The sequence below is a fragment of the Mustela nigripes genome, chromosome 9, assembly GCF_022355385.1.
Source record: "Mustela nigripes isolate SB6536 chromosome 9, MUSNIG.SB6536, whole genome shotgun sequence".
Lineage (NCBI taxonomy): Eukaryota > Metazoa > Chordata > Mammalia > Carnivora > Mustelidae > Mustela > Mustela nigripes.
In genome coordinates this window covers 18,059,300-18,131,388 of record NC_081565.1, presented here as the reverse complement: position 1 = coordinate 18,131,388, position 72,089 = coordinate 18,059,300, and positions in this window count along the sequence as shown.

Below are 72,089 nucleotides of genomic sequence, written 5' to 3'. Positions count from 1 at the left end.
AATGTCTATGATGCCATCACTTCATTAAGGCACCGTACCCCTTTATTATCCTAACGACAGCAATAACAATGATAACCTCTGTGCAGTCCCAGTGTTTTCAAAGCATGCCTCTCGCAATTACTTTATTTATCACACCTAAATTAACGGGCTCAGGGTTATTTACTCCATCTTATAGAGGAGCAACTGAGCTCAAGAGAGTGAGTGCCTAGAACCTCCAAGATATTTTAGTAAAACGCTGGAACTTGAACCAGAGATTTCTGATCATAAGTGTCACACTCACGTCACTACATGAGATTAAAAAAACCTGTAGTGCCTTCTAAACAACAAATTTATGAGAATTCCTCTACTATTCTTCCTTTTCTTTTCTGATTGTCTCTGAGTTTCACCTCTCCCTTAAATCCAGTGCCCCCAGGGGGAGAAAACAACCCTCCGTCTCTTCCTTTTTTTCCTTTCCTCCCTCCCTCTCTGGCCCCCTCCCATCTTCCATTCTAGTGCCCAGACCAACAGTAAATGTTGTGGTAGGCAACAGAGAAGGCACTGTCTGTGTTCCATGCACAGAACACCAGAGCTGGAAGGGATCATTGGCATTATCTCATCTAACCACCCCCTTTATATGTAAGAAAAACAAGCCAGGAAGGAGGAGAAATATTCCTATATATGGTGCCATCGGATTATCTCAAGTGACCTACTTTTCATTAAAGCTGGTCTACACCTTGGTAGCCATTAGCTTGGAAACTATGTTCATGCCAACTGCATTATTCTTTAAAATAGGGTCTAATTTTAAATTTCCACTAAAGCGGCTGCCTCCCTACGCACATATGAACAATAACCAAATAAATTTGTACTGTGAAATCTCACCAGAGTTGAAATCTTTATGTCATCACTTTCTTACATTAGGGTCTAAATTAAAGCAAGTTCCCCCAGAAATCTGAGCTGTAATCGGCCTTTTTATTTCCTATTTGTCTCATACCCTTTCTTCTTGCACACAGTTCTGTTATTGAACAAATCTCAATATATCACAGTTGCCTTTCTCTTTGCCAGATTCTCCCTCGGAGCAGAATATCCTTGAGGACAAGGATTAAATCTTAGAAATGTTGGTTAACTCCAGATGCTAGTATAGTTATAGTTTTTGCCAAAGAAAGGATGATCAATAATTAATTGAGGAATTGAACTACAGTGCATTAAACTAGACCTACACATTACAAACCACCTCCCTGGACATACACCATCAGGATTTTAAAATCTAGGTGGGCGTAGAAAAGAAATCTATTAATAGATATTTAAGGTTTAAGATTCATTGGGACATTTAAGGGCTTAACAAGCACTCTCTTTATTTTTCCCCCCAAATCCTTACTGTCTCACTGGTCAGGTGAAGGCAGATGCATTGAAGATCAAGCTACACAAATCTGGTAGCCTAGTAAATATTTACCAAGCTCCTTCCATGTGGAAAAGTAAGTAACCAAGAGTTGTAAAGAATGTAAGATTCCTGGGGCACCTGGGTGGCTCAGTCAGTAAGTGTCTGCCTTTAGCTTGGGACATGATCCCGGGATCAATCCCTGGGATCAAGCCCCTCATGGGGATCCCTGCTTTGTGGGGAGCCCCGTGCTTGTTCCCTCTCTCACTGTGTCTCTCTCTGTCAAAAAACAAATGAAATATTTTAAAAAAAAATTTTATTTAAAAATATAAATAAAATCTTAAAAAAAAAAAGTAGAATTTCTATCGCAGCGATGGATTAGGGAACACCACCGGTAAGCGGATGGGTAGAGCCAGGCTTTGAATGGAGGGCTGGATTTGGAGTCATGGAGTAATTCCTTCCTGCAGGAACAAGTACTGTGTGCTGGAGGAGCCACAGTGATAGGAAAGCTAGCCTAGTGCTCAGTGAACACAGAGCTCCAACATTTTCTGAGGGAGAAAGGGCTTTAAGGTCTTCTGTTTCAGTCTTCCATGTTACAGCGACAGAGACTAAAGCCCAGAGAGGTGAGATGGCTTGGCCACAGTCTTCCCAGTGAATGAGTGACAGAGTCAGAATCAGAGCCCAGTCTCCTGACTTTCAGCCTAGCCCTCTTTTCTCATGTCTTGAAAAATCCACTGTGCACCTGGCGATGCTTTTCTTTCAGAATCCAGCCACTATTTTGATTTCTCTGCATGGCAGGCAGCCAAGAGCCTTGAACTTCTCCATGTTGCCATTTTGCCCTCTGCAGAATGGGATATTAAAGTATTCACTTGGGGGACGGGTCATGGGGTTCCGTCAATAAATGTTTGTGAATTGCTCTGAGCTATTTGGGCCCGAGGGACTCCAAAAATGGGAGACCCCAGTGGTGGTGGTACTAGTCTCTGAGCCCGTTTTGAGGTCCTGCCTTTGCTCTGCAGAATTAAAGCGATGGTTTAAGTGATAAACTATTCCTTATGAGCTGGTATTTGTGTTGAAAGCACAGCACGAGTCCCCTGAGCGCTTCCTCTCACACAACCACAGCTATGCGCCAATCCTCCTGGGCTCAGAGATGGAACTTTTGGTTAAATGCATGGAATTTATCCTTAGTCCTTTTCTTAATTATGACTTTATTTGTATTTCTCTTGCGTTCTCTAGGGGAGGGATTAGGGAGAAGAGGAAAAGGAAGCAAAAAGGCAGGGAAAAGTGTTTTACATTCAAGGGGTTTGTTGTTGTTGTTTGTGTCTGAGTTGCTCACTAGCCCGCAAAGTAGAGGGATTTAACGCCATCTCACAGAGATGCAAAACCCCATTCCAATAAGCCAGAGCCCAGAAGACAGGTAACAAATACAAGGAAAACATACCTTGAGGTGAGGGCAATCATTATTTGACTAATAAGTCCCCTAGACTAATAGGAAAAAAAAAAAAGGACATAAACTGCTATGAATTTATCATTTAATAAAGGAAGGAGGTGGACATTCAGGGTAAGAGGACTGTGTGGTCAGGCTGAGGATTTTTCAGCGAATTGCTATGTTATAACCAACTCCAATGCTACTCTAGGGGAGTCATGCTGCCTTCTCTCCTGTGTCCAATGTGGAATCCTCAAAATACAGAAAATCCCATTCCCTCTCATGCTACGCTTTCTCTCATTCACAATCCAGGTCAGAACATGTCCACTGACTGCTTGTATCTATGTCCTACCTCAGTGAGTATCCCTTAATACCCAGAGCTCCTTTAAAGTATATAACTTCTGTGTACGTACATCTTCTCTTTCTCCTCTGCTTCCTCCTCCCCCTCTCCTTCCTCCTTCTGTGTCTTCTTCTTCCCTCTGCCATTATTTATTTTCCTTTTCTGTCATGATCATTCTGCCATATGCTCTAGGGCACTTTATAGTCTACAGAAGAAGGGAGTAAAAGGGAAATGGCCTTTGGCGGGAAATATCTTACTTTAAACCCTGGCCTTGATAGGGGGTTAGCTGTGGGAAAGTGAGCAAATCCTGAAACTGCACAAGACATACTCATTTACAAACTGAAGGAAATGATCAGTTGTCCAAAGGCTTCTTATAAGGATCACCCTAGATGGTGAGTTAAAACACCACATTGCAACCTTTGGTTCAGAGTTTTGAGGACTGAGACCTCTATCCTACAAAAGCCTATTGATGGAGGATATGCATGGCCCCAGAGGAGTTGCAAGGGGATATCCCTTACATGATTCCACAAACCCCATTCTCTCTTTACCTCCTTTCTGTAATGTTGGGCAGATTCTACCTGAGCTCTGGTTTCCACAACCACAAAAACGGGGATAATACCCACCTCGTATATCTTTATGGTAAGTAGCCAGCGAGCATGAAACACTTCAAATGGTATCTGGCACATGGTAACCTTGGATCCTACTATTTTTTCAAGACTGGCCCTGAGAGGGTAGAAGTGCCATGGCCCTTCAGTGGAGTAAGCAGGAACACTGGCCTGCTGGGGGCCACACCTTCTTCCTGACTAGGCTGTGCTCCCCCTCCCTCCCTCACTTATAACTAATCAGTACTGCATATGCACTTAGGTCCAGCTCAATCGTTGCCTTCTCTATGAAGCTTTCCAATTCCTTCTTCTTCTTCCTGTCTACCTCTCGAAGTGGCCACCCCTTACTCTGAGCTGCCAGAGAACTGCATCCTTTTCTGTGTCAGCAACTACTCTCTAACTGGTGCCACAAAAAGGTACACCCAGGGTCCATTTTTCCTGGCAGGACATCAGCTCCTAGAAGGCACAGGCAGTAGCTATGATCTCTCACCTTATCTCGTGGCCCGGGTTGATTTATTCAGTGCTCATGGAAGACTGGTGAATGAATGGTTATGTTGCAACTCAAAATGTCTCGATATAGTGATTTTTGAGACTAGGTGGGATTCTTTACAAATGGGCAATGAGATGTGATGAACCACAGAAAAGTGATTTGGCCTCTTTGAAACATCCAGTAGGATATTTTAGACCGTGGTTTTGAGCTTACTCAGTTCAGTCACTCAGAGTAAAGTATGATCACTGATTTGTGTTAGCTCCTGTAGATCCTTAAATGGCAAAGGGATATACTAAGGAAACAAAAGGAGAGGCCTGCTTATATCCTGAATTAGTTATTGAAGTTGTCAAAGTAACCCAATGTGTTTGAATGCTGTCAAAGAACAGACTGAAAGAAAAACAGCTATATCTCCAATGCCCAGTGACTGAATGAGTAGAGAGGCTTCATTGTGTTGGTCATAAATAGCTTTCACAAAGTTAGAGTGCTTACTTGAACCCTACTTGAACTAGCTGGATGCGGGTGCATTCACTGTTCAGAGAATTTCTTAAAGGCTTTGGGTTGCTCCCACTTCTTGTCATGGAATGAGCCAATTTTTATGTCTGTTTATTACTCTTTAGCCCAGCTGGACCCCAGAAGGATGGGGCTGTTGTGACCATGGAAAATAACACAAATGCACAGACACCAAAATGAAGCCAGAGATCTTGTGGAGGCTTAGATAAACATTTAGTCTCATAAATAAATACATTATCAGACCACACAAAGCACTTCCTACCCAGTCTCTTCCTCAGAAGTCACCCTCCAAATAGTCCCTTTAATTCATCCAGGTTCCAGCAAGGTATTTTTTAATCACCTAGCGGGCGGCCAATCCCAAGACACATGTTTCAAGAAACACAGTGGCAGAAGACGTGGTCCCTTGCTGCTTCTACTAACTCAGAATTGTAGGTATAGAGGCAAAATGTACAAACGTAAATCAATTAGTGACCAATGCAAGCCACGATGAATACAATTTGTGATACACTGGGAAAGAGACGGTGCAAGGGGAGAGGTCTGAGTTCCAGAGCTGCTGCCGACATGCTGGGTGACTATTCATTAATTCATTTGATAAACAAACAAACGAGCACATATATGGATCAGGAACTGAGGATAACTTGAACAAATCCTTTAATTCATTTATTCATTTACTTACTCAACAAACAGTTAATGGTTATATAATAGATGAGGCATTGTCCTAGGTGCTGGGGAAGGGGGGAAGATACAGTCCCTGCCCTCTGGGGTCAGGGTCCCCATGGTTTGTGTTTGGGTGAGGAAGCGTGGTAGATTCTTCGGTCTCTAATGTCCTAATGCCAAGAATATGCTAAGCCGTGGACTGGAAGATTTTGTGGTTCATTTGCTAAGTGTCAAGTCAAGAAGATGAATGGTCACTTGTAAAAACAGAATAAACCACTGGACTTTGAACTGCAGACTTTTGGATGGGAATCCTCTGTGGGCTTCAAAGCACAGCACTAACATGCCTATGTGTTCCTTTAAGAATGCAAGTCAATCCTGTTCATCCCCTCGAACGTATACATTTCTTTATATTTTACAAGGCACTTCCATGTGGACAGTTTTATTTGCTCCACATAACAATCTAATGAAGTCAAGGGTTTAACATCTTTTTTTAAAGATAACGAAACTGAGGCCACAAGTGGTTGGATTTACTTACTAAGTTCTGTGAGCAGAGCAGGGTCCAGCGCCTAGCCCTCTGACCTCCTCGTCTGGTGCTTCTCAAAGAACAACAGTATTTATTCATTTGGTATGTGTGTTTCAAGGCCCGCTATGGCCCAGGCATTTGGCGAAGCCTGGGGAAGTCATGAAGAACCAGCCAATAATCTCAACAATTTTACAATCGGTTTTCCTCTAACTCTTGCTCACAAGTAACAAGAACTCATACTGCTCTGTAGCTTATAGTGTCGTTTTACATACCATTTGAAGTGTGGGCTACTAAGATTAAAACAGAGAGGGAGCAGGCTGTAAGAGAAGCTGAACTCTAGGAAACAAACTGAGGGTTGCTGGAGGGGTAGGGGTAGAAAGATGGGGAAACGGGGTGATGGGGATTAAGGAGGACATGTGATGTGATGAGCACGGGGTGTTATATGTAACTGAGGAATTACTAAATTCTACCCCTGAAACTAATAATACAATCCCTGTTAATGAAATTGAATTTAAGTAATTTTTTTTCCAAAGTATATAGGATAAGCAACACCTGATAAAGGATCTTTATATCTTTACATCAATTTAATTGATATTGACACTGATGTATATGACATTATGACTACTCATTGGCAATGAAGTGTGGCTTCTGAAAGACCCAAAGTTATAAACAGGGTAGTAGAAGATCTAGAATTTAATCCTAAATCATCTGTCAACAAGGATTTGTTATGTCCATTCCCTAAACAATACTCCACCCCACTGTGCCACACACAGGGCCTAGGAAAGTGCTTACTGAGAGCAGCGACTCATCATAGAATGAAGAGATAAGACATGGATTAGTTTCATCTATGAAGGGGCAACACGTTCACCCTCTAACATCTGTCAGCAAGTTTCCCTTGTAGACAGAAGAGTTCCGTGAGAGGCTGAGATATGGAGAAAGAGTGAAAAGAAAGGAAACGGCAAAAAATGAAGGAATGTTACAGAAAGACCAAAGGCTTTGGGGTCAGACGCACCTGGGTTTGATCCTAGTATTGCCACTTAACTCTTGGGTCCTGTGGGTGGTTAAGAGTGTGAGCATTTAATAAATACAGTGAGCATTTAGCACAGTGCCTTGTCTGCAATAAATACTCAGTAAGGGCTATTTCATCATTCTCGTGAGAAAACTGTAGGGGCAAATACAAAGTGTAGCGTATGTTGGGGGAGACCTTTGAGGAGGCTAAAGTACTATAGGAAATGATGAAGTTGAAAGAGTAATATGGGACCAGACCTTAAAGAGCTGTGAAAGACATTCTAAGGGTTTAGGATCTATCCTCTTTCTACCAGGAATTTATCACCAGTTGGGTCTTTTATAAACACATTGTGAGGGTAGGCAGGGAAGAGCCTAAGTAAAGATGTTGGGAAGCTACACAAAACTGGAGTAGCATTTACAAAGATTCTTTTCCCTGCTTTGCCTTTAGTTAATGGCTGATGGAAAAAGTGCCTGGTGCCCGAATGAACAAACCTGAACCAGTATGAGATTCTCTAAGACACAAATCTTTATTCACTTCATGGCTGGAAAAGAATATGTTTTCATATGTGTGTGTGTATATATATATATTTATTTATTTAATGATGGATTAGCCTTTTTGGACTGTGGCCACACCATAGAGGGCTTTCTAATCTATTTTGAGTTCTAATTGATTACAGCATTTGGAAAAATGTACAGCAAATTGCTCCGTTAATCAAGGTAAATCAAGCTGATGTCATAGATGCTAAATATATGTCTTTGCAGTAATACTATTTACACGACTGAACTAAGGCTGCTGTCAGGATTTCCACTTGACAGCCCCTGCCTTCCCAGAAGGAGCTCGTGGCTTATCTCTGAAAGTACTCTGTGGTCCATTTCTGAGGCTGGATTCCCAGGTCCTTCTTTCCACCTCTAAGGAAGGGGTCTTAGGAAAGGGCGAGACTGCCTTCTTAGGTACAAACTCAGAGGCAGTTGGGATAGAGGCCACACCACAAAGGCCAGGACGACAGGGAAGGAGATATAAAAGGCAGATGACTTCATGAAGCCAGAAGGATCCTGGCATGGCATATCCCTTGACTGATGAAGGAATTGAGGGGTATCAGAGAACTCTGCTGAGATACAGAAGATCATAGTATGGAAGAATGCTTACAGGCCATCTGGTCCTCCTGACAAAAAAGCAATTAATCAGAGATCACAAAGCAAGTTAGTTTCAGAGCAAAGATTAAACATTTGATGCTTTGACTCCTCATACAGTGCTCTTTCTAAATGAAAGAAAACACAATTGTGGTTTTTTTTCCTTTTTTCCTTCTTTCTCATCATCTTCCCTAATATTCATCATTAGCCCTGGTGCTCACTCTGTGCCAGGCTGTGTCATAAGCACTCAATATTATTACAACCATGTGAGGTTAATATTATTTCCATTCTCATTTTAAAAATGAAGAAATAGAGACTAAAAGAAGGAAGGAAACTTCATCAAGGAAACCCTGCTAATGCGTAGCTGTCACAGGGATTCACATTTGAAAATATCTAACGCACATGCTCGTGCACTTGATCATGCCGAATATCGTCAAGTTTCTATCCTGTTTGTATACCTTTTCCAACAGAGTCTTTAACATGTGCTGTTGGCTTTTCAGACAGCATTTCAAAACTTCACAGTGATGCTGAGAGTCAGAGGTGACCACGGTCCTGAAAGATGAGGTGAAGTCATTTGTTGAAAGCCACACATCTAGGAGGTTTCAGAACCAGCCACAGACCCCCATGGATATTTCTGGGAGTTTGAGAATGAAGATAAGAGACAGAAGAACAAAAAATCCAGCTGAGTCTTGAATCCTGTACCCTGATCTCGACCAAGTTCCCTTCCCTGTCTGGGCCCCAGTTAGCTCATTTGTACCATGAACATACTGAGGCTCCTTGCATGCTCTACTCTTCTAAAACCAACAGCAAGAGCAACAACAAGAAGGAAAGGGAGAAAGGAATCCAAGAATACACATCTTGTAGATCTTCTAAGACTACAAAAGATGACTGAAAGAAAGGATTTGGGGGTGAAAAGGGGGGGATCAGAAAATTTATCCTCAGGTCAGTTTTGGAAGGTCATCCATGGCCTGGGTAGAACCCCATCAGGACTAGATCAAAAGCAGAACAGTTTTGCAATCAGCTGTTTGTATACAGATGCTAGCCTCCAAATTCCCACATGGGAACATCTGTTGGGGACAACCACTTGACAAATAAGCAGGCAATTAGGTAGCAGACCCATCTGTGCCAAGAACATGGGACCACCAGCAGCGGGAGACTGCAGCAGGAAGAGAGGGCCAGGCTGGGAAAGATACTCTTATGTTCGTATGAGAGACTACTGGAGGCAGAAGAAGAAAGACAGGACCAGGATTAGAATTCAGCAGAGATCATTTACTCCTTTTTTTTTTTTAATTTATTTATTTGACAGACAGAGATCATAAGTAGGCAGAGAGGCAGGCACAGAGAGAGAGAGAGGGAAGCAGGCTCCCCACTGAGCAGAGAGCCCGACGTGGGGCTCGATCCCAGGACCCTGGGACCATGACCTGAGCTGAAGGCAGAGGCCTAACCCACTGAGCCACCCAGGTGCCCCGAGATCATTTACTTCTTATTTTGCATCATGGTTTCATGTTTCTCAGTACTGGATGTACATTATAATCACCTTCAGATTTTTAAAAACCTGATGCCCAGGCTGTGCCCCAAAACATTCAATCAGATTCTCTTGCAATGAGTCATAAGCAACAGTGTTCTTCCCTAAGGTTATCCCAATGCACAGCTAAGACTGAAATAATGATGGACTGGTAGTCTCCAAGCCTAACCACTAAGGTTGGTGACACACAGACAGTGTTCTATGTAAAGTGATCAGCTTTATTCCACAATGCTTCTCTTTGGAATATGTGTTCTGAGTTTATAAGATCCTCATTTCTAGGACTCCAGCAAAATTCATTTACTCTGTGAAACAAGTAAAAAACCACTTTTACCTCTGCTACTAGATGATCTCAGATAAGTTGGTTCTTTCTCCAATCTTTTTCCAAGATTCCATTACCTTATCTGTTTTGGAGTTGGGAAGTAAAATGTGATTATGTATACTCAAGTGTCTTAAACAAGCCTGGAACATTATTATGTTGAGTAGTATTACATTGTTACTCAATAAATGTTGGTTGAACTACAACCCAAGGTAGGCACACACACACATGCACATGCACACGCACATGTGCACACACACACACACAGAAAATTTTGTGCAAGTGAGTTTGGGCACTATTTTTTTTAAAAAAAAATATTAAGATTTTATTTATTTATCTGACGGAGAGAAAGAGAGCACAAGCAGAGGGAGTGGGGAGGGAGGGAGAGAAGCTCCCCACTGAGCAGAGAGTCCAATGTGGGGCTCCATCCCAGGACCCTGAGATCATGACCTGAGCTGAAGGCAGCCTTTTAACCAAATGAGCCACCCAGGCACTCCTGGGTATTATTCTTGATACTATTTATTCTTTCCATCAGACATAACAGCCAATTAATCATCAATATCTTGCAGATATTATGCCCACCCAAATTTTTAAGCCTGTTTTTTTCTCTCCAGTCTCTCTGCTAGAGTTCCTACTCTCATCCTCTTTCACTGGAACCACTGCAACAGATGAGATCTAAAAGCTCTATATGCCCAACCTTCTAGAGCTGGATGTGTTCTTTACACTACAGATAGAGAAATTCACAACAAATATCATTCCTGCTGAAACTTCCGTATTGACCACAGGACAAAGACCAAGCTCTTCAATGTAACATGTAAAAAGCTCCATGGCCTATTCCTGTTAATCTTCCCATACTCATATGTTTATAGAGCTCTCCTCTCCACCTTTCCTCCTCTCTCCCACCATAACCAAGTTCATATCCCAATGCTATCAGTCTCCCTCTATTTTCCTCTACAAGCACTTAGATGTTTTACACATCAAACCTTTTTCTTTTCTTTTGTTTTAAAGATTTTATTTATTTGACAGAGAGAGAGAGATCACAAGTAGGCAGAGAGGCAGGCAGGGGAGGGGGGGAGCAGGCTCCCCACTGAGCAGAGAGCCTGATGCAGGGCTCCATCCCAGGACCCTGGGATCATGACCTGAGCCCAAGGCAGAGGCTTTATCCCACTGAGCCACCCAGGCGCCAGAACACCTTTTTTCTTACACTATTTGCTTATCTCAGAACACCTTTTGACCTTCATCCTTCATCGAGCTAACATCCATTTATTTCCTAAACTCAAGTCAGGCACTCCCTTCCTTAAGAAGCCTTCCCTGAATCCCCTTGCCTTGGTTTACATTAGGTGCAGTACCTTGCATCTTCCTCTATCATAACACCTCAGATTTTGCTGGAATTTTATAACAATTTCTATATCTCATCTAGCAAACTCTTAGTTCTTCTATGACAGAGGCCTTCTCTAGTCCTCTATCATATATAGTCAGGATATAGAAGATACAGATGCTCCTTTGACCCATGGTAGATGAACAGTCATTTATACAATTTCAGCCCAGTGAACGTGAGACGCTATAGCAAGTTCTGTCCCCAGGGAAGAGGTTCTGTGCTCTTTCATGGCTCCTCTTATGCTTACCCATGGGGAAAGGCTGTTACTGGGAGATCTGTGTTCAAATTCCACTGGTCAGACAGTTTCTAACTAAGGCCAACATCCTTAAGGTGGTCCTCTGGGAATCTTTTGCAGACAGGAATGGAGCCATACAGGAATAGATCTCAGCATTATTTCTTTCCTCTGAACCAAACTGGCTCTGAGTAATGCCTTTGCGATCCTGACCACATCCTCTTCTTCCACTGCCAAAAAAAAGGGGCTAGAGATAAACCATAGCTCAAGCTCCAAGACTTCAGGGAAGGTGACTCGCTTGCTGGGTCAGGGCCATATTTTAGGAAGGCTCCTTCAACTCCCTTGGGTCTTAGATTAGTCTGTGTCCTTCCAGTCTTATAAAAAATGGGCTGTCAACAGCAAGTCAGAAAATATTAATGAGGTGGGCAAGAGTTGCCCCCCAAAGGGGGAGGATTGCAGAAATTGCTGAGAAAACACTCAGGAAGATGATATTTCTAAAGATTTTGCCCTCTACTTCTAGTGACTTTCATATAAATTTACTGCTGATTCTCCTAACTTCATCAGAAATACTTAGATTCTACATTTTGATTTCAAAAAATTAAGCATAATTTGAATTGGAAGGGATATTAGAGATAGTCTGAGCCAATCCCAGAGCTTTTGTTTTTCCAAAGGAAAGTGGGGTATTTTGTTTTCCTGGCTGCCCAACATTTAATGTCTTCTTGTTAACCAGACTTCCATTTTCCTTTGGCGGGTCTGTGGTAGACAGAATTCGAAGATGACCCCTAAGATTCCTAACATAAGCTCCTAATTATGTTCCTTATGTAAAGGACCAGCAGAATATAATGGTATATAACTCTCATAATTAGATTAGCATCAGTCAATTTGGAGTTAATCAAAAGGCAGATTATCCTTGGTATGCCTATCTAAACAGATGAGCCATTTAAGAGAGACATTCCTGCTGACCTTAAGGATAAAGACAACTGCCATAATGTGAGAGAATAGAACCATGAGGAAAGGGCCTGAAAATGGCCTCTAAGAGCTATGAGAAATCCCTGGCCAAGATCCAGCAAGACAATAGGGACTTTGGTCAGACAACCAGAGGGAACTGAGTTCTGCCAGCAGCCACAAGAGGTTGGAAGGGAGCTCGGGTCCTCAGGTGAGACCACAAGCCTGGCTGACACCTTGACTGCAGCCTGCTGAGGCCTTGAGCAGAGAATGTCATTACACCGTGCCTGGATTTTGGACGCTCCATTTCTTACTGGTTGTATGAACGGGACTATCTCACCTGCATCTTCAGGAATGGCATGTGTTCCAAACTTAAGCTAAGCACTGTGTTCCATTCTCCTGTCCACAGTGATTGGTTCAAGATAGGCATGTGAGCCAAATTGCACCTATGAGAATCAGGCCTAGGGCTTTTGTTGGATTTGTTAGGAAACAAAAGTGCTCTCTTTTCACTGAAATTGAAGCTGAGGGCATTTAGCTCTGGAGCTGATGTCAACCATATTGCCACCATGTGGAGATTGGGAACGAAGCCAGCACTGAGAAGAACAGATTTCAGCAATAGAGAAAAACAGATTTTTAAAAAAAGATTTTATTTATTTATTTGACAGAGAAAGATCTCAAGTAGGCAGAGAGGCAGGCAGAGAGAGAGAGAGAGAGGAGGAGCAGGCTCCCTGCCGAGCAGAGAGCCCGATGCGGGGCTCTATCCCAGAACCCCGAGATCATGACCTGAGCTGAATGCAGAGGCTTAACCCACTGAGCCACTCAGGTGCCCAAAAAACAGATTTTTTTTTAATGAATTTTGAGTCCTGGATCAAGTTGAGTCTAAAGGATAGATTACACGTGGAAGTTTCAATGACCTGAACCTGCAAATTCCACATTTACTCTAAGACAATTTGAGACCAGGTTTTTGTCCCATGCAATACAAAATGCTCTATCTGAAATGTGGGACAGCTTGGGGCCAGAGAAGGAATATGTTGACCCAATCACACTGTTAACAAGTTACAAATATGACATAAAAGGAACCAGATCTCCTGGTACCCAGTCAAAAGGACTCACCATTCCCTTATTGCTATGCTGAGTACCTCCCTGGGAACCACAAATTATTGATTTCCTGGGAAACAAATGCAACAAAATGGCAACAAAAATAGTTCAGTAAGTGTTTACTATAGGCCACGCTCTTTGTTATGGAGTATATATGGTATTTAATTTTATATTCCCATAAACTTTATGAATTTTGTATCTTAATCATCTCTATTTTAAAGATGACAAAAGTGAAGCTCAGAAATATTTACCAACGTGAGCAAGGAAGGTCACATAGCTAATAAGTGGAGGAGCCAGAATTTAATCCTTATCTGTCTGGCTCCAAAGTCTATTCTCTTAACTATTGTGTTCATTGTTGCTAGGATTAAAGAGAAACAAAACAAACCTAGGGGATGTTTCTTTATTACTTCAAATTTATTGCAAGGATATGTCATAAAGGAGTCTTTTTTGATTAATGCAGATCTACAAAGACTGGTTTTGTATTCCTCAGCCAATCAGCACTTCCATGCTTGAAGAAATCTTTAATCCCTAACACTGGATAATATTAAGTTGCACATGTCTTATCCTTTCTTTATTTTAAAGATTATATAGGAAGTATTTTTGGAAGGAGAAAAACGCAACTTGCTCTGTAGGAATAAAACGTCAAGTTAGCAGTAGGACACTTGTATTCAGATCCCTACTCTGTCCTGAATTCCCTATGTGATCTTGGGCAAATCACCTCTCTGCACTGGCCTGTTTTCTGATCTATAAAATCAAGAAGCTTATGTTAAAATGGATGAAAAAGCTTTTGTGTATAGAAAATGTCTTCCACTATGAAGATACATTGTTGATACTCCAAATATTCCAGAAACTTTTTTGGCTAAAACATTTATTTAAGTTTGGATCCCATGTGGGGTCCTGGAATATCTGAGATGTTCAGACACTGAAAATCACTGTGCCCAAATTATAAAATACTTGTTAAGTACTTATCTGTTAAGATGCTTACAACATTAAATATGGCATCTTGACTGTGTATTAAATATACTTTATCAATGAGGAAATAGAGCTACAAAAAAGTAAATAACTTCGCTAAGGAGCAGGGCATAAACACAGGTCCACCTGACACCTAAGTTTATCTATCCACTCCAAGTCAAACAGCTTGCCACCTGACTCCCATCTCATATAAGCTTCTTCAATTTTAATTTTTATATCTTCTTGTAAGTCATCTGAAGCATGTTATGTATCAAGACATGGTACAAGTCAAAATGACGTAAATTATTATTTTTTCCCTGAAACCACAAAGCACCACACTGTCTAATGGGATAATGAAAGTGTTGGTTATCCTTAAAACGATCTTTCTTGGCTTCCACTTTTTCCTGTGCATGATAAAGACACCTTTCAAAAAAATTTTTATTTTCAAAAACAATTTCAGATTTAGGAAAAGATACAAAGATAGTACAGAGAGTTTCTGTATACCCATAATCAGTTTCCCCTGTTATTAACTACTTACACTTAGTGTGGTATTTTGCTGCAAATAATGATTCTATATTGATACATAATTATAAATCAAGTCCATACTTTATTTGCATTGCCTTAGGTTTTACCTAATGTCTTTTTATCTGTTATAGGATCTCATCCAGGATATCACATACATTTAATCATCATGTCTCCTTAGGTTCTTCTTGACTGTGACCATTTCTCAGACTTGACAATTTTGATGAGTATTGGTCAAGTATTTTGTAGGATGTCCCCAACTGGGATTTGTCTGACATTTTTCTCATGACTGTACTGGAGTTATGGGTTTTGAGGAGGTAAAGTGCCATTCTTGTCACATCACATTAAGGAAAAATATGATCAACATTCCTTACTGCTGTTGGTGTTGACCTTGATCACCTGGCTCAGCTACAACCGTACCTTTTAAAGTCTATATTGTCTACCTTCTCTGAGTTCTTCCCTAGTCTACCTGGACTCTCTCTGAACACTGCTTCTCTTTCAAACTATCCTACAGGGCTAGGAGAGAGCCATCTTAGTCAAGAGGTTTCTATGGCAGTCTGGTAACTAGAGGTAATTTCTTGGGCATGTAAAGAGTAGGATTTTTTACTTCCTGACAGTTTTCTCCATTGTCTCCTTTGCTGTAATAAACTTAATCCAAGAGGCTACACTTTGAACCTGTTGAATAGCCAACAGTTTTGAGATGGATTAGATTAGTAATAGGTTGTAATGCATTTTGGGGGGGTAGGGGGGCACAGAATAAGGGACTGTGGATGCTGTTTGTGTTTCCCACACATGCTACCAGGGAAAACAGACAGGATTTTTGCCCCTTGTTATATTTCCTTATATTCACAGAGGAATTTACCTTTTAAAGAAATTTTACATATTTCATCTGCACCCAAATTTGTCTAATACTTTTTGGGTGAGTGAATAAGTGAATGAATGTATGTGTACATTCCCAGCTCAAGGTAGCACTGCAAAGTGGAAATGGTAGCGTTTAGATTTACATAGAACTGGGTTTGACTCTTACTGAGCTTACAGAATTTACAGACTCTTAGATCTTAAGTATGACAGATGATTTTCACCGGCCATCATATTTATAGGATGGTCAAATGCATCTCAAAACGAGGGACAGATTTCATTACAACAACTCGTGCAGAATAACTGACATTGAGATAATACCCAATACTTTTGTTACCATGTAGGACTGGAGCACTGACCCCCAATGTATGAATGAGGATAGCAAATAATGATTACAGTGCCCTTTAAAATTATATCATACAGTTAAATCTCAAAGAGAGGGGCTATTACTATTATCATCACAATTGATCAAGGAGGAAACTGAGGCTCAGAGAGGTTAACTAAGGTGCACAAGGGAGGCAGGATTTGAGCTTTGTTCTCTCCAATTTCTGAACCTGTGCAGAAAACACTAGATTATAATTTGGTACCCTTTCTTCTTTTGGAGGGAATTTCCTTGCTGAAGAAACTGTAGTGCTCTGTTTGGTGACTGCTTTGGGAATGAAGCAGAGCCATCAACTTAAACAATTCAATATACTATGATCTAAAATACATGAGCTCCTTTCTAGAAAGAGCAGAGAGGAACCAAAAGTTCCCTTAAAATGGAGATCACTTTGTTCCTCTGAAGAAAAGCTTACTTTACAGCCACACTGTAGAAATCACTTTAGAGTTTAATTTTTTTTTTCTTCTTTGTTTCTTTCTGTAAGAGAAAAAAAAAGAGTCATAATTGCTAAGATTTATTCAGGAAACTTTTCTCTAGAGGATTCTAAACAATTTTGCAGTGTTTTTTAACCTCCTTAGCCACCCCCTTGGGGTCTCTCCAAATTGCTGTCTCATTAAAGAAGGAGTCCCCAGCCCAGGGTTTGGGGGGAGAACACATTCAACTATTTCTCAGATGTATCATATACATAGTGATGGGCGGGAGGCAGGGATCTTGAGGCATTAGATCATCTAGCTTATTCCAACACTGGGAGGTTGTTTCCAGTTGGATATCTCAAGTGTTGTGAATGGCTGCTAACCTGAAGAACTTTACATCTGTTACTTGAGGCCAGCCCTTGAGCAGCAAGATCCACTGATGGAACAGGTATTGCTTTGTGTTTGGGGTTTGGGGGCTCTGGGGTTTTATTTTTGTTTTTGTTTCTTGGATTATTCAGGCAAGCCTTCTAGGTAGGGATAAGAAAAGCACAGAGATTATCACTCTGTACACACTATTTAGACTGAATTATGTTGACTTTATGATCTGGTGCTTGAGAGGGTGCCAACATCTTGTGCTCACTCTCTGTTCCTAGCCATTCAGGGAGAGGCGACTTGAAGAAGAAAGGAAAAGTAGCAGGAGAAATGTGAAAAGATGGAAGAGTATCCCTCCTGTCCTCTCTGCCTTTGTCACCAGCACCGTCCCCATCTATCTCACAGCATAGCTCTCATTTCTTCCCCTGCACTCCCAGTGTAGCTAAGGATTTAATCTCCTCAGACAGTGGTAGAATTGGTTGCACTTTCTATTTTATTGCATTTTCACTGGGTGTACAACATGTCTTCATTAACTCTCCATGACATTCAGAATAGCTTGGGATAAAAAAGACACTCAATCAAAAAGGAAAAACAGTCCCCCACCCTCTCATCTCCAACCCCAAGTATCCCCCAGGGCATGTATTAATTACTGAAGATGAATGCTGGACCTTCATTCTCAGCAGGGGCTTTTAAATCGTATTGCTCTGTCAGGTTAGAAGATGGTGCTTCATCTTGCAAAATGGTAAAGGAGCTCAACTTCTTGTGGAAGTAGCAGCTAATATTGGCTTCCATTACTGAGTGCCTACATGGTGCCTAGTATTATTAAAGGCTTTTCAAGAATTAGCTCACAAAAAAAAAAAAAAAGAATTAGCTCACATAATCCTCACACCTGCAAGAACCATCATCACCATCTGCTGGATGGAGAAACTGATTCTAAACTCCATGCTATTTTCAGTAAAATAGGTGGCTCTCCATGGTTCAAAATGGAGGGAGGTCTATAGTTCTTCAAGGTGATCTGCATCCAGGAAGACACTATACTGTATCTTCACTGTTGAAGTTTGATAGGCTCTCGAATGCAAGCTAATACATCAACCTTCTGAAGAAGGTTTCCTGGTTTCAGACAAGATGGAACTGTTTTTGTTTTGATTTGTTTTGTTTTGTTTTGTTTTTAACAAGCAGGGCTGTTATGGCTGTCCACTAAGGAGGTAATGTTCAGATCTGAGTTGATGTGTCTTTCCTTAACTGTTGTGTTGCCAAACTACCTTCTGGATACCCCTTTTCTTGTCTCTTCCTTGTCTCACCTGACCTGAACAATCATCAACATTCCATAGCTGAGGGTGAAGAGGCCCTGAGCCCAGAAGAGCAACACTTATATTTTTAAGATTTACTTATTAATCTTCAAGAGAGAAAGCACAATCAGGGATAGGGGCAAAGGGAGAGGGAGAGAAATCCTCAGGCAGACTCCCCACTGAGTGTGGTGCCTGACCTGGGGCTCAATCCCAGGATCCTGAGATCATGACCTGAGCCAAAAATTAAGAGCCAGACACTCAACCAACTGAGCCACCCAAGTGTCCCCAGGAGGGCAACACTTATAAGTAAGTTTTCTTGGGAACCCTAGTCTCAATATTTCCTTTCAGAATAATACTTTCTGAACAAGACCAAATATCCTCCCCCTCCCTATTTATACTCATTATTTTAAGAAACATGTATTTGTTAAGTATTCTGAGACATCCTATAGAAAAGAAAAAAAAAAGCAAATAAAGCAGAAAGAAAACAAAAACACAAAGAAACATTTACTTTTGTTTCAATAGCCTGTCATTTCTCCTATTTAAATTTTTAAGTGTTCCCCACTCCCCCAACCCTGGGAACATCTGTTCACATCCTTTGGAACTATGGTTTTCTAGACAACACCTTATGGATCTCTACGTCAAGGAATATCCAAAGAGTTACAATCATAAATCCAAAATAAAATGAGGATCTCACTGATTGTCCAGAAGGATGTATACCTTCTCTCTTCTGAAATGTTACATTGTTTTGCCTTTATTGCTCTTATGGCTTATAGTTTAAAGACAATAAACTAATAGCAAGAGACAGATGTGCAAAGATGAGATGGAGGTAAGCAATGTGTCTTACCTGGTTATTTTTCTTCTGAACTTGTTTTCCTTGATTACAAATGAGTATGTGTTCATCATACAAAATTCAAGCTTCAACCAATGCAGAATCCATATACTCTAGTGCAACCACAGGTTGCACTAGAATTGAGTCCTCATTCCCTTACAATAGTGTAAACTCTCTTCTTTTTTTTAAATTAATTAATTAATTTTTAATTATTAATTTATTTATTTTCAGAAAAACAGTATTCATTATTTTTTCACCACACCCAGTGCTCCATGCAATCTGTGCCCTCTATAATACTACCATCTGGTACCCCAACCTCCCACCCCACCCCTGCCACTTCAAACCCCTCAGATTGTTTTTCAGAGTCCGTAGTCTCTCATGATTCACCTCCCCTTCCAATTTCCCCCAACTCCCTTCTCCTCTCTAACACCCCTTGTCCTCCATGATATTTGTTATGCTCCACAAATAAGTGAAACCATATGATAATTGACTCTCTCTGCTTGACTGATTTCAAACAGGAAACAACATGTGTTGGAGAGGATGTGGAGAAAGGGGAACCCTCTTACACTGTTGGTGGGAATGCAAGTTGGTGCAGCCTCTTTGGAGAACAGTGTGGAGATTCCTCAAGAAATTAAAAATAGAACTTCCCTATGACCCTGCAATTGCACTCCTGGGTATTTACCCCAAAGATACAGATGTAGTGAAAAGAAGGGCCATCTGTACCCCAATGTAAACTCTCTTCTAATGGGCACATAGCCTGATGACTGAAACACTGTAGGTGTTCAGGAAATGTGAGTTGAATAAGTGAATCAGTTCTGTCTTTATTAATTTTATTCCCTCTGCCAGAAATTCCTTGTGGACAGAGAGCCCAATTTTACTCACCTGTGCTCCTCTACACCTAACAGGGTACCTATGTGCAGCAGCCACTCAGTAAACCTCTGCTTGCTGCAATCATTTTCTCTCAGGGGGTGTTTCTAGAGCAGACCCTGAAGGAAGGTCTCTGCAGCTAGACCCAGGCAGGCTTGTGTTTATACTCCTATTCTGTCATGTACTTGCTATTGAGTACATTAAGAAGCTTGGTATCTGTGTCTACTAAATGGGGCCAATACTACCTGTTTTACAGAGGGGCTATTAGGCTCACATGAGGAGATGTATGTAAATATGTTTTGTAAATGCTGGAGAGTTTACTCAAGTTAGTTATTTTATGATTATAAAGAAGGTGGGCTGTTTTTTGAAATGAGCCAAGTTTTCTCAAATAAACAAGTACTAACTGAGTGTTTCTTCTATGCCAAAGAGAGAAACAGATAAAGATATCATGGTAAACTGTGTGGTAAGTGGTGAGGGTCACAACCGGGGTGAGCAGAGGATGCTTTGGGGACACAGAGAAGGGATGCTTCCTGTGGACATAAGGCTGCAGGTGAAAGAGGTAAAGCTGCAGGTCTATTTGGAGAGAGGACCACATCAGGGAGAGGGAGGAGCTTGTGCAAAAAAACACACACTGGGTAATACATACATTAGTAGGAAACAACCGCTGTTCTAACAGGGATGCCAGACAAAAGGTCTTGTGATTAACTACTGCCAACTTACAGCTTCAGAAAAGGGGAAGCCAAGGATACCTTGTCAAGCATGCTCCCTACTGTCTAGCGTGTGTTAGAGCACAGATCCCTCCCCATAATGTCTTGAGGGTTGCTAGAGTTCAGAAAAGAGAAGTTACCTGACCAGATTCACCCAGGCAAGAGGGGTCCGAGCCAGGATGACAACTCTGGCCGAGACTAAACGGCCCACCCACCGCAGTTCTTACCTAACGCATCTGTTCTCATCTACCCCGGATGGAAGAGAAGGAGGAACAGGAACACCTTTACTGTAAAAAAACTCTTTTTTGCGGGGCACTAGTGAAGGATGCTCAGGGTCTGAGCTGGATTTTTTGTTGTAAATGGCCAAGATAAGTCAATTGCGGCTGCTATGGAAGTAGGGACCCATGAAACCTGGCGGGCTGGCTGTAATTAATCACTGCAAGGCAGCAGAAAAGGAGCCCAAGCTGTTAGAACACCCAGGAGGCTGTGGTTGCAGGGTTCCAACAACTGACATTTGCAACTATCTCCACAGGAGACTGAAGCTTTGGAAACTCCAGAACTCAGCAAAGACTCTGAGGCTTGGGAGCTTTGTCCTTTTGGACACCTTACCCTAAGGAGCTCTCCAAGCCCCTGACATTTGGGGGATTGTCAGAGCTTTGCACTGCCAGAGAAAGGCCCTATCTCAGAAGCCAAAGTCATCAACAGAAAAGGAATTGAACGAGCAGGTTTTTCAGAGGCTGGACGAGAAATGGTTTCAAAAATCTGTTTTGACTTTTGCAGACACTGCCTTTCCCTCTGGCCCCATAACTGAATGGGGCTGGCGATACTTATTCATCTCTTAGTCTATGGCTGAGTCACCCCCTCCTTCTCATCAAAATGTTATGAGTATGCAGAGGAAAGGTGTTTATTGAACAGTTTCAGTCCATTTTAGGGTGGTAGTCATGTGGGGGGTTATGGTTGTTCTTCCCAAAAGAATTCTAGAAGAGTCCTGTACTTAGTAACTGGGTAAGAAAAACATCAGTCTGTACATAACAGATGTAGATGACTTAGGCTTTCTTTTGGTGAGTGGGGGAAAGTGAAATCTATTTTCACAGAAAATAAGACAATAATGTCCCTTCCATCAATCAGGATCTCTGTGAAGGTTAAGCAAATACCTATAAAGGTACCCAGCCAGTAGTTGGAGTACCAAGTACTCCTTATCTTCATGTATGTGTCTTCTAGTTTTGTCTTTCTTCTTTTTCTTTTTCTTTCTTTCTTTTTTTTTTTTTTTTTTAGAAAGAGCACACAGGTAAAAGTCAGTGGAGGCAGGAAGGGGCAGAGGGAGAGGGAGAGAGAATTTCAGGGAGTCTTCCCTGAGCATGGTGCCTGATGCTTTAAGGCTCCCTGTCAGGATCGTAAGATCATGACCTGAGCCAAAACCAAGAGTCCAACGCTCAAACAACTGAGCCACTCAGGCACCTCTTGCCTTCCTTTGTATTCCCTCCTTTCCTTCTTATCCAGCAATTCTCCTCTGATTGTATTTGCAAGTCCAGACTAAGGTCTATGAGAACAGTGCTGGTGGTAGAGATGATACAATGAATATAATTACTCATGCCCCTGGGCTCTCCAGTTAAAAAGGAACCCTTTGCAGCTGTATAGTACCATATACTTTACCAAGTACCCTCAGGTTCCCTATCTCATTCACTCTGCACTGCAGTTTTGTGAAGTAAATAGATAAATGGAATCTTCCCCCATTTTACTAATGGTGAAATCCAAGAGCAGCTATAAGTCTGGTTGTGTCTTATTTTGTGCTGCTCTGAATTTCGGCTAAGCTGTGTCTATCTACCTGACTTGCCATAAATACTGTGATAGTCCACAGAGCCTACAAATTTAACATATGTGTAACTGGCCTCATCATCTCTGTTCCCTCCCTCCCTCCCTCTTTCCCCCTCTAGTTTTTCTTGGGTCTTCTGGTTCAACAGAAAGCCTCTCCTATTCCTCTAATCATCCAAGAGGAAAAGCTTTTCTTCCCACAACAAACCCATATCCAATCAGTTACCATCACTTATGGATTCTCTGCATTTTTTATAATCTTGTAAATCTACCTCCATTGCTTCCATACCAGTCGAAGCCATCATCATCATCAGCCTCCTGACTAACCTCAGTAGAGTTTGGTCCTGCCCGGTCCATTCTTTATCCAACAGACTGAGTGTTCTTTGTAACATCCTATAAGTTAGAACTTTCAGTGGTTTCACGGGTCTATAGGGGTAAATACATATATTTGATTCTTTGTGATCTGACTACATTGATTATTTGTGATTTGAATATTGGGATTTTTTTATTCTATTCTAGTCTCATTGTTACTAGATTTCCACACTATCCCATTTTACACTCCAGCCCATACCATGAGACTCTCATGTTTTAACCGGATTGAAATCTCTCCTACTTGAACCCATGCCTCATTCATCTGTGTTACCCATTTCTCATCTGGCTGATCACCTGTGTGCTCTCAGGTTTCACACTGCCTCTTCCAAAAATTCTTCCTTGGGTACCTTCCAAGTTGTCTCCCTAGGTTTTCATAGTATTTTGTACTGCCCTATACTATGTCACTCATTCCATTACAGTGTTTCTGGTGTTTGTGTTACTTTTTATTTTCTCTGTATCCGTTGAGGGAAGAGTCTGTGCCTTATTCAACTTTAGCTCCAAAGGCTCTAGCAACAGTCTTGCACACTGTGGATCTTTGATGAATACTTGAGAGGTACAGTAACTTGTCTGAGATGCTCCACTTAAAGTCAATAAGCTGCTACTCAAAATTAAATCCTGTTTCTCCAAGTCAAATACCACACAGAGGAAAAAAACAAACAAACAAAAACAAAACAAAACAAACAAATAAAAAACCAGAGTGATCACACTGTAGGAATGATGAGAATTTGTTCTTCTCTGTTGAGAAGTTGATAGATAGGGCGTAGCACATTATTTGTAATACAGTGACTTAGAAGGGACTACATAAATGCCTTCTATGAAGAAAGATTTCCTGGCTCTCATCTTGTCTCTACTACCTCCTCATTGTCATCTCTCACTGTTCTCTTAAGGACCCATTCTGTCTGTACCCCCACCCCTTGTCTTTGACTCTCTTGGGAGAAGAGAAAGAAGTTCCCCAGAAGTGCTATGGTTCCTGCTTTTTGTTTTCCCTTTAGAGGCAAAGAAAGTACAGGTCCCACTAACCAGGCTCACTCTCACCTAGCTGTCATCAAGCCCCCTACTTCACAAAAGGAAATGCAAGCAAATTAGGGGTTTGGTGCCTACAAAACCAAATAAATTTGGTGTCCGTAAAACCAAAGACTTGGAGCAGTACTTTTCTCCCTCATCATATGCTTCCACCAATGTTTACTTAGCTAGAAATTATAATGTAACTAAAACAGTTCTCATCACCCCAGGGAGGACTACAGAGTCCCAAAAGGAAGATCACTGCCAACAAACCTAGTATTAAATTCGAAGCCTGTTGTGAAGTTGTCCATTTCCTTAAGAAGAAAACTGAGGCCAGGGGGAGAAAGAATGTGCCTGAGGCCACTCAGTAAGAGAGCCACAGAACTGGAATGCAGGTCTGTGGATTCCTTATTCATGCTCTTTTCAGCTTTTCTAACAACTCTGAGGATACCCCGTGCTGAAAAGCCAGAAAAAAATGATTCCCGTTTACTCTGGATCCAGAGGTAGTTAGCATCCCAGTATGCTTTTGAGGGGTTTGGAAATTTGACTGCGTTTTGAGGGATAGGATGTTCCATTAATCATGGAAACCAATAATATGCCTTCCTTTGACCAAATTTTTCAGAGCCAACCCTGAATGTCCACTATTTTCCATTACATTTGTAATCTCTCCCTCTCAGGGAAGAGAAAAATAAAACAAGCAAGGGGGAGAAAAGGCAGCAGGGTGACTCCATGTGTGTGTTTTGCTGTAGCAGAGTGGATGGGCTGGTTTAAATTTGTCAGTTCCTGGCTCAGGTTCCCTGTGCCCTGCCTCTGAAGAGTGTTCCCGTTGAATTTTAAATGGAGTAAAATTAGGTCTCCACATAGGACCTCTCATACTTTTATTTCCTTGGGTGTTCCTGCATGGCACACGAGGATGGAAAGCAACACTGTGTGTTTGACCCTACTGAGAAGCCCATTATGCTCTGGAGAAGAAATTACTCACTGCCTCTGTGTTATTAGTTGAAACACACCTAAAGCCTGGCCATGCACATGTCAATCCTGGGTATTTGGAAGTTTTAAAGCAAATCAGGAAAGAAAACTGAGGCTATAACGAGTCTTACCACTGGCTTAGACCAATCTCCTTTTTTATTTTCTAAAGGGGGGGGGGTGTGTGGAGAAAATTAAAAGGCAGAGTAGAGAGGTTATATGACCCAAGGCCACATGGTGAGTGACCAACAAGTCAAGGATGGATGTACCTGTTTCCTAGCTAAGTTTTACTAATGACACTGAAAGCTACTGTGGCTGGTTGTATTGGGTCTGTGGACAGAACAGGGCTTGGTCCTTTCTCTGTCATTGTTTTCCAGGCCAATGTATAATCTATAAGGCCTTCTGTGGTACATCTCCCAGGGCCTACTCTGCCACTCTTTGAGGGTCTGGCCCTTTGCTTTCTCCTCACAATGAGGGCAAACCCTGCCATTTTCCTTGGACTTTCTTCACAGAGCTGCACTTTAGTCGGGCCACCAAAAGCCTCTTTACTCCAATCAAAACTGAGGCTGTGCTTATATTTTAATGCTTTTTTGGAACTTCCGCCCCAAAGGAGGGATGAGGGGAAGGGAAGTGAGGTGGGTACAAAGGAAAAACAAATACCATATGACAAATTACTGAGCTATCTGCTTCATAAAAACATCCAGCTGATGGCTAGCTCATGGAGGCTGTCTTGGGAGAGGCAGAAGAAAATGGCTATGTATTACAACAGTTACCCAGGGTTGAGCCCAGAGGATGGGAAAGCAATTTATCTATATAGTTTTTGCCTTCTGCTAGGTCTCACTGGTCATAATATTCTCCAAAGAAGTTAATTCTCCAACATTTCCAGTTAGCATCTGCAGCCCTGCAGAGTCACTGCAGCAATCTGAACATCTACAGACCTGTTAGGAGCTATGCAGCACCCTGGTGTTCTCCCATGGGGAAGGTCCAGGCAATCAGGTGCCAGGAGAGGAGGTAACAGAAGGATCCAGAAAAGGCTAGCTCAGATCACGGTCACAAGCAGATGCATGTGCTGATGCCAACTATAATTAGAAGCTTCTACATACCCCAAATGGAGAATGCTAAGCCCGTAATGTAAAGAAAGGCCTTGAGAAATCATTTTTCTGTTTGAATCCTATACTTTTCCAAAATACGTCAACTCTGCATTGACCCTTCTGTCCTTCAGTTCAACTATTCCCCTGTTCTTCTCTCATTCACCACCTCTCACTTCTCCCTCCTCTATATTCCTATTCCCACAGAAAAAAACAAAAACAAAAACAAAACAAACCAACAAAAAAAAAACCCTCTTCATCTCAGTGATTAAAGATGCATAGATCCATCCCTCACCACCACGGTCAAAACTAAGAAAAACTGAAGGGGAAGATTGAGGGTAGGTTTTCGAGGGTCTCTCTTTTTTTAAAGTTCTTATTTAAATTCCAATTAGTGAGCATACGGTAGAATACTTGTTTCTTGTGTACAATGTAGTGATTCAGCACCTCCATCTATCACCCGGTGCTCATCATAAGTGCCCCCCTTCTCCTCCCACCTCCCTCCCCTCTGGCAACCATCAGTTTGTTCTCTATGGTAAGAGGGGGGGTGGGAGGTCGGGGTACCAGGTGGTGGGTATTATGGAGGGCACGGATTGCATGGAGCACTGGGTGTGGTTCAAAAATAATGAATACTGTTATGCTGAAAATTTGCCTCTCTCTCTCTTTTTCCCTTTTAGAGGGTCTTAAAAACTAAGTTTAGGAGCTTAGACAAGGTCAGTGTCTAGTCAAGAGGGTGCCTTTCTGCTCAAAGCAATTCTGATCCCACTGTCCTTACTGTGCATCCTTCCTAGTCACCCCTCTAATCCAAGTCCTACCTATTTTTCAAGTTAGACCTAATTTGACCACTTCTGTTTTTCATTCATGCTCCCATTTATGGGATGCTCAGTAATTACTGAACTTCTGCTAAGTTCTAGGTACAGGGCGAGTAGGGAATAGAATGGCATCCTGATGCTATTTAAGTCTAGCAGGGAAAACCGTCAAGACCAGAGAATTACAATTTCCTGTGAAAAGTGCTAGATGTATGGGATACTGGGTGCCTACAGAAGGGGTCCCTGCACTGTATGGAAAAAAATATTTAGAAGAGGCTCCTCAGGAAAATGATATCCAGTGTACAGAATAAAGGATGAAGGATGAGAAGGGGTTAAACTTAGATCCCTGCAGAGAAAACTATGTGTAGTGTCTGGGAGGTGAGAGAGAGCTCCATTTCTAAGACCTCAATGTGAACTGACCAAGTGAAATGCTTAGAGCATGAGAGGTGTGGTAATAATCAGCGTCCAAGACGATCCCCGATGATTTTAGTCTCCTGGTATTTATTTACAATCCTGTGCAGTTTCCTCCTGCATTAAATAGGGTGAATCTATGTAATCACTAAAATATTTTGGAAATGATAATGTGTGACTTGCAAGGCCAGGGAAGAAAAACCTTATAGCTTATACCTTGCTCTTTCTTGGATCCCTCAGTTTGAGGGCATGCCAGCTGCCATGCCATGGGGGCACTCAAGTAGTCCTATGGAGACAGCCACACAGAGAAAAACTGAGGTTTCCTGCCAGCAGTGAGGATTCACTTGCCAGGCATATGAGTCAGTCCCATTGGAAGTAGATCCTCTACTCCCAGTCAAGCTTTTAGACAACTGCAACCTCAGATGACATCTCGTCTGTGACCTCATGAGATCCTGGACCAGAACTCCATAGCCAAGCTGCTCCTGACCCATGGACAATGTGTGAGACAACAAATATTTGTTAAGACATGAAATTTTGGGGCAATTTGTTACACAGCAATAGACAACTGATACAAGAGATACGGACTGCAGAAGGAGACCTGGGTCAAATCATACAGGGATTTATAGGTCCTGTTTAGATGTTTTGACTTTTAGAAAAATAGGGAATCATTAATGGGCTTTAAGCAGGGGAATGATGTCATCAGGTTTATATTCCTGTAGACTCTTTGAGATCAACTGTGTTCTTAAACTTCTCTTTCTTACAAGATGCTGGACACAGTGCTTTGAAATAAACACAACAAATACAAATTTCAACTGAAGAATGATAGATTGTAGACAGCATAAGATCTCCCAGTAGCAGCAAGCAAGGATAATCTCTGGTTCCCAGACTAAGTAAATTTGATGGAATACAGCTCTAATATGCCCCCACTTCCCATCATACCCATATTTATGGATGGGTGAAGTGAAATGCCTACTGTCAAGCATGCCTACTGTCAATGCAGTCTCTACAATATAGGTGTGGGGGGTACAGGAAGAACATCTACCTAACAGACCTAATACAAAATGATTTTTTCCAAGTATATTTATATTCTTGGTGTGGGAGTTAGAGTAAGGATTTGACCCCAAAATGTCAAAATATTTGAAATAAAACTATACAATCATATAGTCTTAAAGTCATAAAAAGACTGTAGAAGTAAGTTAGTCCAACTTCCAACCCAGTGTCGGATTTATCTATAGAAAGACTAACCATAGCATGTATAATTTATTGAGTATTAATTGTTAGGCATTCTGCTAAAACCTTTACTAGCGTCATTTGATTGATCACTGAAGCACACTAAGAGGTAGCTATTATTACCAAATTTTTAAATAAGTAAATAAATAAATAAATAAATAAATAAATAAATAAATAAATAACCAAGCCAAGGTTTAGAAAGCCTAGGTCAGTTCTTCTCAAACTCCAACATGCATATAAATGGCCTGGGGACCTTGTTAAAATCTAGATCCTGACTCAGTAGTTATGGAGTGAAACCCAAGCTTCTGCATTTCTAATAGGTACTGTAGTGATGGTAGCACAGCCAGGTAGATACCAAAGAGTTTCAAGGGAAGGATGTTGTAGATTTAAAGCTTCTTCCACCTAACTTCAAAGAGTAAGTTCTTAACACTAACACCTGCATCAACATTCACCTGGAATGGTGGTTATCTGGTTCCTACTCAAGTGTTTCCATTTGCTTGGAGTCCTCTACTTCACAAGGTGGCTACCCTTTCCAATTCTAAATTGCTATAAAGTTAAGATTCTTTCTTGTGCTGAAACAAATTCTGTACCCATGGAACTTCAATGGACAACCTGCTGAACCATTACCAAGATGCACTTACTTTATGATTGGATTATTATTCCTTCTGAGTTCTCTCTTTGTCAGGTAGCCATGAAGAAAAGGAGGGGAGAATTTGAATACCAACATACTTCTTGAACCTATAATATTCATTAATGGATAACTGGATAAATGATGGGGCCAGAGGCACCTGGGTGGTTCAGTCAGTTAAGACTCTTGATTTTGACTCACATCATGATCTCAGGGTTGTGAGACTGAACCCTACACCCCAGGGGGTGGGCTCTGAATTCAGTGTGGAGTCTGCTTGAGACTCTCTATCTCCCTCTCCCTTTGCCCAACCTCTCCCCTCTCAACCCACACTCACACATCTTCTAAAAAAAAAAAAAAAAAAAGTTGAGGCCAGCAGCATACTATTCTAGAACAAGTCCAAACTTTGACTAACCTGATTCATATCTAAAGTAACAGTAATGTAGAAGAGAAAGCCAATTGTAACCAGAACTAATTTTCCTTTTCATGTGATTTCCAGTCACCAGTATGGATATGGCCTTGAATATACTGAAAAATAAAATATATCATGAGTCATATTAATTAGATTCCTCCAGTTGCCAGTACTGGTCAAATGAATCTATTCTTTCTTCCATTCATATAGAATAAGGCATAAGAAGTTGCCCACAGAAAATGTATTATGGCTCTGTGGACTGGATCTAGAAGAAATGAATGGTGAGAGTAACATTCCTATAAACTGTATGCACTCAAAATCTAAGCTAAATTATTTATTTTCAAGGAGAGCACAGTAGTATATACAAAAGTCATTGAGCTAGGAGTCAGAAAACCTGAGTTCTAATACAGCCTGTACAGCTAATTTCTTTCATCGATCTACTAAAAGAGCAGTTAGCTGGAATCAGACCAAGTGGTCACCCATTTCTCTTCCAGGTCAGAAATTCTAAGTGTTAGTTTCACAGAGTGCAAGCAAAACCTTGGGTTCCAAAGCTGACAGGCATCAAACATCTCATAGCCTAGTACCAAACTGTCAATTACTTTTTTCATTTTCTAAGAGTAGCAGGAAATTTAAAAAAAAAAAAAAAAAAGATCAGGGTTGTTAGAAAATCAAACAGTGTTCTAATCTATTACTCACTTTTTCAGGACAGGATGTATTTCTCTCAAAAGCCAGCCGAGGTAAAAGATTCACAGACAGATGGTGGCAAATCATGCCGCCTTGCCACTCAGTTCAGAACGTACTGAATTAATAGATACTTGGAAACCTTTCTCAGTTCCATAGTCCCGGCTCACAAATAGGAATTACGAGGTCTTTGACGTCCTGCTGATATTATATTGTTTCTTGATGTTCCTTGGGTAAATTTCTTTAAGTGTCTCTATCCTCAGCTGAAATGATATCTTATAATTTTGTTCCATCAATAATCCTTAGTGACTTGTAAGAAGATGGCTCCTAAAACGCTGCCATCTACCATTGGGAGACCAAGTTTCCATTTCAATGATAAACCACAAGAATTTTAGAAGCTATGGGCCAACTTTTATGGAGGTTTCTTGTTAATATTACTCATGATATATTTTCCCCCTATTACTTCAAAGCCATATCCCTTTCAACGACTGGAAAGAGTGTGTATTGTCTGAGTTAAGTGTCTGTAGAGGCAGAGGCTTGGGGAAAATGAGGTTTCTTGGGTGTGGATTCAGCACCAGGAAAGTGCTCTGATTATAGAATGGCAGCATAAAAATGTAATAGAGCCAATCACTTTTTTTTTTTTTTAAAGATTTTATTTATTTATTTGACCGAGAGAGATCACAAGTAGGCAGAGAGGCAGGCAGAGAGAGAGGAAGGGAAGCAGGCTCCCTGCTGAGCAGAGAGCCCGATGCGGGACTCGATCCCAGGACCCTGAGATCATGACCTGAGCCGAAGGCAGCAGCTTAACCCACTGAGCCACCCAGGCGCCCCTAGAGCCAATCACTTTAAAATCAGACTTTAGATAGTGACCGGCAAAGAGAAAGGAGGATCTCGGGTTTATTGACATCAGCCCTGTGACAGGCACGTGCAAGTACCTTACCTGTATTTACCGGTTTAGGTCCTGAGAGGGAGCCATTTATGAGCTCTGCTTTCCAAGTGCAGAAATTAAGTGGGACTGAGAGAGTTTAAACGTGCCCAAGTTCACACAGCTAGCAAGGGACAGAGAACCAGTGGCTCCAAAAGGTCTACTGTGACCTAGAATCTAAACTCTTTTCAACATTCCTGGGTCTGCTGCTTACTTATTAAGTTAGCTTCGGTGAGTTACTTAACACTGCAGAAACTCCACTTCCTCATCTCTTAGGGAGAGAGAGATGCTTTTGATGAATTTACCCAGAGTGAACAGTGGCTAGCAATAGGTAAGCCCATTAAAAATTGTAATCATTAAGGTCATCAACATATCATTATTGTAGCATGCTGTTCTTTTAAGTAGATACAGACACACCTAGATACACGAAAGTAGACTAGTGCTAAGGCAAAGGAGGAAGAGAAGGGAAGAAGAAACATAATGCCACTTTTTCCCTGAATTATATGCTGAGGTGCATTTTGATTTTGTGGTCACGAAGGTGACACTTCAAGGACTCTATCATGTGCTTCTCAGATCACAGTCAGGATGAAGGGGAGCAACCTTCATAAATAAAATGTCTCCTTTTTCTCTTTGTCTTCTCTCCAATTTTATATTCTCTCCTCCCCACTTCTTACTCTGGCCTCCTGTCTAATTGTATACAGTCTCCTTGTTCTCTCTTACCTGTGAAGCATTCATCTTGAGAGATGTGGGCTAGGGAGGCAGGAAAGGAGTGGTCAGGGGAATGGATGGAATTGGCCAGATGCATGTGGTCCAGGAGAGGTGCCACTCAATAATAATGCAAAGGAGTAGACCGGCTGTATACAGTATCCAGAATGACCCAAATTTAGACTCCTGATCTGCCAGGGCTGCCAGTGTTGAACATGCACAGAACTCTAGGACTCATAAAGATTATTTAGTATCCTTGGTCCATTAAACAGTCGAGAAGACCAAGGCACAAGGCAAGGGACTCAGAGCACCAGGGAATGAAGGTCAAGCTGTTCTGGATGTCAGTCTCCTCGTCGCACAGGTTGGTGCCTCAGTCTCCATGTCATTTTCTGTTAGGAGATACAGCATAGCCGCTGCAGCAATTTCTATTGTCACTTTTGCCTCTGTCCTCTCTACCCCCAGATTCCTGACCTGGGAGTTCCAAAAGATATTCATCAATCTTACTATCTTTATCTACTTAAAAACCATCAAAATTTTCCCCAAACAAGTTACTTTTTCCAATCCTGAATTTCAATCCTGGAACATTCTCCAATAAGAATTCAAATGAGGGAAGCCAACTGAAAACAAATATTCTCCAGACTTACAAACTTATAAAACTTATATATGTACATATGCTTTTTGGTGCAAAGGTGTGTGTGTGTGTGTGTGTGTGTGTGTGTTATTCCACAACATATTTTCTATCGGCAATTCAAAAGCTGACTTGCTTTTGAATACTGTACAAGCCCGTCTGCATTTTTCTCTCCTACTTTACGCCCATTAGTATGAGAGGGCTTTGTCAGATTACTCTAAGTTTTCATTTTACCTTAGAAGTCCAGGCTGTCTCTGAGCTGGCTGCTGTATTTCTGACTGATCTTTTTTTCCAAGATAGCACCGTGGCTTATCAAATATATAAATCAAGTTGGGGTACATTTTAGGGATCTCCCACACAAGTTTGGCATAATTGTAATCATTCTTTTTTATTTATTTATTTTACAGTTTTGAAGTTCCAGAATCAAGTGCCTTGGAGAAGTTACATGTTAAAAAAAAAAAAAAAAAAAAAAAAAAAAAAAAAGCTAATGAATTCATGTATTCCATTTGGAAATCTTTGTTTTTGTTGGTGGCATTCTTCACCCACCCCCCTCTTTGGAGATCAAAAGCTCCTCTTTTGGACCAAGGGACAAATCAGGTTTTAGAAATTGCCACACTTTCTCCACCCTCCCTCCAAACAGGCAGCAGCTTGGTCTTTTTGGATCTTGGCAGTTGCGTTCCTCCTTTGTCCCTGAGGTGGTCCAGGGGAGGACCCAGGCCATTGTCCCAGGCTCCAACCTTTGTTGGATTCTTGAGAAAGGACTGCTAAGGCAGACACAAGGCTGGCTTTCAAGTTTTCCCGCCTCGAAAACTCTATTGAGGAGTTTTGTGTGGTTACTTGTGGGGGTCAGGCTTCTGATCTGACCCCTCGCCTCCCGGGGTAATTAGAGCATGCAGAACAGCACCTCCTTCCTGGCTAATTGGCTCTCTCAATGAACCTTTCAGAGAGGAAGTTTGTCTATGACTCACTTGCCCTCCACAGCACACTTCAGGCCCCAGCACACTCATCTGTCTAGGTGATGGGATAGAGATTTAGGAAGTGATTAGAATGGGGATCAAACAAGCCCCTGATTGCCCCATTAGCAATGGGGCCCATTAACTCTTTGAGAGCTGTCTACCTCCCTGGTGGGTAACCTAACTGCAACTGAAAGCACTTTCTCAGGCTTCGTGATGCTAATATGTTTATAATGCATTTCCAGCAAGTATGGTAGCTCCTGAGATCTACCTGGGAATCAATTAACATCGTATAAAAACAGCAACATTTGGCTTGACATTAACAAACACCCTAGGAAAAGACAGGCAGATGCCAGGGAAGGGAGTTGAAGTAGAAAATAGTTATTTTAATAAATCATGATACACTGGTGGCAGGAATTGGGGATAGGGAGGCAATAATGATTCCGTTCTCTGTCACTATGGCCGCCAGCTCTATGGAGCTTCCTACAGTTAATTCAGGGAAGCAAGTGTGAAGGCTCCTCAATAATGCTGGACACAAGACCTCCCTGGACACAATCCTTGTGGACTGCCCCCAAGCCAGGCCACTCCATCTGGTAATGGCCACATTACATTTCCTGCTGGAAAGAGTAAGGAATCTTAGCAGGCTCCAGCGCAGACAAATTAGGTCTTGGTTTTGTAGGTCATCTCTTGTTTTTCATGAATGATTTACCTCCTACTTTCCTGGCTGATGCCCAGGTCATTCACAGACTGTAACTTGAATCTTCCCTGACAGGTTGTGACTTTTAGGAGTTCTTAAGTGGTGAGTTATGTGAGCAAGGAATGCTACATGTTAAAAATAAAGACAAACACTAGGCTGTTAATGCTGCTTAGTTTAAGGATAGCAACAAAGGATGAAGGAGTGAGGGGGTAGGAGAAGATTACTTTTTCTTCATACAGCTTTGAGTATATACTTCTTATGGTAACATATTAAGTTTTACTTTTGAAAATGTGAAAAAAGAACTTTTAAAAAGGTGTTTATATATTTTTTGTAAGAAGAATGTATGAGTTGGTTTTTCTTTATCTTGGCTTTTTCTATTCGATGCATCTTGTGTCACATGGATTAGTAAGTATGAGATTTCAATAATGAAAAACAACTCTTGTGTAAGAGCTCATATAGGTCAGCCTATATATTTGTACATTGAAGCTCAGCTCCGCCACTTACTGGCTGGATAGTTTTGGATACTTTATTCAATTCCACCAAAGATCCAAGAGCTTCATCTGCTAAATAGAGATATTTTGAAAATATCTTAGTGGTTTGCCATATGGATTAAAAATTTTTCAATAAAAGCAATGCATATGCAGTGTCCAGTACTACGCTTAACACCAGAAGATGGCTTTGTCAATGGAGTGAATGCTGGTGCTATCACTTGTAGTTCAGGGAGCTCTGTTCCAGGAAAGTTAAGTCACGATCACCCAATGGGAGAGTCTTCATTCTGTGCCCTCTGACTTCAAGCTTGCTTCCCTCTCAGGACCCCAGGTGGGTCCCTCTATTAATCTTTATTCAGAGGTCTAAGGGAGCAAGTTTTCTTAACTGCCTCCATTTTATAAAAGAAGAAACAAAAGAAAAATGCTAAAGCTGGCTCAAATCATCCAGAACTCTCTTCACAATCTAACAGTTCTGTTTACCCAGAAATCCTACTAGTTTTTCAACAGAAAAAAAAGTGGTATTTTTAGGGTACCAAAACTTCCCCATCTTCGATTATGGTGTTCTTATCGTTTTTCTCACTGTGGGATTTTAACAAACTGAATCAACTGGTGGAAATGGCTTGATTTCTATTTCCTGCTTCATGAGCTCCTTGAGAGCATACATTATTCTCTGTATATAATGTCTGACACTTGTCATAACCTTTGAATGGGCAATGATAAAAGCTTAAACTGTGAAAAAATAGAAATGAATATCCACAAATATAGGGCAGATGATCTTCCCAATTAGATGTTTACCCCAAAGATACAGATGTAGAGAAAAGAAAGGTCAAATGCACCCAATGGTCATAGCACCAATGGCCACAATAGTCAAACTGTGGAAAGAGCCCTTCAACAGACGAATGGATAAAGAAGATGTGGTCTATATATACAATGGAATATTACTCAGCCATCAGAAAGGATGAGTACCTAACTTTTGCATCAACATGGATGGGACTGGTGGAGATCACGCTGAGTGAAAGAAGTCAAGCAGAGAAAAACAATTATCATACGGTTTTACTCACTTGTGGAACATAAGGAATAGCATGGAGGACATTCGGAGCAGGAAGGGAAAAGTGAAGGGGGGAAATTGTAGGGGGAGATGAACCAGGAGAGACTGTGTACACTGAGGGTTTTAGAGGGCAGGGGGTTTGGGGAGGTGGTTGAGCCTGGTGATAGATATTAAGGAGGGCATGTATTGTAGGGAGCACTGGGTGTTATATGTAAACAGTGAATCTTGGAACACTACCTCTAAAACTAATAGCATACTGCTTGGTGACTAACATGACATAATAATAATAATAATAATAATAATAATAATAATAATAATAATAAGTCAATGGCGAGACACAGTCTTCTTCATTCTTATATCCCAAGCAACATGTGCTGTGCCTGGGGTAGAGTAGGACTCAATAAATGCTTACTGAATACAACTCAATAAGTGAATTCTAGTTATTACTATTACTTGAAATCTGAAGAAGAAGGGGGAAGAGGAGGAAGGGGAGGAGGAGAAGAAAAAGAGGAAAGCAGCTTCAAGGAATCACCACTTCATTTGCTGACTGCAAGGCTTGTCCTTGGGTAATCACCGAGAGAGAGAGAGAGACAACCAGACTTTGAATCCTTTAGACCATAAGAAAAGAAAATGAAGGAGGAGGAAGGAATAGGGAGACACAGAAGGAGGATGATCTGGGAAAGAGATGAAGAAGAAAGAGGACAGGAAGAAAGAAATAAGATTTATGCTCCTAAATCCTGTCTTATGAATAATGCGTACAAGCGGGTGATAACAGAAATGAGGCTTGGCTTCTAAGAAATAAGACAAAGGGTCAGAATTTTCTGAATTAACAAGAGCGGTGTTTGTAGCACACTTAGGAGACTATGTGACAAGACTTATTTTCAGGCCTCACTATGAATTCATGCTGAGTTTATAAAAGATGCACATCAGCTTCTTGCTATTTTCCCTCTTCATATACACACATGCACATGCACACTTTTTATCTTCGCAAGTATGTATTTTAGAGGTGGAAGTGTCTGCTGGAAACTTTTCTTATGCTTCACACTCAAAGCTCATAGTTTGGTGAAAAAACCAGAAATGAAACCTGAGTTGAGTATTGAGCATTGGGTAAGGACTGTGCATTCTGTGAGTGCTTAGAAGAACAGTCTGCAGACTGGGGTCAGCAGACCAGACTTCCAGTCCTTTAAGTTGTGGCACCCATTACTTGACCTGGACTTATTCTTTTTCTCTTACAAATTTGGTTTGCTCTTGTGGGAAGAATTTCAAATAAAAAAATCTTTAAGGTGTCATCAGTTTTGACATTTTCTATTGTCTTCTTTCCATGACTAATTCGGCCTTGAAAATGAGGCACCCCATGGGCTGGTGTGCTATTAGGGTTCACGCAAAGGGCTTTAAATGCAGTATCTCATTTAATCCTCACATCAACCCTGCAAGAGGGTATTACTCTTCCATTTTATAGACGAGGGCCAGAATCTCAGATAAATGAATTTTTAAAGATTTTTAAATCTTTTTCATTTTTTAAAAATTTCTTTTTGGTGTTCCCAAATCCATTGTTTATGTACCACACCCAGTGCTCCATGCAATACGTGCCTCCATAATACCCACCACAAGGCTCACTCAACCTCCCACAACCTCTGCACCTCTAAAACCCTCTGAGGAACTTCACCAAAACCCTCTGAGGATTATCTTTTAAGATTTTTACTTATTTGACAGAGAGACAGTGAGAAGGAGCACAAGCAGGAGGAGTAGGAGAGGCTCCCCAAGGGAACACAGGCAGGGGAAGTAGGAGAGGGAAAGCAGAGAGCCTGATGAGGGTCTCGATCCCAGGACCCAGGGATCATGACCTGAGCCAAAGGCAGATGCTTAAAGACTGAGCCACTCAGGTGCCCCGAGAAATGAAGTTTTGATCATATTCATTTATTGTAACTTTTGAAATGGTCCTACTTAAAGTAGTGCCTTGATAGGATCTTCACAAGCATAGACTCTATATGACTTCCTTTCTTCTTTCAAGTTCCCTTCTATATGGTAGGTACTTTGGGAATACCCAAAGAAATAACAGCAATGGGCCATTTGTTGATTTCCTTTCCTTGGAGAAACTGTCAAGAGTAAAGTCCCTAGGCTGGGAAGTAGGAGATATAGATTTTATTTTTCTCTCCATAAAATCTCTGTTTATCCTTGAAGAGAAGCATTTCTTTCTCTTGGATTCAGTCATTCCAGCTAAAAATGAGGGAGAGAAGGGATTATGGCATTGATCTGGATAGTGCATTGGATAAGAACACACCAAAGCTTTGGTGCTTAGGTTAAAATCTAGATGTATGCCCTTTTGCAAGTTATTTAGCCTCACTCGAACTCAGTCATTTTAACTATAAACTGGGAATAACATGAATTTTTTCCTGTAGGTTTCTTGTGAGTATTGAGTGATCTCACACATGTGAAAAAATAGCATGGTGCCTGGTGAAGTACAAATTAACTACTATTACCATCCTCTTGATGAAAATGTGAATAGCATGGGTAGAACTGCTGATTTCTAGAAACTCTCCCTATTCTGTGTATAGATCATGAACTGTGATCTCTGAGTCTAGTCATACCTCGAGGAAGGGCATTCTTGGAGCAGGGCTCAGCAGATACACAGGATGGAAGTAAGAGAAAAGTTCATGCTGGGGAATGCAAGTAGTTCTATACAGTTGGAGCACGGGGCATATGCCTGTGCTGTGGGATGGAGGCTCAGTGGGAAGAGAGACTGGGAAAATAGGCAGGGGAGAATCATGAAGTGCCCTAGGTAGCAGGTGACAGGGCAAGGGCTATATCCTGAAAGCAGTGGGGACCAGAGGAGTGTCAAGATGAAGTTAGCATGGTATAGTGAAGAAAGGCAATGACATACATACATCTACAGAGCATTTGCTCAGCTAATATGCTGGTTTTATTTAGATCATGTGTTGATTTTGGGAATGATTTGGGAGGTTAGGCTTGAATAAGTGATGAGGTGTCCTGGGGGCTTTCCCAAACCACTTCTTGGCACTGCCACTGGTGGGGTTCAGAGGAAAGAGAGAGAAGTTGGACCCTGGGGGCACCTGTAAAGAGACTTCTGCAGCTATCTGTGGAGGGATGCGGTGAGTTGGACTTGGGCAGTGGCCACGAGCATGCGGAAGGACAAGTCCCCACCCATGGTGAGGTTGGAAGGCTAGCCTCTCTCAGTCTCTCTCTATCTTGGCTGCCAGTCTAGACATCATCCTTTGGTTCAGAAACCTGATTACTGAGACTTTACCCACCCCAGGGGCTGCTCTATGGACCCAAGGCCCAGCGTAGCACAAAGGACAATGAGCTCAGCTCCTGGGCTCCTGGGGACCACTGCTTGCAGAAGGAGAACAGGCATGCCAGGTAGGAGTTTCTCAAACGCTCTTCCTCCTCCACCCCTTGATTTCGGGAATGCATAGAGAACCACTGTGGTTTGGATGTGAGACGTAGAGCACAGCAGCCAAATGAAGTCAGGCTGTCCGTCTGTTCTAAATTTAACTCCTTAACCACGTTTGGGCACAGTACCTTGTCTGAGGTTGTTTTCTACCCCAAATGTATAATGTCAGGGTGTGCCAGGGAGGGATGCGGGCAGTGACGGCACTCGGCCTAGGAGAAGAAAATACAAGCAGCCCCTACAGCCAATCTGATTAGCACCTACATTCCCAAGTGCACCCTCCACCCCGAAACCTCACTCCGTCACCAGTGACTGACTACAGGCAAGCTGCCTTCTTCAAACAGATTTTGACAAAACTACCATTTCAGAGTCCCTGTGCATCAGCGTGATTCAGTGCTGCTTTCCTTAACTACTTTTAGGGGCATAAAATTTGGAAAATATTAATAATTGCTATTTTAAGCATTCTCCACGTAGAAGGCACAGGGCTAAGCATTCTCTATTTGTTATCTCACTTAATCCTCACAGCAACCCTGTGAATTAAATACTATTATTAGCTTCTTTATACATATTGGGTGAAAAACCTTAGAGTGATTAGATAACATGCCCAAGGCCTCCCAGCTAACCAATAAATAGAGTCCTAGACTTGAATTCAATATTATCTCAAACCAAATGGTACTGCGCAGTTTCCTCAGGGAAGCAGGGAGAGATAAGCTGCACAGACCAAATGAGCCAGCCAGCTACTTGTAGACAGGTAAAATAAAGTATCATACAAAGGTGAGGGCACCTGAGTGGCTCAGTCAGTTGAATGTCCAACTCTTGATTTTGGCTCAGGTCATGATCTCAGGGTTCTGAAATTGAGCCCTACATCAGGCTCCATGTTCAGTATGGAGTCTGCTTGAGATTCTTTCCCTCTGCTTCTCTCCTTGCTTGCATGATCTCTCTCTCTCTCTCTCTCTCTCTCTCTCTCTCAAAATACAATAAATAAAATAAAATAAAATAAAATAAAATAAAATATCATCATCCCATTACAGAGAGAGAGAAAAGGAGGAACACAGACGAGTGGTGTGCCCCAAATCTCACAAGAAATGAGCTTAAGTGCAAGTACTGGAACCAGGATGCCTATCTCCAAGAAAACGATCCTGAGTGAACAGCTATTTTGCTGTCAGATATTTAAAAACAAAACAAAACAAAAACAAAAACAAAAAACAACAAAAAAACCCTTTTTACTGGGACGCCTGGGTGGCTCAGTTGGTTAAGCAGCTGCCTTCGGCTCAGGTCATGATCCCAGTGTCCTGGTATCGAGTCCCACATTGGGCTCCTTGCTCCGCAGGGAGCCTGCTTCTTCCTCTGACTCTCCCTTCCACTCTGTCTGCCTGTGCTTGCTCTCGCTTGCTCTCTCTCTGACAAATAAATAAATAAAATCTTTAAAAAAAAAAAAACCCTTTTTACTTTGAACTACTTTTAAACCTACTAAAAAGTTTCAAAACTAGAACACAGTTTCCATATATCCTCTAGGCAACCTTCTCCAAAGTTAATATCTGATATACCTACAGCACAGCCATCAGAACCAGAAAATCAACACTGGTACAACACTGAAGGCTTTACTGAACTGAAATGTCATCAGTTTTCCACTCATGTTTTTTTCCTGTTCCAGACTTCCATCAAGATCCCACGTTACAGTTAGTCATTATTTCATTTTAGCTCCTAAAGAGTGTAACAGATCTTTAGTCTTTGTCTTTCACGACTTTGACACCTCTGAAGAGTACTGGTCAGTTATTTTGTGGAAAGTCCCTCAGTTCCTGTTTGTCTAGTTTTCACATGATCAGACTGAGGGTAGTACATTTGGGGCTTGAATGTCACTGAAATGATGCTATATCCTCCTCAGTGCATCTTATCATCAGGTTTATGCTATCTGTGTGGCTTACAGCTAGTGATGTGAGAAAGTGATTTCTGCTGGGTGCCCCACATGGAGAAGGTGGTTTCTCCTGGGTGCCCCACATGGAGAAGGTGGTTTCTGCTGGGTGCCCCATATAGAGAAGGTGGTTTCTGCTGGGTTCCCCACATGGAGAAGGTGTTTTCTATTGGGTGCCCCACATGGAGAAGGTGGTTTCTGCCGGGTGTCCCACATGGAGAAGGTGTTTCTGCTGGGTGCCCCACTACAAAGCTGCTCTCCCCTCTGGCCCATAGTTGGCAAGTATCTTGGGAACTATATCTCTGAGACTCTATCTATCCTGTCTCTCTCCAGACGTTCACTGACTGATTTTAACATTCATTAGTAAAACTTGCATGCAGCAAGCGTCCCTGTGCTGTGTGCTTACTGTTCAATTTCAATTTCTTCCATTCCATTTGTATTAATGTGAATTCCATTGTACGGAAGGACTGTCCATTCATTCCCATCTATCTATACAATCAAATATCTTTTATATCCTCATGAGCTCATGGATATTTATTTTATTCTGTGGATTCTAATCCAATACTATCATTTTCTATTTTGTTGCTCAAAGGGTTCAGCTTTTTCCATAAGGAGCCCTTGTGGGTTTGCTGCTAGATATCTTGCATCACACTGCTCAATGTTCTCTTCATTAATTGAAGCAGCTGCCCAAAACAAAAATAGGAATTATTTCTTGGTTCCTCTTTTTATCTCATGTCTCACACTCTCTTCCACTTTCATCCTGTTTCCAAAGTCTAACAGTCTCAAAATCCTCAGTTTGGGATCCTTTACTTCTCCTTGAAACCACTATATTTTGGTCTTGTTCTTGCCAGTCCCATCCCCCTGCCCTCCCCCCAAATAAATCCTTTTCCACTTGGCAGATGAAATAATGTTCTGATAATGTGAAGATCAGATTACTCCCCTACAAAGGCTCCTGGTGCTCAAGCCAAAGAGTACCAATTCTTAGCTTGACTTGCAAGAGCAGCCATGATTTGGCCACAGTCAACTTCTTCATTCCTATCTACTAGTCCTCCATCTGTTTTGTGATTCCACCTCTGAGTTCCTCACCTTTCTGACAATAGCACATACCATTTCATCTTTCTGTGCTGTTGCACCTGCTATTGATTTTGCTTAGAATGCCCTTAATCATGAAAAGCAGATTAATAAAGGGGTTTATTCTCATTAGTGCTTTCTCTATTAATTTTGCAGATGTCTTAATACCCCAACTCAACAAATGTTGGAGAGGATGTGGAGAAATGGGAACCCTCTTACACTGATGGTGGGAATGCAAGTTGGTAGAGCCACTTTGGAAAACAGTGTGGCAGTTCCTCGGAAGGTTAAAAATAGAGGTACCCTATGACCCAGCAATTGCACTACAGAGTATTTACACCAAAGATACAGATGTAGTGAAAAGAAGGGGCACATGCACCCCAATGTTCATAGCAGCAATGTCCACAATAGCCAAACTGTGGAAGGAACAAAGATGTCCTTCAACAGATGAATAAGTAAAGAAGATGTGGTCCATATATACAATGGAATATTGCTCAGCCATTAGGAAGGATGAATTCCCAACATTTGCATCAACATGAATGGAACTGGAAGAGATTAAGCTAAGTGAAATAAGTCAAGCAGAGAAAGACAATTATCATAGTTTCACTTATTTGTGGAATATAAGGAATAGCATGGAGGACATTAGGAGAAGGAAGAGAAAAATTGAAGGGGGGGGGAATTAGAGAGGGAGATGAACCATGAGAGACTATGGACTGGGGAAACAAACTGAGGATTTCAGAGAGGAATGGAGGTGAGGGGACGGGTGAACCCAGTGACGGTATTAAGGAGGGCATGCATTGCCTGGAACACTAGGTGTTATATGCAAACAATGGATCATGGAACACTACATCAAAAACAAATGATGTACTGTATTGTGATTAACATAACATAATAAAAAATACCCCAACTCAGAGCTGGTTTGCAATTTATGGAACCAATGCTGGAATTCCTCATTCAATAGATATCCATTTATTCAAAGGACCCTCAACTATTTTCACAACTTCCTGGACATCTAATTTATTTCTTCTGGAGGAGTGAGAAGGGGGTTTTGTGGAATATTTTTAAATATTCTAGGTGAGTTTCAATCTTGTGGCAGAGCAAGCAGCATTGTGGACTGTGATGGGAGGTTAACTCTATGAGTTGATTCCTTCCCCTTTTGTGGATGACGCCATCACCTCATTGTCACCATCATTGCCTCCCTATCACTACCAATACCAAAGCTCATTGTGCTCCTGTGATCACCATCAGCAATAAAATCTGCACTAACATGATGACTGCTGCCCTCATCAAATCCAACAACAAAACTAAGCAATGAGTATCTCGCCACTACCATCACCATTAACCACCACATCACTAAACCAGCAAGAACTAGCCTTTCCTAATTGTCAAGAGCACTAAACATCTCCTATGTGCTACATCATTTATCATACCTACACATTTTATACATATATATGTACAATACATACATTGATCATACACACACACATAATTTGTTTTATGTATGAAGAAACCTCAACATGAAGAAATTAAGTAATTTGTTCAAGATTACCTGATTGGAAAAAAAAAGAAAGAAAAAAGATTGATTGGTAAGTGCTAGAAAGGATAGAAATGCTGGATATAAGTACTGAGTGAATTTAAATTCAACTCTCATATTATACAAGTGGGGAAAAAAATAAAAGGAGACTGAAGACAAAAGGTTGAGTATGGCCCAAACCTTGCCTTTACTCTTGAACTACAGTCATTGTGCTACAGAGACCCATTTTCCCTTCTGGATGGCAGTATTATGTTTAGATTTTTCCTATTGCACAGTTTTTGGTTTTGTTTTGTTTCATTTTGTTTTTTAGCATCTGATACAGACCTGTATTCACCAAAAAGACCAAAAGAAAATGAGCAAAGAACCCCAGAAAAATACTTAAGAGGTAGTAAGAGTGATTGTTTTTCCCCAAACCCCAAAACTAAACTTGATAACATATGATTTTTTAATTTTTATTCACTTGAATCCATCCCATTAACACTGTGTGAATTTAATGTGCTGTCTCAGAATGAACATGGAGGCATCACTTAGTCCCCCAGACTGTAGCTCAGTAGCCAAAAAAGAATTCTGAGTCCATAACTAGAGAGAAAGGAAAAAGTCTTCTAATATGATTGACACAGATGGAGAAGCAATGAAGCAGAGAAATGAAAGATGGTTACACCAGAGGGCAGAGGTAGATTTGGAGAGTCCCTTTAGTCTCAGAGGTAAGAAAAGGTTTGGGCTTGAATGACATGGATTAGTTGTATATTTGAGGGATGAAATGGTTTGTAGCTTCTGAATGGTTTTCTTCCTCAGGTGAAGCACACACCCTGGTCTATGGGAAAAGGGACAAAGCTGCCACAAATTGAAAGGAGTTCAGAACTGGGACTTCTGGGAATTAAACAGGGAGTGTGGGTTGGCCACAGATCCTCTAGTTAGGTTTCTGAGACATTCTGCTGGGCAGGTCATGAAATTCTGACAACACCCCACCCCTCCTCCTTTTGTAAATTCTGAGTCATGCATACCCTCCTCCCTTTGCACTTACTCTTTCTGATGTGCCCATTCTTCCGGACCCTGAAGTCCCAACTGAGGCTTAAGTTAAGACTTAATTGCCTACTCTAGATTAATCATGAACACCTGGTCTACCATGTAGTGTTCCTTCATTTCTATATCCCTATTAGAATATTAAAAACTACAGAAGATAGTAGAAAATACAGCAAAAGTAGAGACAGATGGCTCAGATTTGATTCTAAAACATATACGGAATGAAGGAAACACAAATCTACACACAATGTCTCATACTGATTTTGAGTCTTATTCAATCTTAAAGTTATTAATAGCTCAGTCAGTGTGCTTATAGCTTTCCTGTCCATGTTTCTCCATCTAATGTTGACGCTAGAAAACTTTACTGGTTCCTCATCTTGCTACCACCCACCAAAACCCTGCCTCAGTATTCTGCCCATAGTCAAACTTTGTACTGAATCTGTCATTAAGATACTCAGTGAATATTTCTGTGACTCTATTATACCATCAGGATAGGAAGGAAGGCAGGGAGGGAGGGAGGTAAAAACGGAGGAAAGCAAGTCAGCCGGCCACAGTTTGGTATTTTCCGTGAGTTTATCTTAGGAAGAGGATATCATATAGTAATGAACAACTACAAAAATTAGAAGTATTCCAAGCATTGTGAAATAGAAGCACAGATAAATTTTTATTTGGAAATCTAACCTGGTTGGGAGACCACAATGACTTTTTTTTTTTTTTTTAATATTTTGACAGACAGAGATCCCAAGGAGGCAGAGAGGCAGGCAGAGAGAGGAGGAAGCAGGCCTCCCGCTGAGCGGAGAGCCCGACGCGGGGCTCGATCCCAGGACCCTGGGACCATGACCTGAGCTGAAGGCAGAGGCTTTAACCCACTGAGCCACCCAGGCGCCCCCCACAATGGCTTTTTCTGTAGTCACATTTAGACGAGAGATGAAGAATAAGTAGATTTTACCCATACAAAAAAGATAAAAATGCATTCTAGGAAGAGTCAAAAAGCAATGGGCATGCCCAACAAATAAAGAGAAAATTGGGGGAACATCAGCTGTGGTTGTAGATAGTTCTACAAGAGTGGTAAGAGAGAGTGGTAAGCATTGCAGGAGGACAGTTAGGCAAGGTGTAGGACACAGAAGACATACAGGCTAGGTAAAGGATGTTAGACTCCAATCTGGAGCAGTAGTTGTTTTTTTTGGCATTCTGTGTTTAGTACATCCCTCAGATAATAGCTTCTTAATAAATGCAAAGTTAAATGACCTGTGAGAGGCATCAGTTGACGGAGAAAAATCCACTAAGCGCTGCTTTTCATTCATTCCTCACACAAAGATTTCTCTGCTGTAACAGAGGTCTTACAAGGAACAGGAATGTAACTACACCTCAGTTCTCTCATCTGTTAAATGGGGCATTATGACAATCCCAAAAGGTATTGCATGAAAAGCACCTGATTCCTAGTAGGTACTGAGTAAAAGTTGTAATCTTTGTCTTCCTCCCGTGCTTTTAGATTTAGATGGTCACTGACTGTGACATGAAATATAAGAGTATCATAAATTGTAAGATAAGAGAATCACAACAAAGATTCTCCAAGCAGACTGTCAAATTAATGACAATATCACTAATAATTATAAACTTATTATCATATAGAATTATATGTATTTTATATATATTTTATTTATATACACAATGGGGGAGAGTAGAAGGAAGCAAAAGGGCCTTCATTAAAAGCCCAGAGAAACATCAGGTGTTGTCATTTATATGCAGAAAAAGAGCAACTTGGAACCCAATAATGCTTCAGACTGAATTCCAACACTAAATGCCCTAATTCTAATGGCCTCTTCCAGTTGAAATATTTTGTCTCCATTAAGTCTATAAAACCTGGGTTTCCTTGTATCCAACCCCTTAGCAAATCATTCTGATTTTACCCTCTGAATACCTCTCACCCCATTTGTTTTCCTCTCTATTTGCTGTTGTCACAATCCAGTGTCTCATGACCTTTCCCTAGTCTCTGCACTTTGTGTTTTTGCTCTCAATCTATTGCTCCACTTCGCCTGGTGAATCTTTCCACACCCCACTCTGGTCTTTACCAAAATTAGTCTGTGCTTTGGAGGAGGTTGTAAAGCTCCCCAGGCCTGAAATCCCAGACTCTTCACAACTATTTATATTTTGCCCTGCCAACTCTTCTTTCCTTTCCCTAAACTTGAGCCAAAATAATAGGAACATGGATCGATAGAACAAAATAGAAAACGCAGAAATGAACCTAAACTTACCAAATTATTGCCTTTGTTTCTTACACCTGCTTTTTTTTTTTTAATCAAACAGCTCCCTCTGCCTGTATTTCTCCCTGCTCCCTGCCTCTAACTCAGCTCCTTTACATCCTCAGCTGAAATGTCTCTTCTTCCATGAAGACTCCCAAGTATTATCCAACCTTACCCCCGCAAACACTACCCCCAACTTTTCAGCTGGAAATGTTCTCCAAAGTCTTTTTCTTTCTTATACAGTGTTGGATTATTCACTTATTTAAAAAATTCACCTGCGGCAATTTCTTGTTTCTGATTCTATACTACAGTCCCATAGAGGACAGGAGCTACATCTCATTCTTTATATTATCCCCAGTGCCTAGCCACGTGCCTTGACACACAAGAGCTCAATAACTCTTGTGGGAATGAACTGGTTATTCTGAGTCCTTTCTGTAAATTGCAGTAAAGAGAAGAGAGCTGAAGCTAGTTCTGAAAGATACAAGAATAATCCCCAAATAATGGTAATTCATAACATAATTTAGACAGAGAAAGGAGAAACCCAGAGAGGGTTTTCTTCCTTAATGTTTATCTTTGGAGGCCTCGTGTGCATTATGGCTATAAGAGTCTCGGTCTTGCTCAAAACTATTTTTTCTTCTTTTTCCTGGCCCTCCCCCACCTCACTTTCTTTTTACAATGTTCTTAAAAAGTTGAGAATGGTTTATCTTAGCATTTGTAAGTTTATTTGTGGATGCAATTGTGAAGCTCATCATGTCAGTTTTATGAGAAGTCTGAGTCCATTGTCCTTAGAAAACGAAAATGATTAACATTGATTTGTTTTGTTACCCAATTGTTTAAATTATAATAACTCCCCATCAGGGTTTTTTAAGTACAGCTGTGTTTATGGATTAAGATCTTCTGACTCAAATATTTACAGTGTTCCAAAAATTATGAGAACATACAGTGTCAGGAATTTTCCATAGGCTGCTCCCTTGAGTTGGAATGGGTTTCTGTTCAACTTGAAGGAAGACTTTAGACAATTGCAAAGGCCATCAACAGGTCTATATAATTGCATCCCCAGACAGGCACCAAATGGAATAGCTCTGGAGTAGGGAAACAGTGGCCAACATGGCCACATTCACAGTCATCCATGGTGGTATTAAAGGAGCAGGTATAGAGTGCTTAAGCCCCTAAGGCTATGAAGGACAAACCCTACTAGTCTATACAATCTAGCCTGTTGCTTTCATTTAATTCTATATTGCATCAAGATGCCTCTGCCTTAATATATTTGAAGTTCAACTGACCTAGAGTGAAAACAGAACTCCACCATTTTCTAGTTCTATGACCTGAGTACTTCATCTTTCTGGATTTTCTGTCCTTACCTATGGAATAAGGGTACTGGTGGGAACATGAAGAGATAGCATGATGTACACATAGTCAATGAACACTCATTGGCTTCCTTCTCCTTTAAGCCAGATTCCATCCTTGAAAATACTGGCTTAAAAGTGGTATTTTTCTCCCAGAGGAAGCTTTTAAAGGGTAGAAAGAATACTGTGTTGGCATGTGAAACTGAGGTTTCCAGCTTGTCTCTGTGGTCACCTTGCCGTGGATCTCAGTGAACCCACTTTTCCTCCCTTGATCCCATCATGTTATCTGCTATTATGTTATCTGTTATCTGTTACCTTGTGCTCAGGGATAGGCTTCTTTATGGCTAGGACTGTGCCTTATTTGGCCACGTATGCTGTGTCACAGTGCAAAGTCTATGGTAAGACCTAAAAGGGGGGTTGTTGAAGAAGCTGAGAGAAGGAAGAAGCGAGAGAAGAAAATGCAAAGGAAAAAAAGGGAGGAAAGAAAGAATGAAGAAAACAATCTACAAATCTGGGATAAGCAAACTTTTCCTAATCCATAGGATAGTTTACAGATGGAGAGAGATAACTAAACAAACACACACACATACTATATTGAATGATAAAATCACATCAATGACCTACCAAGATTTTTATTGTACTTAGTTTAAATATCACTTTCACATCTATTATCTAATTTGATGCTGCAAAGTCCCTTGAACTAGTTTGGACAGGGATAATTACCCCCAATCAATGTGGGGTTAAACTCATACTCAGATCATTGAAATTATTCACCCAAGGTCATATGGGTAAATTATGAATTGACGCTATGGCACCTACTTCCCAACCTGAAATGCAGAGTTCTAGCTAATACACTATGCAACTCAAATGCACTGTGGAAATTCAGGGAGGGGGGGGGTGGCCACAACCCATAAATTTAAATGAAAATAACGAGAAAGAAAACAGTGAGGAATTATATCTTAGATGAATCAGTTACCAAAGTGTTGATGGTCTAGAAAGGGAATTAAATTCATATAAAAATTTCCAAAGAAAGTTGCAGAACATAATATATCTCCTAAAACACTAGACAGAAGCTAACTAGTACTGCTTGTAGTCTTCTGATAGAGGGTAGACAGGAAGCTATCTGAGGTCAGACATGCCCGCTCTTCAGTACCAGCTCAGCTACTTATCCATTCTGTGACCCTGAATCATGTGAACTTTGAGTCTCAGTTTTCAGTGTGTAAGTGGAATTAATAATACCTGCCTCATACAGCAGTTCTGAAACTGAAATATAATAATCTATGGAAGACATAATGCATTTTAATAATATGGCCACCACTACAGAAGGGAGAAACATTATCTCTGAAAACGTCCTTCCATTTCTGGGGTGAAGACAGATTCTGCTCTGCCATACTATTGTTCTAGTTGAGAACTGCGCCTTGTCCTGACATTCTCTCCGTAGCCTTATAAGGACAAGCATAGTCCCTGACAATCCACCTGACAAGAGATATAGTCCTGAACAATGCTGAAATGTGGGTAACCCCTCATGGGAATATTCTGTGCCTGGCAGCAAGAAAGGCTTACAGAGTGGCAGTAGAGGTTTGTCAAACCCTGCTTGCACCAAGTGCCTCATCTTTCTGGAGACACTCTCACCCAGGAGTTCCAGCCAACATTCTATCCCTATTCTGGCTATCTTTTGTATCGACCTGTGTCTGCTCCTGACTTCTTTATGAAAGTGAAACCCACCTACAAAATTTAATTCATTTGTTTGTCATGTTAATCATTCACTTATCCAAACCATCTTGACTGCTTCCACATGCCTGGTTCCATGCTGATTTTGTAGATCAATGATGAATTTAAGACAAGGGTCACTGAATCCTCATCCTAACAGCTAAGGCCCTAAAGACAACCTGGTTAAAGGAAAGGTTGAGACTGAGTGAAAAAGATCTGAATCTGAATTCTCATAATTATCTCTTTGGGCCTCAATTTCCTCATCTGGCAAAAAGAGGTGATCTCTTAAGAGTTCCTGGAAGCACTAGAGAGAAATGTGTTTAATGCACCCAGCAGATAATAAATATTCATCACATGTCTCTTTTTCCTTGACATAACTTTTCATAGGAAAAGAGAGGTGGTTGTATTAAGGAGGTGATAAAAAGTCTAAAGAGCTGGCTAAGATATTAATCTCTCATTTGGCATGTGCTCAGTTATTTTTGAATGAATGACTGAAAGAGTGAAAATCTCCAAGGCTCTTACTGTGTCTTCACTTCTTTGTTTTCTTCAGCACTTCTACAAAAAACACTGAATAAATGTTGAAGTAGAGAATTCATATATCTTGAGAACCAAGGAATTACAATATTTTAGATAGATATGGCCCAGTACAGAATGGCCCAGTACATCCCCATTTTTTCAGGAAGGATCAACATGACATACTTAGAAAGGATAACTTAGGAGAGGTTAATGAAGAGATGATTTACAATGAAAAGATGATTTACAAAAGCATGATCAGAGTCAGAGTCACTGAAAAGAACCACCACAAGCCTGGCAATAGCACTCTTAGGCCTGAGGAGCTGAGAAGAGGGAACAGCGTTACTAGTCTTGAGAAAGCAGACTACTGTTGTAGGAGACAACCTCTGACAGGGGCTGTGGTCTTCAGATGAAGGACTAGCAACTGTTCACATGTGGCCTGACAGGGAGCATAAGAATGAAAATCCCAATCTCCACCATCTTCCTTTCTTCAGTCTCTTTCATAAGTGGTCAAGGGACCTGACTGATACAGCACACACAGGTCAGTCTGTTAGGTTCAGAGAGCAGAAGGGAAAGGGCAAAATGATGGTGGTACACTCAAAGAATGGTCAACAGCCACATCATAACTGAGAGCAAATTGAAACTTGAGGAAGAATGGTGACTTGTCCACATGGAGGCTCATTAGCAGAGCTGAGATGACAACTATGCTTCTCCAGAGCAGTTACTTTGTGGCAGGCACTATCCACATGTTTTCCCTTGTATTAATTAACTGACTGAATTCTTATATCAATCTATGAAGTAGCACTCGTAACCCCCAAGTGAAACTGAAATATTCCACATTAAGTTGTTCTTGATCCAGTTACATAAAATGCCAGAAGTATCTAATAAGTATCTAATCAGAGCTCATGAAATGTTGATAGAGGAGGAAAAACTGGAGTAGAGTAGAGAATGAAATCCAAAATTTCAAACCTCTTCATCTGCTAGAGGCCTGGGCATTAGTCACCTAATGGAGCTATAGTAGACAGAACAAGGGTTCCCCAAAGAGGTCTGTGTTCTAATCTCTGGATCAAGTGACTGTGTTACATTATGTGGCAAAAGAGACATTGCAGATGTGGCTACAATTATAGGGAGATTATCCTGGTTTATCCAACTGGCTTTTTAATGACATGGGCCCTTAAAAGCTGAGAACATTCTCCAGCTAGAAGCAGAAAACATGTGGCAGAAGGGTAAGTCAAGCAGATTTCAAGCACAAAAACTGTTCAAAAACAGTTGCTCGATCTATGGTCCAGCCATGTGCAAGGGCTAGAAAGAGGCCTCTAGGAACTAAAGGTGGTTGACACCTGAAATTCTTCCTTACAGTCTCCTGATAATGGCCCAAACCTTGATTTCAGCTTCCTGAAACCTGGAACAGAGAAACGGCTGAGTCTACACAGATGTCTGACCTAGAGAACCATGGGATAATAAATGTGTGTTGTTTTAATCCAGTTTCTGGTAGTTTGTTAGGGAAGCAATATAAAAACTAATACAGGGGTACACTGTATAACTTGCAAGTGTATAACTTGCACTGGATCCTTAGGAGCTCTGAGTTCTGTAGACCCATTCTTTTTCAAGCTTTTCATTGTACAGGATTCTATGATACCATATTCCTTTTAAATATTGCTTGGACCCACTAGAGTAGCCCAAATTTAAGGAAAAAATTGACAACACTACATGTTGGTGAGCATGTGGAGCAACTGGAACTCTCATATATTGCTCATGGGGAATATAAAATGTACAACTGGGGCACCTGGGTATGTCAGTTAGTTGAGCATCTGACTCTTGTTTTTGGCTCAGGTCATGATCTCAGGGTGCTGGGATTGAGCCCTGAGCCGGGCTCTGCACTCAGTGGGGAGTCTGCTGAAGATTCTCTCTCTCACTCTCCCCAGTCCAAGTAAATAAATTAGTCTTTAAAAAAATTATGAATAGTACAACCACTTTGGAAATATTTGTGATAGTTTCTTATAGAATTAAATGTAAGTGGATATTATGAACCAGTAATTGTACTCTTTAGCACTGACCCAAGAGAAATTAAAACACATGACCACACAACAACTTTTACATGAATATTCACAGAAGTTTTTTTCAAAATAGCTAAAAACTGGGAACATCCCAGGTTTACATTAACAGAAGAATGGAAGAAAAAACTGTGACAGTTCATACTACTTAATACTATATGGAATGTTCAGGAGAGGTAAATCCATAGAAATAAAGCATACTAGAATAATGGTTGCCAGAGGCTAGGGGCAGAAGGGAAAGGAAATGAGGAGTGACTGCTAAAACATACAGGATTTCTCTTGGTAGTGTTAAAATGTTCTGGAACTAGATGGTAGTGATGGGTACATAACCTTGTGAGTATAGTAAAACACACTGATTTATACAATTTAAAGAAGTGAATTTATAGTTTATCAATTATATCTCCATTTAAAAAACAAAAAAGAACAGATTACAGAAACATGCAACATAGGTAAATCTCAAATATTTACACAGCATGAAAGCAGCTATACACAAAAGAATAGACACTTTATAAATCTGCTAATATGAAAGTCTAGAAAAGATAAACTATGGTGGAAACAATTCAGAAGAGTAGTGGTTTCTAGGATGATAGGATGGAGATTCACTATGGAGTACCATGAGAAAACTTTCTGATGAGATGGTAATGTTTTGTATCTTTTTTTTTTTTTTTTTTTAGATTTTATTTATTTGACAGAGATCACAAAGAGGCAGAGGCAGGCAAAGAGAGAGAGAGGGAAGCAGACTCCCCACTGAGCAGAGAGCCAGATGTGGGGCTTGATCTCAGGACCCTGAGATTACAACCTGAGCCGAAGGCAGAGGCTTAACCCACTGAGCCACCCAGGCACCCCGGTAATGTCTTATATCTTGATAGGAGTTTGCTTTTGTCAAACCTCATCAAATGGCACACTTAAGATTTATGCATCCATTGCATGTGAGTTTCACCCCATAAACAAACAAACAAATACTGAACTCCAGTAAATGGTATATAGGCTAATGATTTATAGGAGAACATACTGATGTTTGCAACTTAATTTGAAATGCATAGAAAAAACCCCACTATGTTGTTAATTAAATAGAGGGGTGAATGGATATGTTATAAAACAAGTGTACTAAAATGCTAATTGTAGAATCTAGAACACAGGCATACAGTATTTACTATAAAGTTTTTACATTTCCTTATGTTTGAAATGTTCTAAGTAAAATGTTAGAAAATACTGCTTGGTCTCTATTTGAATATCTATAATGATGGTGTACTCATCTCATAAGATAGTCTATATTACTGTTTATCAGTTTTTGAGATCAGAATTGCTTTCCAGATATCCAGATATTGCTCTACTTCCAGCCAGTGGTCTTTGTTTTATCTTCTGGGCCCATAGAGAGAAAGTTTAATCCCCAAACCCTTCAGAGGCTATCTGAAGTGGAGTAGGAATGTGGGCTGTGGAGTGTGCAGGAGCTGCTTCTGCACCTTGAACCTTACTATTGTAAGTGTGGTTCTTCTACCAGCAGTGTAGACATCACCTGGGAACTTATGAAAAATGCAGAACCTAGGGGTAGCTGGGTGGCTCAGTCCATTAACCAACTGACTCTTGCTTTTGGCTCAGGTCATGATCTCAGGGTCAGGAGACTGAGTCCTCCTACCCATACTCCCACCTCTCTCTCTCACAATAAATAAATAAATAAATAAATAAATAAATAAATAAATAAATAAATGCAGACTCTCAGACCTCATCCCAGACCTACCAAATCAGAATTGAACAAGATCCTCAGGCATATGAATACAAGTCAAAGTTTAAGGACTTAGCCAGGGCAATCATGCAAAAATACAAATGGGGCTTGTACCAGGGTAGTAGCATTAAGGGAAGAGTGAATTCAAGAGAACTGAGACATATTTAGGACAGATAAGTTATAAAACTAAATTAATTGAGTAGGAGTGATGAAGAATAAGGGGAATCAAAGATGGTCCAGAAGTTTATAGTGTGAGTGACTAGGGATGTAAAGAGAATCTGGACCTGAAGTATACAAACCTTCTGCTTTTGCAGATATGAATACAATGCCAGACTCACAGAAATATGGCAGTCCTTAGCTGCTATGCCCTCTGAGCTTTACTTTGATATCTCCTCCAAGTATAAAACATGTTTCTCCCAGTCTGGTGCTTTTATGAGCAAAACTCTTGGGACCCTCTCTGCCATGGATTTGGCCTTGTTTTGCTCATCCAAACAGTGCTTTCTGAATGAATAATATGGCTTCCTTTCAATTTCCTGCCTCCTCCTTCCAATTACATAAGCACAACCACCAGTGTTTTAAGCATTTTTTTTAAAGGTATAGATCAATTCATCAATATTTCTAAATGAGGCTTTTACACAACAGAATGTCTGCCCAGGGACAACAGTTCTGCTTTCTTATTACTGATGATCTTGGTTACTAGGACTTCCTGGAGGGTCTTTTGTTTTGATGCTGTTCTAATGAACACATACCACTATTTTCCAACTCAGAGCAAATGTCCAGTAACATGTCCCATCCTTACTCTTCATAAGCCCTTCACCAATTCTGCAACTTCTATTAACTCTAATGGTTCTTACTGGTGGTGAATGTTCCCTCTGAGCATGCTGGGAGCTCAACTAATTGGGTCTACTTTATTGTGACCTGAAATAGCACTGGGGAGCAGAAACCTAGGGCTGACACCTGGTTATCTCATCCTTCAAGAGTCAGCTCAAATAGCTCAAATAATACATGCTTAGCAAAACCCTAAGCTCCCTACCTATCTCTAAATGTGACTCAGGCCGTTCGGAACCCCCTGGATTCTGTATACACTTCCATTCTAATTGTAGAGGGAAAAATATATACATTAACCTAATGGCTGGCACAGTAATTACTCGTGGAAGGGGAAATGTTTTGTTTATCAAAGTACCTGATTAAATCTTGGGGTGGAAAGTGAGACCCCAGGGACATGGTTAGAGAGAGTCAGGAAATACAAGTGATACAAAATTGTTCAGTACTGAAGTCAGTGAAGTTGAAGGACAAAAGAGAGGGGGAGAGAAAATGGGCAATGTGGTAAGAGACTGGAGACTGAATCCTGGGCACGTATGAAGCTTGAACTCAGGTCACCTGAAGACCAGTAACTGATGACACAATTATAGTCATCTACCTCTCCCTGGACAAGAAAGGCCATGAGAAGTCTTTATGGAAATGGCACCATGAACCATACACACACATGTATAAGTGCAATAGCTCACTTACCCAAGGATAACTATTTCTAACACAGCCCATATGACCTAGGGATAGACAGTGAAAGGCCTCCGAGAAACCGACATGAAAATTATATAGTGGTGCCTGGGTGGCTCAGTCGGAGCATCTGACTCCCAGTTTCATCTTTGGACATGATCTCATGGGTTGTGAGATAGAATCTGAAGATTCTCTCCCTTTACCCCACACCCCATAAACTAATTAACTAATTAACTCTCTCTCCCCCCAAATAAATTATACATATATATATATATATATTAACCCTTGATAATAATGCATCCCTATTACCCATAGAGCTTGCACAAGGCATCAGGAACTTTGCAAAGAGTTTCTCCGCATACATTATGCCTTATAATATTTACAAAATTTGCATGCATTCTTGGAAGGCTAAATGGATACCGAGCTCTCTGGGTAAGAATATGATAGGGCTCGGACTAGAACTCTCATTCTGAAAAGCCTATTCTTCACCAAGTATTCTTAACAGAACACACCTTCCTATGGACAAATAAAAATGACTACTAAACCAAGTCTTTGTCTTTGACCCATAAAATAGCCCCTTGGGTTCCAGAGTAGAGCTTATTTACTCTTACATTATATAATAATTTAGTGATGTGTGGCTATCTCGTTGATTTATTAAAACATTCCTAACTAAAATGTTAATGGGGAATAGTGGTGAGGGAATCTGAAAGGCAGATTCAGTGACAACTTCAACTCGTGTTGGGGAACTGGGCACCAAAGTGTGAGGACAAAAAGAACAGAAACAAAACAAACGAACAAAATACACAACCCAAACAAAAAAACAATTGGTGTAAGAAAACTGAACTCTCAGGCAGGCAGCTGGAGTCCTCACTATACTCTGGTACACCACATTACTGCGAAGAGTGTTAAAAAGAAATCATGTTACTATAGTTCCCATTTTGAAGTAACATGAAAGAATAAAATGTATCTCTGGGGTCAGTAATCCAACACAAATGGCTAAAATAACAGTGTGACAGTGTGTGATGATAAAGCTCTACAACAGAGAGAGACTGAAGTGTTCACCTTGCTTTGCATATATTAGTATTCTGACCTGGGACTTCACCATCCCATGTCATTTTGCTCCTCTCTACATATTATACTACTTGTGTCTATTTCTGAGGGTCGTTGGGAACAGGAAGCTGATGACACATCTAACATGCTTGGCCCATAGATTATGCTCAACACAACTATACTAAATTACATCGAAAGACCGCTCTTATGCCCAAATGGAAAAGCTGTGGCATTTGGAAGAGTTTTCCGACGTGGAGTGGGTTCGTCTGAAAATGGTACATGCATAGAGTATTAGGAGGAGAAAACAGGATGGGGCTTGCCCCCTCCTGTGTTATCTATCTCCACTTTGTGGAGGGAGGCATCATGTGTCAGATACACTAGCTCTCGTTCTTCATATCCCAGCCAACATTGCCCAGGAGACAGAAATAGCATTCATCGAAAGCCGCAATTACCTCATTTCACTGGCCCGTTTGTGCAATATGTGCCTTGCCTCACAGTCACTGCACAGGGCCAAAAGTCCAGCAAACAGAGCCGCTGCTTGTCCAAGAAATGGCCCTGCAAACAGGAGAGGACGGCATGTTCTCTGAGCAGATTGGGACCCTTGGCTGTTTCCCGGGTGTTTTTGTTTTTCAGGCCAGAAACAGTGTCTGAAAACTCCTGGGGATTTCCCAAACCCCATTCGTCAGGCGGCGAGGCTTCCTCTGACATCATCTCTGGGTGATGGGGTGCAGAGAAGGGGTCACACACAAGGCAGTCCCAGGACAGCTTTAGCACGATTGCGGGAAATTAGAGAACTAGTGCCAGAGTGGTCAGGAAAACAAGGAGAACTTTCTGAAACAGTGCTTGGCAGATAGTGGACATTCAAAAAGTAGTTCTTGAATGAAACGCTGAGGGAGTAAACGACTTGACCTCCAAATCATGCATCCAATATATGGGAGAGTTGAGATTTCAAGGAGGGTGACTAACTGTCCTCGTTTGCCTAAGGCTAAGGGGCTTCTGTGAATATGTGACTTCTGTTACTAAAGTCAGAAAAGCCTTAGGCAAGCTTGAAGGAGTCTATTACTTTAATTTCAACCCAGGTGTGCCTGACTCCAAAGCTCATGACTTCAAACATAAAACTCTATGCTCACAGAGTCTTGAGTTTAATAGCAGTATTAAGACAATGGAAGAGACAGCTATCATAGAAGTTGAAAGGGCCCACTTGCTTGGGAGAGGGAGTGAACACCTTAGTCAAGCACCATTCACAATCACCATCACTCCTCCTTTCTAAATACGCTCCGATTTTTTTAGGAAATCCTTCTATTATACATGCGCTTCAGTGAGCCAGTCACAGAAACTGTATTCCCCTTACCAGTCAGTGCTTTAAAAACAAGCATGTGACATAATTTTGACCAATGGAACATAAGAAGTCTGATGGTCAGATTCTTGGCAAGGTTTCCTTGTTCTTCAAAAGAAAACAACATCAACAAAAGCTCTTTTCACCCACTGGGCATAGTTATGTCTGTAAGTTACACTTAGAACCATGGTGGCTGTTTTAGATTCGACCCCAGGAACTAAAGCTAGGCTGGAGGATGGGAAAGGAAAAAGGACCTGATCTTTCATGGCACTGTTGAGTTATTAAATTGACCCTATAAAGCCATCTTACTTCATGATTTCCGAGACAATAAATTGTCTTTATTATTGAAGGTATTTGACACAGGTGTTCTATTATGCAGCCAATAATATCCTAGTGGATTCAATATCCAAAGTGATATGCCATCAGAGGAAGGAGAGATGCTTCCCATACAATGGCGCCAGGGAAGTCTTCATGAAGAATCTAACACTTGCACTGTGCTGTGGAGGAAGGATATGCTTTCAATAGGCAAAACCACTAGAAGGAAATAGCACTATTTAAATTACAGAGAACATATAGCTCTGGGTAGAAGAACTGAAGAAAAGCAAGGAGTCTAATGGCTAAAGCCTGGGCTTATGGAAATGATTAATGGAACAGGAAGCAGGAAATGTACTCAGGAAGTAAGAGCATGGAAGACTTTAAATTCCAAGCTAAGTAAAATAGATTCCCCCATAGATGATGGAGAGTCACAGAGATAAATGGCTAGAATATCACTATACTTCTTCCCCAAATTACTGCTGGCCACTGTTAATTTCTCCTTCTTTCAGATTCACTTAATATTTAGAGCCACAATTCTCAATGTTAGGTGTGATTCTAACACATCTCTCTCTCTCTCCCTCTCTCTCTCTCTCTCTCTCTCTCTCTGTGTGTGTGTGTGTGTGTGTATATATATATATATTTGGTATGTATATAAGGGATGTGAGCATGGTATATTGCTCTGGAGAAAGGTCTGGATGTTTTTTTTTACTTTCCATTAAGCTCTTAGGTGATTCTGAGTGCAATCAAGCTTGAGAACCATTAATGGGGCCATCTGTAATTTTGTATATTTACATCTTACTTTTAAAAACTCTACTAGAATTTAAAAAATAATTATCATATTAAAATAATAATACTGGCTTAAAAAACTCAGTATTATCAGTAAAAACAAAGTATACACTGAAAAAAATTCTACTAAAATGTCAATTTGGAAGACATATTGGAGATTTTCTAAGTAAACAGCTTTTTAATTTTTGGCTAATCACTGTCCACCTACCTCTAAAATAATGTAAAGGCACTGGAAACTCTAATGAGCCATGAAAATGCATTATTACCTCCACCACCATTATCATTTTAATTGGGATTAAAAGAAAAAGTATAGAAGTTAAATGATTTGTCCAAAATCAACCTGCACATGACCATCAGACTGGAATTAGAAACAAGTATTCAAAATCACTTACCTAGTATTCTTTCCATTAAACAGGGTTGTTGATATTTCAGTTATCCATATTTCCCCGATATGTTCTGCAATTACTCTTTGCATAGAAAACATGAGTTCCATTTTGTTGCATCCTTCCAGCAATATCCTCCCACTGCAGCTTTCCTGGGTAACTTACATGATTAATTAAATCTCACTTATCTAGTGGTTCCAAAACAGTAGCATGCATCAGAATTACTTGGAGGGCTTGTTAAAACACAGATTTCTGGACCTAACCACCAGAATTCCTTATTCAGGAGGTCTGAGGTGATTCATAGTCATAAAATATTCCCAGGTGAGGTCTATGCTAGTAGTCCAAAGACCACACTTTGAGAATCACTACACTTGTGCAATTCCAGAGATGGATTTTTTTTTTCTTTTTGTCTAAGAATAGCCATTTTTCAGTCAAGTAAAACTGGTTTGTAACCCAGCTGTGGCACTTTCTACCTGTGTGACTTGAGCAAATTACCACCTCTATTTAAATCTTAGTTTTCAAATCTACAAAATGGAGTTGCTAACATACTTAGAAAGTTGACTAATGACAACATAACCTCGTTCAGTGGTTGTCATAAGAAAGGACTCACTGTTTCATAGCTCCTTTTGTTGACTTTCCATTGACAATCTACTTTTCCCATGAAGAGAGATGTTGCCTGGCTCTCGTTGTAAATTCATGATTCCTCTTGTAGTTGGCTCTCCTTCAATGAGCCTGAGTTTACACTTCTTCCACCAAATTACTAACACACATATGGAGCCTATTTCTAGGAAATGTTATGCAAATCATTTCAAAGGGGGAAAATATGATAGGCAAATTATGTCAATATTATCCTCAAAGCAGTATTTTGGAGATAAAACCTATCCCATATGTTCTGTTTCACTTACTTTGGCATTTTTAACAGTTTAACCATACCAGCTGCTCCCGATCACTAATTGCCTACAACATTAAACAATGGATGCATATCAGTTCCTGGACTTTCCTTCTATGTCAACCTCAGAACTTCCAGATATTTATAAGTTTCTCCAGGTCGCTTCGTTCTTCTCATGCTAAATTCTGTCAGTCTATGAGCAGAAGATGGTGTAAGACAGATGAAAGTGACCTTTGGCATGAGCCTTAGTGAAACCAGAGCAGTAGCAGATGGGGTTCCAGACCCTAAGACAATCTGGCTCCAAATACAATCTTTCCATGATTCAAAAGACCTTGACTAGGTCTCCCTTACTACTCCTGGTTGGTGGGAATTTTCCATATGAGTTGCTTGAACCTTCATTAGAAACTTTGTACCTCCATGCATCTTGTCATCCATGCTAGAGACTTGGAATTCATTGTTGTTTCTTTTCTGATCCACCATTTCAAGTCATTGTCCAGGTTCTATCAGTGTTTCCACTTAAACTCTTGACTCTATTCTCTCATTCTCTCAATCTCTACTGCTCCTACACAAGCCACCATCATTTTTTTTTTCCTTTTGTTAGTTAGGGTTTCTGCACCATCATTTCAACTAATATTTCTTAACTGATATTTCCTGAGTACTGTTGAATTCCACTTCACCCATGCCTCACTCCAGTTGGAATGATCTTTCTAAGACAACAGTGTATCATGTCATTCTCTTAAATTCCTTTCCAGTGACTCCCCACTGGTCTCAGAAACTAAGTCAAATCTCATCATCCTGATTGACCCTAAATCTTCCCTGTCCAATATGGTACCCATGAACTACATGTGGCTACTTAATTAACATTTAAATTAATTAAATTTACATAATATAAAATGAAGTTCTTCAGTCACACTAGCCACATTTCAAGTGTTCAATAGCCATGTGTAGCTAGTAGCTACCATTTTGGAGAATAAAGAGGCAGAATATTTCCTTCATCATAAAAATTTCTATTGGAAAGCCATGCTACAAATATCAAATACTGGTTAACATTATTTCCATCGTTGTAATGCTATTCATGGCCATCACATGGGAAAATGGTACCCGCAAGTACTGCTGAACGGAATTTAAGTGATGTGGGCATTCTACAGTGCAATCGTCCTCAATGAAATTAAGAATGTTTATATGCTCCAGAGAATTCTCACACAGCTCTCAGAGGGAATGCAGCTAAAGATGTTTGTCACAGTATTGTTTTTGCTAACAGGCTACAGGAGAAAGTTAAGTGTTCATGACCAGGGGATTGGATGAATAAAATACGGAAGATGCAAATTATAGAATACTGTGAAGCAGTCACAAACAAATGACTAGATGCTCACATACCTATCCTAAAAACATAGTATTATATTCCTACTGTCCTAAAAACATAGTATTATATTCCTACTGTGGAATGTTATTCAATAGTAATGATTTTTTTAAAATATTAATACATGTAAAACTTGGATGAATCTCACAGATATTGAGTAAAAAATTAAAAAGAAAAGAAAAGAAAAGAAAAGCCAGACATAAAAGAGTACATAATGTACAATTCCATGTTTATAAAACTCATTGAACATGCAAACTAACCTATGGTAATAGAAATCAGAACCCTGGTTGCATCTAATTGGGGGATTTACTGTAAAAAGACAGAGGAAAACTTTCTAGGGTGATGGAAATGTTCTGTTTTGATTAGGGTGTCCATTACATGGAATATACATTTGTCAAACTCGTTTAACTGTATGCTTCAGATCTGTATATTTTACTGCATGTAAATACACCCCAATAGAATGTTATTTAAACATACACAATTTTAAAGGGAAAAAGATTAGTTTCAGATGAGATATACAGCCCTCTATATATGCATCCAAAAGCACAATACGTATTTTACAAAGATACTAACATATAAAAGGACATAAACAAAAAAATTGAATCAATATTTTTGGTGAAAACCACAGGAAGCAAATGCTAGTAGGGATTAGGGACAAAAGAGATAGAAATTAGGATAAAGTCAACTAGAAAGGCTCCATAAATGGTTTAATCACTTAAGGTGATTAAACCCTGAGGAGTATGGTCACTTCAATTTACTTTCTGCACCTGAAACTGATAATACCTTCACTGGGAGAAATCTCTTTTTTCCAAGGGTGGCTAAACTGGGATTGTGTCCTATTGGTATTGTCTCTACACCCTTTTCATGAAGTAATCTTGGCTGTAGAAAGGAGAAATGAGATAGGAACAAAGAGGAGGTGGAGCCTAAAAGAGAGGTAGGGGATGGGTAAAATAGGCAATACAGAGATACAGCAGGAGGGGAAGATGGAGGAAGAGAAAGAGAAAGACATGGCACATGCAGACATTTGAATCCTCGGAGTGTCTGAGCCAGCTCCATCTCTGAAATTTTTAGTAATATAAACAAATACATTTCCCTCCCTTTTTATAGCCCTAAACTAATTTGAATGGGTTTTCTCTGTCATTTGCTCTCCAAAATGTGGTAATACCCTAATGTCATTTAACATTTAAGAAAATCTGACTTCAGTCTGGTTTTAGCATTTTGAAAACTTTTTGTCATGGAAATATTCAGATAAATATAGAACTAGAAAAGATTCATGTTAGAAGTTTTAGCAAGTTTCAGTATATAGTGAATCTAGTTTTCTGCACCTCACCAGCCTTCTCTCTCATATGTACACACACTTTTGGATCAGTTTGAAACCAATGACAGAAATTTTACCATTTTAAATATAAATATTTCAATCTGTATCTCTAAAGAAGTCTTTTTCAGAATAGGACTATAATAGCAAGATCATACCAAAAAGAAAATTCCCCTAAAATTACCAAAATAGGCAATATTAGATTTCACTGATCATTTAATGAATGTAATTTGACTATATATTTTTTTTAAATTAGGCTCCAAATAATATCTAAAACAATTAATCTGGAGAATATGTCTCTTAAATTGATTTTAATTTTCAGGTTCCCTGCTCGTGTCTGTGTGCATGTTCATACGAGAGCACCTACATGAGCTTGTGTATAATTTGTTTGTTGAAGAAACTAAGCAGTTTGTTCCTGTCGAATTTTCCTTATTCTGGATTTTTACAGCAGTTTTTCTCTCTATTTTACTCTGGTCCTTTATGTACTATGAACTGGTTTATTTATCTCAATTCTCTGGTAAGAATACTTTATAGTAGGTATTCTGTAGTTCCTGTTGTATCACATCAGAAGAAAATTAATGTCTTATTAGCTCTTAAATAATATAGAGGTTTCTCAAAAGTTAAAAACAGAAATACTCTATAATCCAGCAACTTTACTACCAGGTATTTACCCAAATGATTAATAAATACTGATTCCAGGGGTGCCTCAATGGCTCAGTGGGTTGAGCTTCTGCCTTTGGCTCGGGTCATGATCTCAGGGTCCTGGGATGGAGGCCCTCATCTGGCTCTCTACTCAGCAGGGAGCCTGATTTCCCCTCTCTCTCTCTCTCTCTCTCTCTCTGCCTGCCTCTGGGCCTACTTGTGATCCCTGTCTGTCAAATAAATAAAATCTTAAAAAAAAATACTGATTCTAAAGAATAAATGCTCCCAGATATTTACAGCAGCATTATCAACAATAGCCAAGTTATGGAAAGAGCCCAAATGTCCACTCTCTGATGAGTAGTTAAACAAAATGTGGTAAACACACACACACACACACACACACACACACACACACACACACACAGGAATATTATTCAGCCATAAAAAAGAATGAAATCTTGCCATTTGCAACAACATAGATGGAGCTAGAGAGTATTATGCTAAGCAATATATATGAGTCAGAGAAAGAGAAATACCAGATTATTTTATTCATATGTGGAATTTAAGAAACAAATCAAATGAACATAGGGAAAGAAAGAGGTAAACCAAGAGACAGACTCTTAATTATAGAGAACAAATTGATAGTTACTAGAGGGAAGGCGGGGAGGGGGATGGATTAAATAGGTGATGGGGATTAAGGAGGGCACTTGTGATGAGCACTGGGTGTTGTACAGCAATGCTAAATCAAAATACTGTACACCTGAAACTAATATACTAAATGTTAACTGACCAGAATTGGAATAAAAATTTGGAGAAGAAAAAAAAAATAAGTGATCAGTCCATTCCAGTGTTTTCAGTCTGATCTATCTATTTTCAAGTGCCTTACTAGCTTTTTATTTAAGTTTTGAGAATCCATTGATGATCATTCGCTATTTCATTAGAGGTGCCAAAATGTTGTTATCTTTTTATTCCCACCTTTAACAGCTGCAGTTCTCTATAAAGAATGATTTCCCTTCCACATTATTTGGAACCATGAGGTATAGTTCTTACAGAAAAGACAATTTAGTGTTTGAATCCTTCCCCATGTTTAATAGTTTCAGCGTAAATTTTAGTGGGAAATGGCATGTTGAGATCATAATTATTTGGAAACTAAGGTGCTCATTGCTAGTAGTCAGTACTGGTCAGACACGGTTTCTCAGACTTTTCAGTAGACAGAGCTAAAAAAAAAAAAAAATATATATATATATATATATATATATATATATATATCTTTAAAAGAAAACAGTTTCCTATTTGCCATCAAGTTCAGGCAATTTGCTTAACATCCTGATCGTCCATTTTCATCTCACCTGAAAAAAAAAAAATCTGATTCCTAAGCATGTATTTGTTTTATCCAACTATAATAAATAATAGTGGTAGAATAAGAAAATCGATTTAATACTATCAATATAACTGCTAAAAGCAAATTACAATTTTTGCAGTTCATTTTGTCCTTTGTATGTATTACCACATTACCAAATATTTTTAAGATTTTTATTTTTAAGTAAACTCCACACCCAATATGGGGCTCAAATCCACAGCCCTGAGATCAAGAGTCGCTCATTCCAGCAACTGCACCAGGCAGGCACCCCCACATTACCGTATTTGATAGTCTACTAAAATAAGTCTTCCATGTGTAGCTAAGTCACCAACTTAATACACAGTTCAATCTGTTTGTTACATTTTGATTTTGATTTTGAATGGTCATTTTTCTTTCTGAGTTATTTTTTAATTATGTAAAATATTCAAATGGCTCCAACGTGGTATCTACAAAATGAGATCTATTTAGACAAAGCAAGACTCTCTCTCCCTCTCCCCTCCCTCTTCCTTATAGATAACTGCTTTAATATGTTTATGATTTGCTTATTCCTCTCTTTTTCTATGTTTGCATATGTGGATCTTAGATAAGAGATAACATACACTATAAATGCTATTCTCCACCTTATCCAGCTTTATTTAAAAAATAAACAATCCTTCCTTTGAAATATCCTACTTTCCTTTACCTGCCCCAATTACTAAATTAAAAGTAGAGGTTTAAGAGAGCCAGTTTTCTTAACAAAAGGCACATTTATATTCTATAACCAATAAGAAAAGGGCTTGAAAAGTTAAAGTCTTTGAAGGCTAACATCTATAATTATTAGGATTCATAGCAGAGTTTCTTTCCTCTTTGGAGCTGAACAGATTTGAAGGAAGAAAGTGTAGGTTTTACAAATGGAAATGGCCTTGTGTGTATACCGACCTGGGTCTGTGGACATTAAAAGCTGTTTGACATGCACCGATCTTTTACTGGTAAGAATTTGGGAATAGCAATTTCTTTCCTGCTGCTTTGATCTCCTCCCAAATCCCGTGGTGGTATATTATGGCTGCAGAGAACTGTAAATGTTAGCAAGCAGCAATTTGAAAGACCTAAAAAAACGTAGTTGCAAAGGCAATTCAAACATCAGGTATCCCTCTCATCATCTGGACTCTGGTTTTAGAGCTATTGAGGGAATTCTGTCAAATCTCAAACTGCATTGGGTTGCTGATCTGGTATGAATACTCAAGTTACTCTGAATAGATGCATTTTCAATGCGTGAAAACAGCTGTTACTTTCTTCTGCCCTTTCCTTAAGAAAAAACCATACATACACACACACACACACACACACACACACACACACGAGTGCACGCGCACACACATATACTTATTTCACTGAAAAGGCATTTCTGGCTGAGGGTTAATACTGCTGTCTTGCATAAGGGGTTGTAATCTACCCCAGTCTAGATGTATGGATGATCTCTGATGTTCTCCCCTGAGTCTTTTCATAAGCATTTGCAGTTTGGAAATTGTGTTTACTAAGTGTGTTTTGGGGAGGCTGATGACAGAGAAGAGAGGCATTTACACCTCCTGTACAATGACTGTGAAGAAACTGAAGGGTCATAAGAAGGGCAACAATACAAATTGAAAATCCTATGTTCCCTTTCTTTTCCCTACAAACAGTGTATAGAACATAAATGCAGAGTTTATTTTTGGTGGTATAAATGTTATTTTACTAATACTGCTCATACTCAAACACAAACACACTGCATGCTTAGTATCTAAGTCTGTTGATGTGACTTATTGAAGTTCACCTTCTTTCACCATCTTGAATTGTCAAAAAACAATCTGTTTTTTGTAGAAAAATAGAAGTTACTTGCCTCGGGGAGACTGAAAGATGGGAAAGGGGGTGATGCGGAGGATACACTTTTAAGATCTTTGTCACTAACACCTAAGAAAATTTTTGACCTCAAAACATTTTAGTTTCAGTCACCATCCTTGTGAGGTAGAAAAAAATAGGAACTGATGTTAAGCCAAATGGCTGTCTCTATATATTCTAACCAAGTCAGTAGTAACTCCAGGAAAAAAAAAAAAAGCTACTATTTACTGTGTCCTTTGGAAAAACACCTTTTATAGTCTCATTATCCATACTCTATTTCTACCACATCCCTGTATGCCCTACTCCAAACCCCCTTACTTCTCCAGAATTAACAAAGACATGTTCAGGAAAGACCACTGAACCAGGAGCTTGGGAAGATTCTTGCTCAACTAACAACACGCTGTAACCTCAGACCAGCACTTCTCCTCTCTGCACCTCAGTGCCTCTCACCATTAAACAAGAGAGCCTTGGAATAATGATCTCCATGGTTTCTTTCAACTCTGACATTTGGGGGATCTACAAAAAATGTTCCAAGATATTAGAAGAATTCCATTTAAACACCTGGCCACTTTAGAAGGGCTTTGCATATATATTGTATTTCACCTGCTAAATCGCCAAATAAACCTGACATGAATGATCCCCAAGAGGACAGGATACCAAATTGCAAATGTCTGTTTGTGATGATGGAGGTCTTGTAATCTGAGCATTGATCCTAGAAAGCTGTTGGGTACTTCTCAGAGTAACATAAGATTATAAAGTGATGTGTTACCCATGAGAAATCCCTTCCCATTTACATTTCATTTTCCTCTGTGGTATTTAACTTATTTTTTATTATGTGCAGCCATCATAAATATTTATATTGCAATGTATTATTGGTCAATAAAGAAAAATCAATACTGGGTTTCTGCTGCCCAGAGAAGAGATTGTGCTTTACCTAATTCTAATAAGGATCAAAAAACAAAACAGAAAACGACAACAACAACAAACCCAGCACAGGTATGATAAGGACCCAAGTAGAAAAAAGAAACCATGTTATTTATCTTATATTTTTATAGTTTACATTTGCACACACTCATACAGATAAAACGATTTTTAAAGTGCTGCTTTGAGAAGACATGAACAGACATTTCTGCAAAGAAGACATCCAAATGGCCAACAGACACATGAAAAAGTGCTCAACATTCCTTGGCATCAGGGAAATACAACTCAAAACCACAGTGCGAGACCACCTCACACCAGTCAGAATGATGAAAATTAACCAGTCAGGAAACAACAGGTGTTGTTGAGGATGTGGAGAAAGGGGAACCCTCTGCGGAGAAAGGGAACCTCACTGTTGGGGTGAATGCAGGCTAGTACAGCCACTTTGGAAAACAGTATGGAGGTTCCTCAAAAAGTTGAAAATAGAGCTACCCTATGACCCAGCAATTGTACTACTGGTTATTTACCCTAAAGATAAAAATATAGTGATCCAAAGGGGCACCCACACCCCATGTTTATAGCAGCAATGTCCACAATAGTCAAATGATGGAAAGAACATCCATCGACAGAGGAATGAATAAAGAAGATGTGGTGTGTATATATATAATGGGATATTATATGGCCATCCAAAAAGTGAAATCTTGCCATTTGCAATGACATGGATGCAGCTAGAGGGTATTATGCTAAGCAAAATAAGTCAATCAGAGAAAGACAATTATCATACCATCTCCCTGATATGTGGAATTTAAGAAACAAGGCAGAGGATCATAGGGGAGGAGAGGGGGGAAAAATGAAATATGATGAAACCAGAAAGGGAGACAAGCCATAAAAGACTCTGAATCTCAGGAAACAAACTGAGGGTTGCTAGGGTGGATGGGGGTAGGAAGGATGGGATGGCTGTTTGATGGACATTGGGGAGGGTATGTGCTATGGTGAGTGCTGTGAATTGTGTAAGACTGATGAATCACAGACCAATACTCCTGAAATAAATAATACATTATGTGTTAATTAAAACAATATTAAAAAATATAGTTCTGCTTTGTTAGTAAGCCCTAATTCCATCTAACTGCCTTCCTACAGTACCTATGAACTACAGAAAATCATGAACTTTAAAGATTTTATTTATTTGACAGAGAGAGAGAGAGACTACAAGTAGGCAGAAAGAGAGAGAGAAGGAAACGGGCTCCCTGCTGAGCAGGGGCTCAGCAAGGACTCAATCCGGGGACCCTGGGATCATGACCTGAGCCGAAGGCAGAGATTTTAACCCACTGAGCCACCCAGGCACCCAGAAAATTATGAACTTTAAACAACACAGAACACTCACCGTCATAATTACATCATCATGATTATGGTTATATCTGCCATTAACTATAAAGACAATAAACTTGGAAATAAAGGGGAGAAACTGTTTGTTTGTTGCTTCCATAAACATTTTCAAGTATCTACCTAACACCAGGTAATATTTTGATGCTTGTTCCTCAGCTGAAAGGTTTATGCTCTTACCTTAAATAGAGGGGATATGCAAACTAAGAAGATAAATCCTACATAGACAATTAAAACAAGTTTATGTTATGGAGAATCACTGTTCAGATTCATCAGAGAAGTTTTTGAGAAAGAATTTTATAAGCTACAATCAGATTATCAAGAAAATTACTACAATCCAACTGAGGAAGTCAACCACACAAACAGGTAATTTTTTTAAAAAAAGATTTTATTCAGTAATTTAAGAGAGAGAGCACACACAAGTGAGAGAGCATGAGCAGGGGGAGCAGCAGAGGGAGAAGGAGAAGCAGACTCCCCACTGAGCAAGGAGCAGAACTCCATGTGGGGCTTAATCTCAGAACCCTGAAATCATGACCTGAACAAAAGGCAGCCACTTAACCAACTGAGAAACCCAGGAGCCCTCAGACAAGTAATTTTAATACAAGGCAAGAAATGTTCAGTGCTCTAAAAATCATAGCTATACTCAATGGGTGGTCTGTAGACTGGCAGCATCAGGATCACCTGGGAGCTTGAACAACACAGGAACACAGGTTCTACTCCAGACCTACTGCATTCTAACACACTTCCCAGGTGATTCATATGCACCTGGACATTGGAACAACATTGTTCTAAAAAAGGGAAATTTAGAGGAAGAGAAATCACATCCAGCTGCAGATAGAAGGATTCTTGGAAGAATCATGAAGACAACCTAAAAAGATGGATAGAATGCAGGTCAAGAAAGCTTTGTTTACAGTTTTTGTTTTTGCCTTTTTTTTTTCCTTAACATTGTTCAGAGAGGTTCCCAGCTACCCCATATAATAAAGGCCACCAGGCTAGAAGTTAAAACGACAAATGAAAAGAGGAACCATTACAATGGATGCCTCAGGAATAAAAAAGGATTGTAAGGGACCATTATGGAAAATTATACAAGAACAAATGGGATAACCTAGAACAAATGGATGACTTCCTAGAAATGCATAACCTACTAAGACTGAATCAAGAAGAAACAGAAGTCCTTAATAGACCAATAACAAATATGAAAATGGAAGTAGTAATCAAAAACATCTCAAGAAAAGCCCAGGAGCATATGGTTTCACAGCTGAATTATACCAAACATTCAAAGAAAAAAATAATACAAATTCTTCTGAAATTCTTCTGAAAAATAGAAGGAAAGGAAATACTTCCAAAATTATTTTATTGCCCTGACATCAAAACCAGACAAAGACACCACAAGAAAAGAAAACTGCAAGAAAATATTATCTCTGACAAACATAGATACAAAAATCCTCAATAAAGTATCAGAAAATCATATTTAGCAATACATCAAAAAAATTATTTGCCATGGCATTGTGGTATTTATCCCTGAGATGCAAGTTTGATTTAACATAAACAATTCAATTAATATGATGAATAACATTAACAGAAGGAAAGACAAAAACTGCATGATAATCTTAATAGATGCAGGAAAAGCATTCGATAAAGTTCAATATCCATTCATGATAAAAACTCTCAATAAAATAGACACAAAAGAAAGTTTCCTCAACACAATAAATGCCATTTATACAAAGCTTGAAATTAATGTCATAATCAATGAAGAAAAACTGAAACTTTTTTCTCTAAGATCCAATACAAGGCAAGAATGCCAACACTCACTGCTTCTATTCAACATAGTATAGAATGTACTAGCTAGAGCAATCAGACAAGAAAAAGAAATAAAAGGCCTCCAAATCAGAAAGGAATAAGTAAAACTGTTTTCAGATGACATAATCCTATTTCTCGAAACCCTTAAATACCCCATGCACAGACACAAAAAAACCTTTAAAAACTAATAAATAAATATAGTAAAGTTCCTGACTATAAAATCAACAAAGCTTCAGTTGTGTTTCTTTACACCAACAATAATCTATCAAAAAAAATCCATTAATAATAGCATTAAAATTAACAATATATTTTGGAATAAATTTAACAAAGGGGGTAAAAGATGTATATACTATAAGTACTGAAGAAAGAAATTAAAGAGGACACAAATAAATGGAAAGACATCCCATGTTCATGGACTGAAATAATCAATATTGTTAAAATGTCCATACTACTCAAAGATATATATAGATTCAATGTAATCTCCACCAAAATTCAATGACTTTTTTTCAAAGAAATAGATAAAAACAATTCTAAAATTTATAAGGAACCACAAAAGACACCAAATAGCCAAATTAATCTTGGTGAAGCAGAACAGAGTTGGAGACATCACATTTCCTAATTTGAAATTATATTACAAAGTTATAATAATCAAAACAGTACAGTAGGGGCATAGAAATAGAAACATAGACCAATGGAACAGAGTTCCATTGGAGTTGAGAGTTCAGAAATAATCCTATTCCTACACAGGTTACTAATTTTCAACAAGGATGCCAAGAATATACAATGGGAAAATGACAATCTTTTCAATAAAGAGTATTGGGAGAAGTGAATGTCCACATGTAAAAGAATGAAAGTGGACCATTATCTTACATCATACCACCAAAAACTTAACTCAAAACATATAAAGACTTAAAGGTAAGACCTGACACCAGAAAATTCTTAGAAGAAAACATGGGGTAACAGCTTCTTGATATTGGCCATTGGCCATGGCAATATGGTTTTGGATATGCACCAAAACCTAAGTAAATAAAAGCAAAAATAAGTAAGTGGAACTATATCAAACTGAAAAACTTCTTCACAGAAAAGAAAGCAATCAAT